Source organism: Muntiacus reevesi, chromosome 2 (assembly GCF_963930625.1).
Source record: "Muntiacus reevesi chromosome 2, mMunRee1.1, whole genome shotgun sequence".
In the NCBI taxonomy this organism is placed as follows: Eukaryota; Metazoa; Chordata; class Mammalia; order Artiodactyla; family Cervidae; genus Muntiacus; species Muntiacus reevesi.
The window spans coordinates 56,137,491-56,208,790 of NC_089250.1; the positions used below are offsets into that span (position 1 = coordinate 56,137,491).

Below are 71,300 nucleotides of genomic sequence, written 5' to 3' on the forward strand. Positions count from 1 at the left end.
GGATTCATTTTAGGCAGATTATGGAGCTGAGATAGGGACCTGTGTGTGCAGTTATCCTTAACATTCAGGACAGGCCAGAAAGCTCATTTGGACAACTGGATAAACAATTATTTTCTTTTGCCTCAATTGACCAGATAATTGTTCACAAGTCCTTGCCATCTGATGCTGTGGGATGTCCCTTTGTGCTGGAAGAAGATGGGTAGACTGCCGACAGTGGCATGGAAGCGGGGAGGGGTCTGCACACAGCTGATGCCCACTGTCCAACTCCAGGTCCTCAGGTGGAGGCACTTTCAGACGTTATCTTCTTTGGAAATGATCTATCATTCCCCATCATTCCACTTAGCCAAACTCTACGGTTTCAAGGGACCCAAAAGATCTAGAGAAACTGCTTTTAAGTGACATACCCTAAAATGTCACCTTTCTTAAAGAGTTCCCCCACCTAGAGCTCTCTAAACCTCTTGTTCCCAACCAGGAGGATGAGAGGACCTGTGAAAACTTCCCGAGACTTGAGAGGAAGTCAGCCATGAATCTGGCCACTGAGATCACGTCCGTGAACTTATAGGATTGGGGTGGGGGTGGGGGTGCTCAGTGTAGGACTCAGGAAAGTTTGACATCGACACGTGGAGGTTCCACATGCCCACTCAGCACCCTCATTACTTTCATTACCCATCACTTTGAAAGGGGGGTGTTTCCCCTCAATTTGAAAACAAAATAAACAAAAACATCAGGCAGCAAGGTGAGAGGTGGCGTTTGGGTGCTCAAGGGAATTTGGAGAGAGGAAATTAGGTATTTTAGGCTTACACACAGAGGAATCTACAACTTGGGCCCACATGTCCACAGGGCTGAGTTTCAAAGTGTGACTGACATTAAACATACCAAGTCCTCTAAGTCTGAGAAGAGGACACTTAGTTAATGGATCAGAGTACCAAAGGGCTGTCCCATCCTCCCTACACCCAACCAATGAATGTTTCCTCTGTGGAGACAGGGAGCCGGTTTCTCGAGATGGTGCCCACATTTTGACTAGAATAGGGGATCCTGGTGATCAAAATTAAGCAGGTAGAGTAACATGCTGATAAAATGAGAAACAAATGATGCCAGCCCAGGTGAGTCATTCTGTTGGTGCTACACGACTCAGACAGACAAACCAAGAGGAGTTCTAGGCTCCAACTCTGGGTTAGGTTCGGAGTCCTGAAAGGATGTTCAGGACATCAACAGGGTCAACTACACGCGGCCTGTCCTACCACCAATGTGGGTCCTCGGGAGGAACCACCCACCAGCTCGTCATGCCTGAGGGCCAGCACCCAGGGAGCTCGCTGCCCACAGGCAACGTTTCCAATCACCGTATCTGCAGATGCCTGGAGGTTCACCTCAAGAGAAAGCCACACAAACCTCAGTGGGAACACGACCCATAAGGTCATCTCTTCAGAACATGAGCCCAGCGGGGCACACATGTGCGGCTCCTTCTCCCGCAGCCCATCAGGATGGAGGGTTTCTTTAATGTCTCGTGTTCGTTGCTCAGACGTGTCCGACTCTTTTCAACCCCATGGACTGTAGCCCGCCAGACTCCACTGTCCACGGGATTTTCCGGGCAAGAATACTGGAGTGGGTTGTTATTCCCTTCTCCAGGGGATCTTCCTGACCCACAGATTGAACCCGGGTCTCCTGCGTTGCAGGCAGATTCTTTATGGTTTGAGCCACCAGGGAAGCCCTTGGAGAGTAGAACTGACAGTGGACAGAGCCAACGGCTGACAAGCAAGCTGGGGGCTGGAGTTCTAGTCCAGAAACAGGGTGAGCGCACAGGAAGAGGTGGTTGTTTCTTTCACATCGTTCAATGGGCTCTGAAGATACAGCACTGCTCTGAGCAGGGGGCAACCTCCAAGGCCTGAAAGCCTAGTTGGCCCAGGGGACCCAGCTGCAATCAGCTCACACGTTTGTGTGGACAGACCCTGGAATGTACCCAAAGACAGATGCCTGGTGCACCCCATCCCCCCAGGGGCACCTCCCATCAGGCACACATGGGAGAGAGTTAGCACTGAGTTAACACAGAACCATCCTGGCCTTTGAGAAGAAATACAGTCCTGGCTTTGAGTACTACTGGCAAACACTATCCCTGAAATTTTCAGATTAGCAGGGCAGGAGAATGTCAAAGAAGTTCAAGTCTCTGGGAGCCCGTGTGTAAGAATTACTTCTCAACAAGGCACACGTAACTACAGTTTTCCTTAAAGACCTCCAGTGCTTCCTGGTGTGTGCCTAAAGCGTACATTTTCTAAGAAATGTAATTATCTGCCATTTTTGTATGAAAGTCAAAGTGTTAGTCACTCAATCATGTCTGACGCTTTGTGACCCCATGGACTGCAGTCCACCAGGCTCCTCTGTCCATGGGACAATGGGGAGCATATTGATGGATCCCATTGAAAGCATTCATCAGACAGACAGACTCCCCAACACTGAGGCAAAGGCCTCAGCACACAACAGTCATCAGTCCCCAACAGTCACATAGCAGGCCAGGCTCCCCCGAAACACAGACGCACTTGAGGAAAACAGGCAGCCCATCATTAAAATTACTACTAGGATAACAGAGTGTTCTTGAATCTGCATGATTGCTTTATTGTACAAAAAGTTTCCAGTAACAGTAAATTAGTTTTCTAAAAAGGACAAAAAAAAAAGTTGTTTTGGATAGAAGCGCTTCACTAATTGCTTTATTTAAGCGCACACACACACACAAGTCTTATCTGACCAATTAGGTTGGAAGGTTTTTATTACCTTTAAGAAGCCATTAGCTAGGATAAAACACTGAAAGTACTTGTGTCAAAACAAATAAATAATGCTCTCTCAATTAGCAGAGACTGCGGTAAATTCGGTAAATTCGTTAAGAGATGAACACGGCTTCACGCCCAGGGTCGGCAAGTCAGCACCTCCCCCCACCCCAAATTAATAGAACAAGAGACAGCAGTGCTCAGTTCCCATCTCGGGAAAGATCAGGAGCTCCAGGGACCTGACAGGCAACGTCTACGGGTCCCCCCTCCAGCCCCGGTCAACAGAGCCGCGCAGGCCACGTCACTGCGGGCAGGGGTCCAGGCAGAGCCGGGAGGAGCCACCTTTGCCACCAGAGCCATAGGCAAGACGAGGAGAGAGAGGAGGACCCTCAGGTGCCAGGACACTAATCACTAACTTCCCCTTCCAGCCTGCATTGCTGCCGACCTGTCCCCAAGAGGAGGCTCAACAGAACAAGACAGTGTTTGGTGGAGCCTGGCAAGTTGGAGCACGTGCTCCAGCTGCTGCTGGTCTGGGGACACGGTGATGGCAGCAGATGGCTGGGCTTCAGCTGGTGCTGCCGGGGATCCAGTCAGAGGGGGCAGCCGATGGGATCCCACACAGGATCCTTCAAGCCATCCCTAGTCAGATTCATTATTTTACCCAAAGGAATTGAGTAAAAAATTCAACTAATCACCCTGTTCACTAAAAATAAATACAAATAAATAGTGATCCTTTCTTAAAGGATTACGTTCCTTAGAGGGTCAGTGAGCCTGAGCACTGGAAAAGCTCCCACAATAACCCTTAACACCACTCCAGGCTGTCTAGCAGGGGAGCCCCTCATCTGGACAGACCCCATCCTGGGAGCAGCTTGACTCCCTGAGCTCAAACCACTGAGGCTAAAGAGCCTACAGCTGCTCTCAAGGACCAAGGAAGCCCCCATTTCAAGGGCAACTGAGGAGGGGCTGGACCTCATTCCCAGCCTTCCTCCCTAGTAAGTAGCTGTCAGGGAATGCCACGCTACTTCCCGATATGCCAGGGACGCCTTTAGATCACTCCATGCCCACGTCAGTAATAGGGAACCAGGGACTGTCCAGCTTCAAGAACCACTTGGGACAAGAAGGCTGGGCAGTGTCTGGGTTTTAAGCACATGACCTGTTTGGACAACTTGAATCTCAGGGTTTGAGTTTAAATTTCTGGAAATAACTTCAAAGTCAATTCTAGAGAGACAGGTTATGTGACTGGTCCAAATAAAACGTAGCACACTTAATGAGGTCATGCTCTTTTAAAACATTTTACAAGAGGTAAAAACAATGGAAAGTCATCAAAAATGACACAAAGACCATTAAAAAAAACTATACTGGTGTCTCAAGACCCATTAAAACATGAACAACTTCAGGTTTCAAAGTTATCATCACTTTCCACATTACTCCACAGGTCCAGGAATATGTTTGAGCACCATATTGATAATAGGTAAGTGAACAACAAAGTCCTGCTTTGGAGACCAGATTCATGCTCACACAAATGAGGGGTTTTCTGAGCCAAGAGTTTCACAAACGGCAGGAATATGCCTACCTTCTGGGCATGTTCAATGGCAATGGAAGGGCCAATAAATCAAACCACTGGGGGAATATTTTACTTTGAAATGGAGTCATGTTTGGTTAATAATTTGAGACCCACTAATCCTAAATGGGGTGACCCATTTAAAATGGCCTCTGTGTAAATTCACAGTCCATTAAGTGGTGTCTGGCTTGAACAGGTCTTTATGTAGTTATTATATAAGTAATGGATTGAGCAAGGATGGTTGGGGACGGGCATGGGGACACACCGACCAGCTCTGGCGACTTTTCCAACACTGCCGAGTGCCCTTTTAATGTGAGGTTCTTTCAAATCATCAACTTTTGCACTTGGGTGGTTCTGCTTAGTAACCCCTTTCGGTTTATAGGAGAAAATGCAGTGCACAAATCTGAGATGAGAAATACTCCATTTACAATTAATTTAAACTTATGAAGCTGTTTTAACTGGCCCATCTAAATGTGTTAATTAACATCGATGATGGTTTCTTATTTTTCACACTTTGTTACTCTGATCATTAACAGTGATGGAAAAGTTAAATTAAGTTAATGGGGAACGGATTATAAATTCTTAAAGGATTTCTCAGTTTGTTTTCAACTGGAAAATATATAGACAAAGATGAAGAGGCATTTTTGCCTCTACGCATAAATTTCTGGTACCAAATTTCTTAAAAATCAGATGGTTTAAAAAAATTTTTCCAAAAATTCTTTAACATGCTGCTCAAACATGATTGCTTAGAAAAAAAAAAAAGAGCATATACAGGTATGATACATCAAACAGCGTGACGAGGCCTGTAAACATTCAACTGATATTTTCTTTCTTAAAAAAAAAAAAAAAAAAATCACTGAAGTGAGAACTCATCTCTATTCCGCAGCAGTATCCAAGGTCCTTCACGTCTTGACAATGAAGGAGAACAGATGCCCCTTCCCCTCGCGTGAGCACGACCGGGCCGAGGAGTCCATGGGGCCGCCACCGCCTTGGCTAGGCCGGGGCCGTACCTCTGCCAGAGCCCACGGGCGCCGGGCCTCGTACCCGGGGCCGCGCGCCGCACACACCGACCCGACGCTGCTCAGTGAGACTTCACGCCGACGAGGACAACAATGAGGACAATGATGACGACAAGTAATATTAAAATCACAAGCATCTTCCGATTCTTCTTTTGATACTGCTCTGCCTACAGAAAGAGGAGGGAGAAAAGGTCGTCATTCTCTCCAAAATCAAGTCTGGCTTGTTTCTAGTCCTAGCTTCTGGCTGTACCTGCACACCCAACGCCTCTGCCACCAGCTCCACCAGCACAATTGCTGCCATTAACTCCTAGGGTCCAGTCGACTCCCATGGCCCCCGAGTTCCCTACCTACAGGCTTCACGAAGCACCTGCTGGGAATCCGCCATCACCTGAGGGCCGCGGGAGAAGTCCAAGGCTCTGCCTTCAGCTCCACACAGCCCACCTCTCCTCACATCCCCCTCCACCAACCACAAGGACCCAGTCTTTCTATGGAAGCCTCTCGCTTCCAGACACGGTTCTCTGAAGGAACGCACAGCTCCTTCATTGAGAAGTCAAACTTCTGGCTCCAGTGACCCCAGCCAGAAGGGAGAGAATTGAGGGCCCCAGAAAAGCTCTTCTACCTCCTCTGAGTCTGGGAACAAGAAGAAATTCATCCTTGGAAGTATTGAGTTGGACAAAAAAGTTAATTCAGGTTTTTCCGTAAGATGCCATAGGAAAACCCAGACCGACTTTTTGACTAACCCAACAGAAACGGGAAAGTTGCCCCAGGGGGGCAGGTGCAGAAAGAAACCACCTGAGTTGAGTCATCCTGTGTGTCTAGTGACACCGCCTATCACGCCGGAACGTGACCCAGAGAAAGGAGAGGGGAGGAGACAGTAGCGAAGGTATCCCTGAGCACATGGGGAGAGCACATCCCCCACACTCCTGTAGGCGGCACCTCCTCACGGCAAAGGTGAGGGCAAAGATGAAAGTGAAAGCAAGGAGGAGACAGCTTGAGGGCAGCGCGTGCTAGGAAGGCCCAGCCTCCCGTGCCCACTTCCCCATCCCCACCAACCTTCTGACCAGCAGTTCTATGTCCTAAGTGAGCCCGTCCGCCCTCTAGGAGCCACTCATGCACAGGAGGAAACCCCAGGACATGTTCACCTGTCTGGAGAGCCTGGCCCAGGAGAAGTGACTCCAAGGCCCCCACCAGCCTCAGATGAGCGGACCGCCAAGGCAACAGACAGCCAAGCCCGAGAGAGGTCAGTACATGCTCACTCTTGTAGTCAGTAACCACCACTGAAGCCGACACCAGGTGATATACTTTAAAACCTCTCAAAATGATTTATAAAGTCGAACCTTAAACAAATTTTTTAGTTCCCACTAGATATGTACACCCCCGCAGAGAAAGCTTTTCCCCTTTATCTCTGTTGTATTACAAAACATGTTTTGCTAGTTTTTATTTAAGAAACTTCAAAAGTGATGCATAATTCAACAGCATATGAAGGCCCAGATATTACCGAGAAACTAAAGTTAGCTTTCACATTTTTAACACATAAAATGCAGCAACCAAATGAACCGAATGCTTAAATAATTAAAAAGCCCCCTGTGTCCACAAGGCAGACCTCCTCTTCCTCAGTGTCTGCTGGCGTCCCACCCACTCCCACCCTGCACATGGTAACGAGCATACAGAAGACGAAGGTGAGGGTTTCTGGTCAGACCTGTGGGAGGCCTCACCTTCCGTAAACCTGACACCATGGTCAGGTGCGGTCACGTCTACCACAGGAAATGACTGGTCTCAGAGAGATGACAGAGAAGTACATCAGTGAATCGAGAAAATGACCATTACACATGGCTAAGAGTACCGCTGTCCATGAGGGGATGGACAGAATTTACTTCATCTGTGAAGTACTGCATTCCTTCTAAAGAAAACATGCACCCAATTATATATAAGAGTCACTCAGCAGTGTACATATGTGTTTCTCATGGTTGATTACAAGATTTTTAAAGATGTTTTCCATTTATTTTTAACAAACATCATGAAAAACATTCCGGAGACAGCCATCAGATTATTAGCAAAGAATGAGAAAGCTAATACTCTCACTTCAACAGACTACTCTCTCCTCAAGGTGGTACACAGATATACTGTGGTAATTAAAAGAGAAAATTAGATTTTTATCTTCTCCAGAATGAATCCCCACCAGCAATTCATCAGAAAAGTATCACAACAAGGGAGGTCTGAGTCAGCAGCAACCAGCAGACAGAATGCGCAACACGGATTTTAACAAATACCCACTCGATCGATTCCCTAAAACAAGAGGGCCTAGCCAAGGAATAAAATATTTTCTAAAAGGAAGAAAACCCTGACTCTTTCAGAGTTTGCTGTCACAGAAGGGGGTTCTCAGCAACTTCAACTCTGCATGTGGGGTGCACCGGGATTCACTAACTTCAGGCAAATGGCCACAGCCCACATGGTGGGCTCTGAATAACACGGCAGGCTGCATTTTCACAGCCCCATCTAGAGCTGATGACAGAGGAAAGTGCCGGGGACAGTTAAGACAAAAGACAAGCCTCATATGAATTCTTGATTTGGGAAAACAATTCTTCAAATTCTCAGCCACTGAAAAATATGCCATTACCTTGTGGAGCTGTTTCAAGCCGTCTTCAGTTTTGATACAGGACTGCTCAACATTATAGTCGATTCTATCAAGGACGGTACCCTGGGTGATAAATGACAGTCACAGACAATCAACAAGCGCAACTGGGAAGATGGAGCTTCAGAAATGAGAGATGCAGATTGCAGGCATCGTCATCCACAGGATTATCTGTTCTACTTGACTGTGGGGAAAGGGACACCCTGTCAGCTCTGGAGTCCATCACCAAGCAGAGTGAGGTGCTCGGTGGCAGAGTGCTGCCATCAGCTGCAGGAAAGCCCAGCTCTTAAGAAGAAAATACTGACAAACTGAGGTTTCTTTCTTGGATTTAGCCACTACAGGATACTCCATATTCAGGCTTACTGGGGCTTTAAGAAATATATGGTTCAGTGGAAACAGGATCTGAGTGGTGAAGGGCTTGCTTCTGTGCCCATCTGTGGCTTAAACTCGCAGGTTCAAGGAAGCAGAGAAGGCCAGTTAAGTCAGGCCTGATTAGAACGAGGTCTGGAAACTGACTATCATGTCTGAACATCTCCATGTGCCTCCATGGGTCAGAGCAAACACAATTAGCTCCAACACACCATGTAAAATCACACGTTTGCCTCCAGGAGTTTTGCTTGTAATTTTTTAATTGCTGAGTTCAAACAGGAAGAAGGGAACACCAGGCTCCATGGAAGGAGGGGGCTCTGAACAGAAGTGTGCTGCGTCGGGAGGGACAACAGCACGAGCAGTTCCGTGAGAGCCCCGGGAGTAATTAACCTAACTAGATCTTCCACAGCCTCGTCCGCTCCAGTCTGCAGCTGGTTTCGGGGGATCAGGACCCAAATCCCCACTGGCAAGATAATAAAACACCCTAATCAGATTGTAACAGTGAACAAACAATCTAATTCTACTTGAGGGCTAGTGGTTCCAGTTGCTGTTACACAATAACCTGCCAAAATTAGATGGGAAAACTTATCCATCGTCAGAATCACTGCTGAGCGTGGACAGAGCCAGCCAGGCCCCCGGCATCAGGTGCTCCTGGGAGCAGCCCTGGATGGAGGCAGAGAACGTGAGCACTGTCACGGACACCTGTTTCTCATCTAAGAAATAGTTTATTAGTGTTTTTATGGGGCATGACAGCAGTCTGTATATAATTTGTACACATATATACATACACACACACATAGTGAGTTGGGAAAGTTCCCTGGAGTAGGAAACGGCAACCCACTCCAGTATTTTTGCCTGGGAGAATCCCATGGACAGAGGAGCCTGGCGGGCTACAGTCCATGGGGTCACCAAGAGTCGGACATGATTTAGCACACACACTGTATACACATAGAAGGAATGGGTTCCAACTGCTTTCCTGACAAAAGTGCAGAATCGAAAAGCCTGGGGAAGAATGGGCAGTGGGCAGGAGAGCCCACTGACAAGGCGGGTAGACACACACACCTGTTCTACGATCATGGCTCCCAGGTCCCTGAATATCTCATTCAGGTCGGAGATGGACTGCACGATCTGGCGGATCTCCCGCTCCCGCTCCTCCACCAGCAGCGTGTTCTGCTCCACCAGCACTAGCTGCTCGTCTGTGAAACCCTAGCCAGACAAAGAGGACGAAATGTGCACATTAGAATTCTTCCCAAGAAAGTGATGGTGTATCATTTTAGATATAACTTAAAGAAAATAAAATCTGAAACTATTTCTATAGAGCATATAAGACACAAGCACTTATTTTTTCCTAACAAGAAAGATCTGATCTCCCTGAATCAGTGGGCTCTAAAGCATCACCAGCCAAAGCGGGGGACAAAGAGAACCTCTTGTCTGCAGCTGCCCCAGGGCCAAGTGGCAAGAGCACCAGGGAGAAGCCCGCATGTCTCAGGGTTCTTTCCGGGAGTGGGGTGTGCAGACTGCTTTCCAAAAGGTTCTGGAAGGCAGCTGACAGGGTCTCCCTGCAGTCTTTGGAAAGGAAGAAACAGTATGGCCCCCATGACTGTTCTCCCACCAGCTGCAAAGCACTTGATGGATGTGCGCACCACGCAGTACCAATCCATCTGCATCTCAGGGTAGTTAAAAGTCGGCTAAGAGAAGGGAACAGAGCAGAGCGCACATGCGCAGCGGGCGGGTCTGCGGCCCTGACACATACCCGGTCATACAGAGTATTATCCTCGCCATCGTCCATCAGCGGTACTGATGTAGCAAAAAAATGCTGGGATCTTTCCTCTCGATTCTTCATGCCTATCGTGGACAGGAATTCACTTTACTTGAATACGTCAACCATCCTGGTTACTGTTCCACCATTAAAAGGGGGCATCTAGAGTAAAACTCAACAGTCAAAATGGAGACATTCTTAGCCACTTTAGAAGCAGCCCTGCTCACCTCCAGCAGAGGTGGGGGACAGTAAAGGACCACAACCATGCAATAGCAGGCAAGCATTCGGGGTTACTTAGGACAGAAATCACACTGCAAATGTGAACAATTCACTGGATGCCAGGTAAATGACAATGCAACATAATCATCTGAGACTCTCTAAGTGAAGCAGAAACATTTAACTGCTGTTAAAAAGCATTTAAAAAATTAAGTATTTCTCTCTAAAAGTATCTCTGGTAAGAATTCCAAGTGGCCCTAATCAAATTTTAGAAGTAGTAAACTGAAAGCACAAATACAAATATGCCAGTTGTCAGGACGGAGAACTAGCTTTTGGGGGAGCCTATGGGGATATCACTGATTACAATGGCAATACAGAAAAAGCCAGTTTATGGGTGCTCTGAATGAGGATGTAGCTGAAACCTGACTTCTCACTATTTGGGACGGAAGGGAGGCTGGGAGAGAATGTGTCTGCTTTAACTATTCCCAGGTAAGGTGTTCAGACAGATAGGCAAATATGAAGCTTCAACGTGATTCCAACTATTTTTACCCATTTATCAGCAGCTCCCACTAGCCTAACACCTAGAAAACGATAAGCTTTTAAAATATGCTAGATTGATTTTCGACTACTTTAAACTTGACAAAAGGGTAAGTTTCTCTTTTGTTTTTTAATAGGAGGACTGTCAATGCCCCATGGGGTGGCCTCAATCTGGATGTGGCTCCCACCGGGAGCAGGAGCTACTTTCTCCCCCGTGCGGTTAGGAGGATATGCCAAGGCAAAGGACAAAACAGAGAACTAGCAGAAGAGGAGGACAGAGACACAGAGCTGCCCCGTGACCCGAGCGCTGGGACGCTCATCACTCAAGAGCCTGGTGCGGGTGGACACTCACGTCGGAGGTAGCCGGACTGTGCGTGCCGGAAGCTGGTGGACAGCTCCTGCAGGGCCTGGGCCAGCGAGGCCACCACGTTTCGGAGGAGCCGCTCCTCCTGCTCTGAGCAGGCCCGGCGGGCCCGGCTGGGCAGCGCCTGCACCGCACGCTGACACCTATGGAAGAGCTGGGAGGACAGGGGGCGCTCACAGTGGGCCAGGGGCCCCAAGATGCCTGCATGCCTGAGTGAGACACACAGCGGCTCTGGTCGCACAGGCTGGCGCTGAGGATGGCCAGGAAATTGGAGCTGAGCCAGACCCGAACAGATGCTGTGTGGGCACATGCCGTGTGCATTGCTCCTCACAGCCTTCTCATTTAATCCCGACAGCCACCCTAACTAGGTATCTTTACAGATAAGAACACCGGGGTCTGAGGAGTTAAATGAGAATCATACTACTGTTAATTGCTAAAAGCCAGGACCCAAATGCTCTTAACACCCCAGGGCTTCCCCACCCACCATGCCCCATCTCTGTGCAGCAGCAACCCAGGAGATGTAAACAAATGAAAAATGTAACTGCTTGTTTACACACTAGTCACACTGCTTTTTAAGATTTTTAAAGTATCTTTTAAAAAAATCTTTATTGAATTTGTTACAATACTGTTCCTGCTTTATGTTTTGTGTTTTTTTTGGCAAGGGGGCATGTGGGATCTTAGCTCCCCCAAACAGGGATGGAACCCATGTCCCCTGCGTTGCAAGGCGGATTTTTAACCACTGAACCATCAGGGAAGTCCCGAGTCTCATTATTTTAAAATTACTCAAGTTTAACATTTTACAAGAGACACTTCCAGGAGGCTGAGTTTCTCTGGGATATTAAGAGATTCAGTCTGGGCAATGGCTTCTCATCTGTTCAATTACAACTACCCTTTTTTAAAAAAAAAAAAAAAACAAGAAAAAAATTTGCACACTAGTATACAATAGAAGTTACACATCTTAAAATCAAATGATTGAACTCAATAATGCTCTGAATTTAATTTTCAGATCAATCCACAGTAGTACTTATGAAAAATCAAAAAACAGTCCCCACTCCCGCAGGAAAAGGAGTGCAGATGCTGAAACCTGGAGGAGCTCAGGGCCTCCTGGATCCCTCTGTGAACTTCAACCTGGGAAGCGAAACTCTAGGAGTCATTTAGCACTGTACCGTGGCCCGGCTTTTGAGAGGGTGAGGAGGGCGGGAGACCAAGTTCCCACCTGAGGACCCCTTCCCCCCTCACCTGCGTGATCTCCTGTGTGGTTATCTCGATGGCATGCTCCTGCTCACTGCTGTCATCCAGGGTAGGTCGATTTAAGTGCTGGTCATGAAGGCTGGCTAACTCCTTCATCTTCTGTTTAATCCGCCCAACATCATACTGTATCTAAACAAATGAAATCCCAGAGCTCCACTCTCCCTCCAGGTGTCTGTCTGCCTCTGAGACAACCAGCTACACTCAAGAGTACGGAGCTCAGTCTTCAGCCAACTCATCGTTGACTGAGCAACCTTTAATTCAAACCACCAGACATTCAAATACCACTCTTCCTGGTTACACAGTTCTTCAGTTTCTTTCTGTAATTCAGCTGTTGTTTAGTCACTAAGACATGTCCAACTCTCATGCGACCTCATGGAATGTAGCATGTCAGGCTCCACTGTCCATGGGATTTCCCAGGAAAGAACACTGGAGTGGGTATCCATTTCCTCCTCCAGGGTATCTTCCCGACCCAGGGACCAAACCCAAGTCTCCTGCATTGGCAGATAGATTCTATACCACTGAGCCACCAGTTACTACTAAAACCAAAATCACAAGCATCCCACAGACACACACACCTTTCTTGTGGTGTGTGACCTGAATAATTCTAAAGCTAACACACTTAAAAGGACATGCATTCAAGCGTAGCCAAATCAATCTTTATGGCAGGTATCTTAAAACATGTTAATGTTATTATTACCTCAATAAATAAGAGGGTGAAACAAATATTCCACTTACTTCATCCACTCCATCCACCCATTTAGGAGGGGACCGCTTTGTCACACCAATTGCGGCTTCTGGGTCCAAGCTAATGCCTGACACCAGAGCCATGCGATCATCAGCGAGCTACAAAGAAATAAAGGGACATGAAAAAATTATTCAAATTCAGTCCAGACAAGCACACTGTTACTCCATTTTAAACGTTGCTCACTAAGACACAGAAATACAGGAGCAAATGCACTTGCCTGGATTACAAACTTGCTTTTGATACTGCTAGGATATGGAACTGTTTTCCTATCTTTCCACGTACCACGTCTTAACTTCCTTGGACATACTTGTGAATATGAATTTGACTTGATTTGGCTTTGGAAATGTAATGAAAAAGTCAACAAGAGACCCTTAAAAGAAAAACCTTAGTACTGTACTATGATGGGATGGCATGAAACTCAGCAATTCACTTGATCAGACGCGTTAAAAAAGAAAACACTCTAGACTGTAAATGGAACGAACAGAAACATTTCAAGGTTTACTTACAGACACTTAGCTTATTTCATAAATAGGGCTGATCCAGGTATCTTAGTCACAAGATCATTAACCAGATGTTAAAATGTGTAAAAGAACTGCCTAAAACAGCCAGCAAGTTATCTACCATTTGGCAAAAGCAATCCTTAACATCTCAAGGCAATCTTACACTCATTCCCTTTCTTTGGTTAAATATCCACAGGCAGCATTTTCCCTTATTTTCAAATGATCTCCATAGTACTTGTTTATTTTACCTATGTAATACACTGCCTTAGAAAGCTTTTAAGAATGGGAGGGAAATCACAGGTTTGGTGTGGTTAAACTGTTCTATTGCCTAGAGGCAGAGAACAGCTGAAAGGATATTGAGGTACCCCTCCAGAGTTCAGAATTTATAAATGCCAGTTTCAAAAGATGCAAATGATGATCAGAAAATAAGGGAAAACAGCATATAAAAGTCTGCTACAGGTAGGCTTTGTACATTTTCTAAATCGCACTGCAGAACTGGGTAAAGAATGTATATTGCTTTTCTTCACCCCTCCCTGCATTTATCTAAATTTATTTTTTCACTCATTCAGCAAATACTGTTTTTTTTTTTCCTAACAATAAAGGAACAAGGCAAAATTTTTAACATCCTCGGATGAAGGGGGTAAAAAAAAAAATCACATAAAGAAAAGCCTAAATCAAAAGAATTCTTCAAGCAACAAGCCCCAAACCCGGAAGGGGAGATTACAGCAAAATTCCTAAAAGCACATTGGAGTCTTGCGTCCGGCTCTGTCACAGCGGGGGAGGCACTGCCCCCGCTGGCTCAGGGGGCGCGTCTGACGCAATGCCCACGCTGAAGGGACCAGCCGCCCCAGCAGTGCTCCCCCGGCATCTGAATCGTGATCAGGCCCAGCGCCTTCCGCAGCGGCGTGGACCCTGCGGGGCCAGTGTCCTTTCAGGTCCCGAACAAACGGTGCGTCACCCCACCTGCGCTATCGGGGCTCTGCGTCTGTGCTGTGTAATTCTCAACCACAGCCACCTTGTTTGTTTTTAAGAGTTCACTAATAGGAATTTTACCTTCCTTTTATTATTTTAACCCTCACATAAGCTAGGTGAGCTAGGGGCTATTATTCCAATCTATAAATGAGGAAATTGAAACCCAGAAAAGTTAACTAGTTTGCCCAAGGTCACAAAGCTATTATGTGACAGATTAAAACCTGGGTTGGCTGACTCCAGAAGCCCCAATCACCCCCACCAGCTGCCAATCACTTTGGCAGGCCCATGAAATACAACTGCAATTTGCTAAGAAAATGTTATCAGGATAACAAGCCCTCACCTTCAAACAACAACAACACAAGACACAGTCTTCGGATCCATTTCCCACCAGCGATAACAGGGACCACAGGATAGGCTCGGCTGAGCACAGAGGCATGGACAAACTGGCCTCTCTCAAGTTCTGCAGATCCTGCCCCTCACCCCACGCACAGCTGTGTATTCCTCAAAACTCGCCCTAAAGCCACCGAGAGCCGTGCAACCCTGTAGTGGGCACAATGACCAAACCAAAAGTGACCAGTCACAGACCACCACCCAGCATCTGCTGGCTGGACGGCAGGCACGGGACACAGAGCTGCTGCCTAACTGGAGCAGAACCTAGACCTCCAGCTGTTCACACAAAGTGACACCTGTGGGTCACAGGATTTCCACTGTGCCACTTTATCATCTAACACACTGCATGTTACTATTACACCAAATCTCAGTAAAATAATAGTAGTAACTTGTTTTATTAAGAGATTCTAAACTCACAATTTTGTACTGTTGTGACTGTTAACCAAAATACACTAAACCAGAAAAGATACAGAGGCAGTGTTTACCTAAGTTTATCTGCAAGGTAGTATCAATTTCTCTGAAACAAGTGAGAAATTTTTATAATTCACATATGAAGTCAGTTGAAGTGGATTCAACTCTTTCTTAAGCAGTACTTCGTTTTACATAATAGACGTGTGTCTCCCAAAAATGCACATAAGAGTGTGCACACATATACCCTCTTCGGGTGTCCCAAGGAAGCTTGCTGGGGACCAAGGGGAGAGAGAACTCCCCAGCTAGCCAACCCCAGCTTTCCCACAGGTTGTATCAGGATTGTGCCAATGAGACAGAACAGCTGATTCTCTGAGACTAAAAACTTTAAACAGGGAATAATTTGTCCCCTTTATGATATCGTCTATAGCAAGAGTTTATCATGATAAAGAAAGGCAACCTTAAAAGAAAAGTGTCGTTTATGTGATCAGAATTGGCTTGTAATATGTATCACAGTATGTACCATTTTTTTAATAAAGACTGTTTTAGGAAGGGAAAATCTAATGGAAGGTAGCTATCAATTAAAACTGGGACTATGAACATTAAAAAAATACATTTTAAATGCAAAACAATCACCCTTTCAACTTCAGAAACCTCACTTTCCATTTCAATGTTTTCTCATTTTTAAGATCCAAAATATGTCCGTTTCCAAGCTGCTATCCAAGTCAACTCAGGCCTTAAAAAGCTATCATGTTGTCACTCACTTTACTTGCTGCTGCTCCATTCCATGTACCCCCAGTGAAGAGACGATGATGATCACTAAAGCTTTTCTTAACAAACTTATGCTTCTGAAGCTAAAAAAAAAAAAATCTTTCCATGTTTTTTAAATAAGAAAAAATATATAAATAAAATTGTACTCATGAGAATTAAGAATCCTTATCTTTGTGATTTGTAACTCATGTCCTCTAAGAACTATAGGGCGTGTGACCCCACTCCAGAGCTACCCAGCTCTACTGCATCCGTACAGGAAAATTTCAACGGTTGCTCACAATGGCACGCCGGCAGGCTGCTTGTTCAGTTCATCAGTTATCGGTGCCCTTGGTCCACTTTAGACGTTGACAACTGTCCCTTTAAAGAACACCTGCCAGCATGGACAAGTGCTTGATCTATGGATAGAAAACACACATACACGCACACACACACACGAACACAGTCTTATAAATCTTGCTGTTCCAACTATACAGCCTTCCTCCTCTTATAAAACCCGATCTTTATGAGAAGGCTGATTTAGTGTTCCATAAGATTAAGGATATGCAAAGCCTCTGGAGAGATTAGAAAAGTCAAATATATCCACACACACACGCACACTCATCTAAAAAAAAAATAATAAACTAAGTTCAGTCATAATGCACTGGTAATAAGAACCAATACTGACAATTCTGGATCGTTTGCGGCAACACATATTTAGAAAGTCCAGAAGGGACGTTGACCAACACGGCCTGGTGGCTCTGGTTTCCACCTGAGACAAGGTGGGCGTGTACGTGGTGCAGTCAACTCACTGTGCTGGGATGGCTACCAGACATTTAAGGCTGAAGAAACCTCCTTCCTTTGAGGGAGTGAAGAAGCACGTTGTATAAAAGAGTTGGGGGCTATCAGCACCATAGTTTTTTCCTTCTAATCTGTGATCGTTTTAAAATAGTGTTTACCTTTTCTGATTATGAAAGAATAAATGTTCAAGACAGCCATTATTTTACGTGTGCAAAAAATACAGAATTAAAAATTCTGACAACCACACCACCCAGATAAAATGTTGCTAGGTTCACTAACCTTCCTTTTCCCCCCTCAACTTTCATATACAAACTTAAAAAAAAAAAGTAGGAAACAACTTGTCTGAACCCCGACTTTCAGCCCAATGACAGACCTGCAGAGAAGACGGCTCCCTGTTCCTCAGACACGGATACCAAGGGGCTGAGACTCCCCTTCTCAATGCTGCCCCCAGCAGGGGGACCAGGGAGCCCGCCCGTGCTGGCTGGCCAGCGCTCTGGCCACTTCACCCTGCCCTTCCCAGGCTATGTGGCTTGGGAACCTGATGCTTACATCTTGTAATTTTAAAAATCATTCCTCCTACAAATTAAAAAAGCCAACATTTTGGGAGACCACTCTGTCTAGGTGGGGAGTAGATGAGAGCAAGGCCAGACACTGGGCAGGGGAGTGACGGGGGTGGGGTTCTCCTGGAGCACCCCTTACTTGTTTCTGGAGAAGAGCAGAGCCTGGCATCCCCAGGGTGCAGCAGGCCACCCATGTGGCCACCATGACAGTCAGGACAGTGTGCTTGGGCCTCACCGATACAGGGACGGCCTCCACTGGACCCACGTCGGGGGCAGCTGGAAGCCTGACTGCGCCCTGGCAAAGCGCCCTGGCAAAGTTGGGACTCTGGACGCTGTTCCCAACACACGGCCCCGCTTCTTGCTCGGCACCGGGCACGCAGTTGTAATAAACACACACTCATAATTAGGGTGTGAGTCAACAATAAATGCAATGAATGAATGAAACAAACATAAGACATGTCATGTACAATTCACTCCATAACTGACATGCTGATTCTGGACAAAGGACAAGAAGGGGAAGTGAGCGGGTGGCGGGCTGAGGGGCCACGCGGCCCCAGAATGGACAGGCTGGGCCTCCGGGCATGTGGCCGGAAAGGTGGCTCTCCACTCTGGGTCTCCGCTTCAGAATGTGGCAAAGAGAACTTGGGGTGGGGCGGGGGGAACCAGTGTCTGGAACTTGCTGCCTGAAGAGGAAGTAGGAGAGCCTGGAAATAGGTTCAGACGGCAGAGCCCTAAGGAAAGATGACCCTGAAGAGCCGAGTGGGAGAAGTGTTCAAACTTGGGCCACTGTGGCTGTTTCCCCAGCACTGCCCACCGCCCCCCCCCCCCCCGCAACCAGGGCACACTTCTTTTTGGGGGCCACAGGTCCCACGTTTCCAAACCATTCAGCACCCATTCCTAGATGGATGGGTTTGGTTTTCAATACTAATTGGTTCTTAATGACTCAAGCAATAGACACGCATGGTTTAAAACTATTTGCCCGACCTAAGAAAACGGTCGGCAGTTTCCCTTCCACCCCAGGCTTCCTGGAAATTACCCATTGTCAACAGCTTCTTGTGTCTCTTTTCAAAAATCTCTTAAAAGTGCTCACAAGCCTGAATGTGAGTTATTTTTCTTAAAACATAAATAATTTTTTTTAAAAGAGTGGGAACTGCAGTATCCATCATCATACATCAGGCTTCTTCCCACGTGGCCCTGCATCTGGGAGCTCATTGCCCTGCAGGCCTGAGACAGGCTAGACCCTTTAACAGGCACAGCAGTGGGAGCAAGCGAGGCTATACACTTCATGTAACCAGCTCCCTGAAAAGGATCTTCAGGCTGTTTCCCATCTGCAGTTATTATCAACAAGTAAGGGACCCCACTGGTTTCGAAGACAGTGGGCCTAACCCCACTTCACAGTTCATACTTCCAAATTAAAACAAAAACCAGGGACACCCTCCCACCCTCAATTTTAAAAGGGCCCTTTTAAAAACATATATCCTGAGGAAGAGTATTTCCAACCCCCTCCTGGCTGAAACAGATAATAGAAAACACAAAACCAACCATCACAGTTCAATCTCTTTTTCCCCCCACGCTTTATTAGCACGACTGGAATAAAGTGCTGTGAACACGTACCCTCTCCATCTTCCGGGAGAATTGCTAATAAGTAATGAAAAGGCCAAAATCGTGCTGCTAGGAAGGGGGCCACGTAACCATTAGTCAGTCAGCACGACCCGAGGGTCACTTGCTCCGTACCGGTGACACCTCAGCAGACAGCTCAACAGGTCTGGTGGCTCTGGGGCCGGCTTCCTGAGGGCTTCTGCCAGACATCACGTCCTCCTGCACCACCACCACCCCGCCCCCACGACCCCCCTGCACAGCCTGGGGAGTCAAGGGAGCTTCGTGCATCATCTGAAAACTATCTGGCTGATTTTAAGTGGGAGAAAGCGTTCAACCTTTACTGCCTCCAGAGTTGAGACACTTTCCCAAGAGTAGCAGATACTGTTACCAAGCCCTTCTCTAAATCGTCAATTCACCTGGTGTGAAAACACAGTAAATGAATCCTAAGGATTAAATTGCAAAACATGACAAGGAGAAGTAATCATGACAAATGCTAAAATATGTGTAAACTCTGTTAGCATTTTACATGTGACCAAAGATTTCAGAGAAACAGGCATTAATTGTATACACTGACATTCAAAAATATTGAAAACACAATACCTCATCCAGCTCCTGAAGAGATATGTTGTTGCCATCAGCCCATCCAGTTAGGGACAGCAGTGGGAAAAAAACCAAACAAAGGATGGGGACAGACAGACAGACAGATAAGGGATGGTCAGTTGAGAAAACACTGAGATTTCAAGCAACTCTAAAGTTGACTAAAAATACAGATCTACTAATCAAAGATTTTTAAAAAATCTCCCCCTTTTAATTCTTCTTTTAAAAAAAACTATATCAATATTTAATTTACTGTGTTTTTTACTTTTATTTACTGTGCTTGTTTTGGCAAAAGAGGTAGGAATCAAACAATAAACAGTTGTAAAAATTAAAATACAATAGAAATAAAACATACTTGTTTTAAATGCAATAAAATATAATGGTATTTCTATTTCACAAATGTCAAATAGCATATACAATATTCTAAATTTCCCTTAGGAAGACAAGAGAGCAAAGCTAAAACATAATTTCATTGTGTCAAATAAGAGTAAATTTTAGTGTGTAAATCAGTGCTGCAAATGCAGCAAAATCAGAACGTGAACAGCCCACAAGAATTGTCTATGGCCGTATTCAGATGATATTTGAGTGACCACATATGTAAGGGCTCTGCAAATTAAATCCCGCAGACACGGCTTCCTCCGTGGCAATAAGGAAGCCGAGAAACCACTTGTCCCCGGAGAGAGACACAGGTGGTACAAGAAAAGGAAAACTCTCCCCATTTGCTTGGCATGTATTATTATAAGTCTAGGAGGCACACTGTTACTATAAGGCTATTATTAAAAAAAGTAAAACAAAACCAAAAGGAGAGGTTTGTTTTTTTTTTTTTAAGAGGAGCAGGAAGGAAGAAGCATCGGCAGGCAGAAGATTAAGTTTCAATTTAAAAGGAAAGGATCTTTTTACGATCAACATGGAACTCTATTTTCTGAACAGATCTTTACTAATGATAGATAATCTGAACAAATAGGTCCTTTTTTTCTTTAACAGTATTGATCACTGAAATACTTAGTGGTGAATTTCAATAATCAACTGTGTTGTTTTTTTTTATCTTGAGCAGTAAATTTAGAAATTAAAAAAAACATAACTTCCTTATTTAAAAATTAATAGTGCAAATGAAACTGGTCTATCAGGGCCAAAATACTATTAAACAGTGACAGTAATAACAGTGTAACCACACAACATTCCTCCGTGTAAAAATTCAATTAGCTGACATTATAGAAAGCTGAAAGGCCCCTTCATTCCTTCTACAATTTGCCGTGAGAGCAAGAGAACTGTATTTCTGTGTATACCCTGCCATGACAGCAGTACTGCAAGATGCTAATAGAGGAGACAGTGTCAAATGGAAATCTGATTTAATTACCTTTTACTTTAATAAAAGAAAAACCTTAAAAAAAAAAGCTAACATTTTCAGCACGAAAGCACTGAGGTGTTTTTATTAATAATACAAGACACAGGCAAAACCCCTAATTCGTTATCTCAACCTGCACATCTACCCATTTTGCAGGGGTTCCTTCTAATCTTCGGAAAAGTATTACTGCAAACCCTGGTTAAGATCTCTGCTGCACAGGAGCCTGGCCTCTTGGATTATTAATGAAGCTCACAGCCTGATCTCTCAGTCTCTGCAATTATTAGTTAACAAGAGGTGAAATCAGAATCTTGGGTATATTTTTCTTTTTTTTACAAATAAGAAAATCAAGTTTTAGAATATATAAATTCATTTCCCCAAAGTCACAGGGCTGAGATTCAGACAGACCCAGGTGTTCAGGCCTCTTTCTACCCCACCTTCCAGTCTCTCTACTTTTACCAGCACTTCAGGGGGTTACTAGTGATAGGCAGCTACTACCACATCACGAACTAGATTCAGGAGATTATCTTTTTGAAGCACATCAATCCCTCCGACTTTGCTACTTAAAATTAGCAGGTTTCAAAACTCCCCCTGCCACCAATTCACCAGGAAACTTTGTCAAGACCTGAATTAAAACATTTAGAATTACCATCAGGAAAAACCAAAACAGAGCCAAAGAAAAACACGATACTACACATCATCACCTTCTAAATCTTTATAATGTCTAAATCTAGGCTTCTGACCTGCCAATGGCGTGCAATCAAGCAAATACTGAAAACTCCAAGCAGCATGTGGAATTTATAGTCTAAAGAACTTTCTACATAAAACTGAAAAATAAGTGGAAACCCATCTGTGTTTACTCAGGAAGTCTGGAAAAGTTGAGCAAAATGAGTTGGAAATACAGGTCTATGCTATAGTGATATTTACTTTATTTCCATTACTGCCAAAATAAAAGTTTGCTTCACTTTCATCCAACAAAGTACCCTTATTCTCAAGTAAGCCTCTCTGCTCAAATGGAATCTTTAGAAACAGAAAAGCAAATAGATCTAAAGAGAAATATACAATGATTTCATACTTGGATTCTAAAGACAGGGGACTAATTTTCCAACTGACTCGGCATGGACTAAAACTTAGAATCTTCAATGTGCAAGTTAAAATGGACTGGCGTGATTGTAAAGTGAGATAAAGAAAGATGTTATAGTAAAATATATATATATATGTATATGTATACATGTGTGTATATATATTCTTTTAAATGGGCTCCTCCTTTCTCCGGGCCCCACAGCACATGTCCGGGAAAAGCTGCCAGCACTCCTGTGGCCCATTGGGCAGCAAAGGCTCGGGGCCAGGCCTGCCTGTGTTCCTACCCCAGCTCCCTGGCTCGCCCTGTAGGCACCACTGAGCAAGTTTCCTAACTCCTTGAAACCTGTTTCCGGATCTGTATCAAGAGGAAAAAACAGCAGCACCTGCATGATAGAGCTCTGTGAGGACCAAGTGAGGCTACACGTGCAGGACAAGCCCCAAGCCAGGCACATAGTCAGCGCTCAATAAATCTTGGGCTTGTATCACTGTCAAGACTGAAGAAGGACTTCAGCTTTCTTATAACCATATTTAACCTTCAGTCTTCACCCCCCCCCCCCCGCAAAACACACTTATGTGTTTTATTAAAAATAATGTGCTACTTTCAAACTAACCTAAGACCAATTAACTTCAGCTTCCATCTATAGATTGTGTATTATTTTAAAGCAGAGAATAGACTGGGCAGTAAACACTGACAAAGTAACTCAAGTCCCCTCATCGGATCTTTTTCAGGAGATGAAAGGCAATCACACAGGTCACACAACACCTCATCAGATCGGAACAGCAACCCAGCATCTATCTGTCATTCGTTTAAGACTTTACATAGTTTTTTTTTTTTTTTTTTTGAGTGATTATTTAATACTATAAATTCTTAGCTTCCTAAAGCTAAGCTGCCTGTAACTTTTTGAATGAGGTGTTGCCTTAAAACCTGCACTTGGCAGATGGAATGTCAAAGCTACTTCTCCACAGTACTAGAGCCACTTTTGAGGATTTTTGCGGTAACATCTGGCTGGTGGACAGGGCAATGCTGTTGACTGTGATTTCCTCCTTTTCAAATTAAAGCTACGACTGCACGGCTTGGTTAGGAGAAACAATGCATTAAAAGAGAATCTGAGAAAGCACTGCCGAATCCACAGGACTTACTAGAAACCTCCCCTAACTCAAACCCTCAATTTACAAATCAGGCAAAAGATGTCAGAAGAGATTAAAAGCTTGCCCAGAGACCTACATTCCGAGTCAGCCAGAGTGTGACTTGGCCCTAAGTTCCCAGGTTTGGAGTCCAGTGCGCTTCCCTGTATTTCATGCTGCCCTGAGGCACAACCGTGATGGGCATCTGAAACTGAGGCCAAAGCAGAATGAATGGGAAATGGCCAACAGCTGCACTTTGCTGGGAGTCTAAAAAAAAAAAAAAATAAATCAAACCCCTGGCCTTTCACAATTAGTTTTACTAATATCAACACAATGGGGAACACAGTTAAGTAGAATTTTGTTCAGTTCTGGGCGCTGAACTTTAAAATGCCCACGGGGAAAAAAACAAAACAAAACAGAAAACTAGACTTCTTGCATAGGCAAGAAACTTAACCTCCCTGCCTGAGCCAGGACTGCTGAGTTAGAGAAACGTCTGGGGCCCAAGCAAGCTGCATGGTTATCTGTCCTGCAGGAGAAGGAAGGGGCTTCCTGTGTCAGAGGCCCTAGGGGCCAGGCCCATGGCTGGGATCACAGGATGCAGGACGCTGACAGATGGGGTTCACGGAGGCAAGGGCTCTTTGGTAGTAAGAGGGGGGGGGTGATGCCTGCCGGAATTTCCTATCCCCATCGCAGAAGGCAGTCAAGGCAAGCAGGCAGAGGGGTTACCACAGAGGGGAAGTTGGGTCAAATGACCTTTAGGTCCCCCCCCACCCCGGGCCCTTTGGACTTTATTTTGTCACTGCATATCCTCCTTCAATTCCTGCTTAGCTGTGACATATTTGCCTGAAGGATGCAAAAACCTGTTTTAGTGTGCATTTATAGGTGCACATGATGAACCGCACCACACTCAGCCACCAACTTCCAGTTTTTCCTCCAAGGATGTAAAAAAAAAAAAAAGCCTGTTTAAATTTTCTAAAGAATATACGGTTTTATGTGAGCTTTGTTTTGAGGTGTGTCATACGCACATTCATGCACAAACACCACTTTACAATCAATTTCCACAGCTTTCACCCAAAATGAAGTGAAAATTCAGGCTTAAAACTAAAAAAAAAAAAAAAAAAAATTAGATGCAATTTATTTCTAATTGTGAGATAATCTGCCCACCCCAAAATCAACTTCTACAGCCTTTTCTTCTAACTAGAAAGTAGAAATCTCAGTTTATGATTTTTTTAATTAAGTTACACACTAGAGCTTTGTTGCTTCTTTTTTAATTACATGAGTTTTAGTAAATATATACAAATTGTTATTTTGTCTTACTTGCGTTTTCAACATGACAGGTATTTATTTTTTAAGTTTTTATTTATGCTTTTTCAAACACCCAGAAAAGTATGTAAAATGGCACAGCCTCCCCTGAAATACTCAACAGGAGACTTGACAATTAGTAAGTAACACTCTGCCTTATTTGTTTCCTTTATTGTGTGTGTGGGGGGGTGGTGATTAACTATATAAGGTAAGTGATATTTGGACATTTCAATAGTAAACATTTCAGTAGATCTCACTAATAAGTCTAACACATTTATTAATTTAAATTAATTTCTTAATATCACCTAAAACCAGTCAAATTTGACAGCATTCATTTTCTTTGATTTGCTACAAGATTTTGAAATTTACAACTCAGAAGCAAGGTTTTTAAAATTTGTATGAGCTAGATATGCAGTGAAAAATATTAGTTATTTAATAAAGTTTTTAAAAATTGTGTTAGACATGGCTTTTCCCCAAAAATGTTTACATTTTTTCAACTTGCAGAAAAGCTAAAAATATTGTACCCTCTATGCAGTCATGCTGTCTTGCCATATTTGTTTCTGTGTGTAAATGTAGAAATGGTTTCTGTAGAATCAACTGCAAGCAAGCTGAAAATATAATAATTTACCCCTAAACACTTCAGAAATCTATGACATGCCATGTGTTTTTTAATGCACACAAAAATATATATAAACATGTGACTTATTTAATTCTAAGCTAGGCAAACCATGTTTGTTTAATTGCAAAATCTATTTTTAGATAATCTGAATTGACTACAAGGATTTTTTTTTTAAGGACATTTTAAAAGATCTTATTCTTATAAGGATCTGAGAAAGATTTTAAATAGTCAAACCAATATACATAACATTTTCAATGGTACATTATGTAGAAAATATTTTTTAGTGTTCTGAATTAGGCATGTATTTTCAGTTTGACTTAGAAATCTATTTTCAAGAAAATGTCTGAGTTAGCTAAATATACGTGTACATTTTCTGACATATCTATTTTTCCAACTTGTACACACGAGCTATATATTTTAATTATATGGTTTAGTTATATATATATATATTTAAAATTGCCTAAGAAATCTATTTAAAAAATAGGTTTTACTTAGAGATGCACCTTTAAAAAGCTGCCGGCTCAGACATCAGGTTTTTAAACTGTCTGACCAAATGGTTAACAACAACAAAAAAGCCTCACGTTATCCTATTGTTTAGTGTATTCTGAACCTTATATGATTAAAAATTTTAAAGCAAACATGTTTTAAAATCAGTTAAAAACTAATATTTTAGAAATATTAACATGAGTTTTAGTTCTGTTTTTTTTTTTTTTTTTACTTTCTACAAGGTAGCATAAAATCAAGCCATTTGAGGAACATGCAATTTTTACATCTTAGCAAAACTAAGGGTCATTGAGGATTTTTTTTCCCCACTGAATTTCTACTCTCTATTTCTTAGTTTATTTCAGGACATTCTTTTCAAAATTAGTGCTGGAATTAGCCTGTTTTCAATTTTGCACTTACTTCAGTATAATACCATTTTTTTTTTCTTCAGTTTACAAATGTAAAAAATCTTCAAATTCTCAAGTAACTGAAAACCTACACACACTCGGTCGGTCCCTGTTTTCTATGCTTTTTGATTTAAGTTTACCATGATTTTATTCCTAAAGCTGCTCACACAGTTTACAATAGCTTTTCTACATAAGCAAGATGGACAAATACATTTTCCTTTTGTGATTAACAAAAAGGAAAAACTGTCTTTGTAGGTGCTCTGTCAATAATCAAGACAGATGGCCAATTTTTTTGTGAAGCATTTAGATCAAGTCATAAAAAATTTAAAAGGAATATAGTCTGTAACAGGTGAAGTAAGTGTCAGAGCCCCAAAACTGCTTATGTCAAGCATAATCCCCAAGAATCCAGTCTTGGGGTGATTTTACTCTCCCCCCAATGCTGCTTCTATTCAAACCCAACCTGTCTACAGCCAGGAGCCCCCCTTACAAATTAGTTTCCTATCTTTTCAATTTAGGCTACCCAGGGCTCATCATCACCCTCTTGTTTAGACCATCTGCACCCACTTCCCTGTTCAACAGAGCAGGAGACTAAGGTTTGGACTGGGAAAGTAGCCCTTTATCATAAATAAACAGGAAAACAACAGTCCTCCTTCCAGGTCCTCCCTCTAAGAGATTCTACAGCTGGGCTAAAGAAAGGTTCAGGTTAATTAAATTAAAACGGTGGGCTATTTGGGGGGTTAATTTTCACATAAACACCACGTTCGTTTTAAAAAGTTCCTATGGAAGAAAAAGCTTCATTTCCTGTCTGGGAAATAGAAAACGAAGAAGCAAGCACCTTACAGCCTCACAAACAAGAACCCCCATGAAAAACAGCAAAGCAATTATTCACAGGGAACACGGGCACATAGAGGGCTGCAAGACCATTAAAAAAAAACAACAACGAAACCCCCCCCCCAAAAAAAAAAAACAAAAAAAACCTCAACTCCCTCTCTAGGGAGGAGGGCATCGTTCATTTTCAAGGATTTGGATCTGCCAGCCTGCAAACCGACCATCAGAACCAAAGTGAGGCTGTCTGCGGGGGCAGACGGGGGAAGGAGGGGGCGCTTAAAACAAAACGGAACAAAAAGGCTTCAGGAAAAAAAGCCTCCAAATCTCAGTGCTAAAACATATGTAAATTGGAGGCGCCGGTCGCGCGGGGACAGCCAGGGGGGGTGGAAGGGGGAGGACGGAGAGGGATGCGGAAGTGAGGAGAGCGTGCAAGGCAGAGGTGGAGCAGGATCTAGATGCTTCTTCCCCAGCCAGGGTTATCGAAGCTCGCGGACCCCAGCCAACAGACCCCGCATTTCCATGCTAGTCTTATCTTCTTTTTTAAACAGAGAGACAGACACAGACAGACAGACAGGCAGAGCCGCAGTGCACACAGGGCGTGTGTCGGAGAGGCCGCCTGGAGACTCACCGCAGCAATGCTACGTGAATGCAGAGGGCTGGAGGTGGTGTGACTACTCACTTGCTCGGCTAACAGCTGCCGGTTTTGGATGGAATTATTCCGCAACAACAAGAAAGCGTCGGTTAAACGCCTCGTAGCCATGTCTCACCCTTTGTGACCCCCAGCTCGGGGGCCCCCTGCCCACTTAAGAGTCCAGGTTTATTCCCTTTCTTTCTCTTGGCCTGGCCTGGTCCCCTTCGCAGGCCTGCAGCCAAGCAGGTGCTGCTCTGTGCTTCCTCTGAGCGCAAAGACCCCTCCCCAGATAACACCTCGGCTTTCCAATTGTCTGACTCCCCCTACCCAGGGCCTGCCTTCGATCTCTAAGCACTTAAATCCCCCCAATCCTTGCGTTGCTAGCCAACTTCCCAGAGACCCCTCCCCAATCCAACCTTGGATCTACAAGCGTCTAACTGGCCAATCCGGCTTTGGACTGGGAGACTCGGAAGCCCCCTACCACATCAGTCTCTCACACCCCCTAGGGCCCGAACCTCCTATGTCTAACTTGGCTCACACGCGTCTGGGCCGTGCTTTCAGGCCTGCCTCTGGCTCAGTTTGCCCTCCAGAGGCCTGAGAGGCCTGCTTGAGGGCCCCCTTTGGACAACCGAGCCAGGCCTGGGCCCTGAAGGCCTGCTGCTTCCTGCTGGGGCCTGGTCTGAGCCCTCTAAGGCGGGGGCCCCGACCTCCTGACCCCTTCCCTTTATGGGTGGCCTGGTCCTCCACTGCCACAGCAGGCTGCCGGCCTCCAGGAGGGCAGCAGAGCCTGCCTCCACGGCCTCCTCACTCCTCTTCTCCGGCTCCCTCCATCCCCGGATCAGACTGCTGCTCAGCCCCGGGGCCGTTTCCGTGCTGTGGGTCCTGGGTTCTGGCGTTCCCCCCTGGCCCTCTTCCTGTCCGTCTCTCGAGAGTGCCCCCCTGCGACGTTCACAAGGCTTGCTCGCAACGTTCCGGGCGCGGGAGATCCCTACCCCCCTGCCCCGGGGCACAGGAGCGCTCCGCCCTCTCCCGGGGTGCAGCCGGGACGCTGGGTTCCCCCTTGTCAACTGGGCCCAGGCGCTGAGAGCGGGCCTTCGGGCAGGCCTGAGCCTCGAGAACGTGGGCCCCACGTTGCAAACAACTGCCAGGGGCCTTGGCGCGCTTGTCAGAGTGGAGTCGAGCGGCAGGCAGATTTGGGCTCCAGCAGAGCCGAAGTTTGAGGCGCGCGGAGTTGGGGCGGGAGAGGAAAAGTTGGAGACGACTGCCTCTTGGAGGCCGAGCACGCTCCACTGCAGGCGGCGGCTCGCGCTCGCTTTGTTTTTTTTTTTCCAATTCTGAAAAAAAAAAAAAAAGAAAAGTATCAGGAAAACAAGAGTGGGGGGGTGGGTGCGGGGGAAGCAAAAGCTTCAGCTAGAGCTGCAAGCCGCCTGGGCCGTGCCGCCACCCGCAGTTGGGGGGTCGTGGGGACCTGCCCGGCTGCCGCGTTCTGTAGGGGGCACTGCAGGGTTGTACAATCTCAAGTGGAAAAGTTCCCCGAAACTTTGACAGCCCCCCGCCCCCATCCACTTCTCCCCGCCTAGTGGGCCGGCGAGCCCGTGTGCCAAGCCGGGCCCCGCGCCCCCCGCACCCGCAGCCCGCTTTCCCGCCCTGGAATTGGGTCGGGGAGCCCCCCCGCCACCCCAGCACTTGGTTGCGGACTCGGGTTGGCGGGATTTGGGCAGAGCTGCGCTGGGGCGCGTTGGAATCGAGTCGCCCGAGCCCGAGCGCGGCAAGCAGGGGCCAGGTGATCGCCCCTCGAGCGAGGCCCGAGTCCTGCGGGGTGTCCTGCCCGGGGCCACACCACGGGCGGTAGGAGGCCTCCCTACTGGCCGCACGAGGTCACCCCCGCAGCGCCCAGAGGCCGAAGCCCTAGCCAGAGACAGCCTGGGCCGGGCGCGCGGGCCCGAATGGGTCGGGGTCGTGGAGCTGGGCAACCGCGCCTCCCCAGGGACTCGGAGCTGGGGCTGCACCGGGTTCCCCTTCCCGGGGCGAGCCGGGACCACCGTGGGGCCGCCGGGCCGCACTCGAGAGTGTAGTCTTAACAAAGGAAAATCGCCCCGGCACCCGGGAACGGCCCCGATCCCCGCAATTGTTTCCGCATGAAACAAACTTTACACACACACGTGCATTTTCCGAGCGTCTTCCCCGTGCTAAGCGCGGAGTTTGCAAAGGAAAGATAGCAAACAAGGGAAACACAAAGCCGGTATCGGCACTCACAAAGGGCGGCAGCCGGGCCGGCGCGGAGACCAGCGCGCGGCTGTCAGCGGCACCCGCGGGGCGCAGGGCGAGGGTCCCGCCGGGTTTCGCCGCGTCGCTGGAGGCACCCTATACATACATATATACACACATGCATACATATAATTTTGTTTTCTAAAGGAGAACGTTTCTGTGCATCTGTTGTGTAACTAAAAATTACTGTGAAACCTATCTTCGGGAGGGAAATGTCCAAATGCATAAAAAGAACCCGGAGAGCCAGAGAACAGGGCTGGCGCGTTGTTTTGGAGGAAGGGGCTGTGGTTTCCGGAGCCGGGCTGTGGGCGAGGGGGATGCGCGGTGAAGGGGCGCTCGTTCGCGGGCATTCGCGGACGTTGGACGATGCCCCGGCGAGACAAAACCTCGCCGCCCCGTGTCACCGCGGACAGCGAGCTGCGTGCCTCTCCGAGCCGGCGGCTGCGGCGGGAGAAAGCCGCTGCTCCAGAGACATGGACCCCGGTTATCTCGGGGAGGGAAATCAGGGAGCCTGTGTGCGGACCCCCGGCAAACTCGGCACCCCGGGACATATGTGCCTGTTTACCAAAAGAGGGACAGTCCTGTCCCCACCCACAACGCGTGCGATCCCCGCAGTGAGACCTGACCCAAGGCGCACGGCTAAGCCCCCTACTCCTGCTTCGGAGAACAGACAATGTAAATAACAACCGAGCCGGTGTTAGGCAGGACATCAGATAGAAACATGGTCGGCCTCGTGTTCCTTTCGCTGGAGCCCTCATCACCTTGCAAAACAGGGACATGTTTACTTGTGGCTTTCTCCCCCAGGCTATAACGTGATCTTCTTGCCTGGCGCCGTGTTTTAGTGTTTTATTCATCTTTGTACCCTCGGCCATTGCATTTACTTGGTACTAGGCTCTGGATAAATGTTTTTTAAATATGTGCATGAGTGAATTGGAGACCTGAGATATCCTCCACAAACTCTCTGACCGCCCTGGAGTGACTTTAAACCTTTAGAGCCATGAACGGTTAGGAAGGGGGAAAATGTGGGATTTTAATAATCCATGTAATGTGCTCCCTGTCTTCCTCCCCGGGGCTATTGTGAAGATCCAATGAGCTAAGTGAAAACCTCTGTCAACTATCAGCTGCTGAGCAAATATTGTATAGGATAGCTGTTCATTCATTCCCTTTGCTGGGAAAGCTTTACAGACTCCTGGGCTTGTGCTTCAGTAGATGGTGGTCGCCCTTCCTGGTCAGTCTTAAATGTTTTTTGCAGGACAATCTTGTTCTTACATTTAGGAAATCAATCAAGCTTCCATTTCTTTGTGAGAAATGAACAGGCACTTGCTCACATAAATAATGGAAGAAAAATCCTCGTATTCCCAGAACAGCCACCTCAAGCAACCCAAGAGCCCAAGAGCACGGAAACCATGAAGCATCCATGAGATTGGCATAGCAACCGGAAGGCAGCACCGTGCAGTGAGAATCCGGCTGCATCCAGGCATGGGATCGTGTGTGCGAAACAGTGTTAAGTGAAATGGAAGCCCTGGCTGGGACACGCACCCTGGTATAGACCATGTCCAGTCTGTGTACACCCTGACCCATACTGGGAGTGAGGTGGGTTGGTGGGGGGAGGATATAAATCATTATATTTGAATGTTCCTTGGCTGTTTTATTTTCCTGTCAAGTGGCTTAAGCCTGACTTTTTTTTTTTTTTTTTTTTTTCCAAGCATTCCCTCATGGCCAAGTATGTGTTTCCTTGGAATTGAAATCTAGGTTGATGGTTTTATATTTTAAAAGCTTTCTTTGTGACTCATTCTTGGCCTGCTATAGGATTCTGTAATACTCCCCAAGCTCACAGAGCCTGGGTGTCCTGTTTCTTGGGCTTTGTACCCACTTTCTAACATTTTGTCAGTGGATCCAAGAAGTCACTTTGGGAGACAAGTGTTTCATTGTCTTCTTGTCATCGTCATCAGTGCGGAAGGGAACCATAAACATGGACTTTCCCAGCTGAAGACAGACAATGGCAGGGGCAGGAGGAGGTCTTCAAGTGCTGACAGGTTAGTGGTTAGACAAAATGGGTCAGCAGGGCGAGATCCACACCCTTCAGGGAAGACGTTTAGATGAGATAGGGCTCACGGAGCCCTCACTCTGGGCCAGCACGTAGTAAGTGCTCCTTATATGGCCATGTGGTTGATTTCAGCAGCACAAAGGTCACACAGGCTACACTCCCCGCTGGAAAGCTTCACAGCAAACTCCAAAGAGTTTGGAGTATGGGGGTGCGTCCTGAATACTTTTTAAGGTTCAAATTCTATGGTTTAGGAATCCAGATGTGTTTAAACAGGTGGAAAAAAGGTTGAAACAGTCTCAAACGGACACCTCTTAACTTGGGCCTTCCTAGCTCCTCTTGGAAGACAGATGGTCATTTTTTTCCCCCCTAAATCAGGATGAGCAACAGAAGCCCCCGAGTCTAATGAATGTCTCATTTGCACAGATCTGACATAACAGGCAGATTCTGGAAACAGGAGCTTTGTGTCCTGTCACCCCAAATAGCTCCTCAAAACCCTGAGCATTTCCAACCACTGGAAACTCCCTAGCTCTGCCTCTAGCCACGACACCTCTCATGAGCAGAGAGATACCGCAGAGAGGTAAGTTTTGTTTTGTCCAGACTCCATTAGGTTTTTATAGCAGACAATTCAATTCAGGAAGCATTTCTAAAAAATCTTCCAGTGGCTCTGCCTAGCTCTTGCCAGGCACTGCGAAAAGGGCTGAAACAGAGCAAAACTCTTGCCTTCAAGGAATGTAGCCTCCATTAATTCTGCCCAAATGCTGGTTCTCATCGTGTGTGTTTCTCCAGCAGCCTAACACATGCTCTGTCTTCCCCTCCATCCATCCTCTACCCTGCAGCCATGGTGACCTTTCCAAAGCACAAATCTCATCATGTCACCGCCTGATTGAGGCTCTGAAACAGCTCCCTCTGGCCCATATCAGTGACGTTCAGCAGAAAACAGGTGTTGTCCAAGCCAGGCCATCGCTAATAGTAACTAATGATGGTCTTTGCTTGGTTGGCAGAAAAAAAATTAAGCTAATTGATGGAATAGTCTTCCACGTTAAGTGTTTCTCCCCCTCAATTTTTCTTAAGCTTTTGGTCCCTGCTACCCCTTGGCTGTTTAGAGTATAGTATAAGACTATGTCTGATTTATTCCAGAATCATAAACTTTACTGAAACTGTCTTTTCACATCTCAGTATTTCCTGGGAACTTCCCTGGTGGTACAATGGATAAGGAACCGGGTCTGGGAAGATTCCACATGCCTTGGAGCAACTAAACCCATGTGCCGCAACTACTGAGCCCTCGCTCTAGGACCTGTGCTCCACAACAAGAGAAACCACCACAATGAGAAGACTGTGCATTGAAATGAAGAGTAGCCCTGGCTTACCAAAACTGGAGAAAGCCCTTGCAAAGCACCAAAGACCTAGCACACCCAAAAATAAATAAATAAAAATTTTTAAAAAAGTGTCCTGTTGTTCTGCATGTATGTGTTCTAATGGTGGGGGGTGCCCTGGGAGGGAGGCCAGGCATTCAAGACCCTTCCCAACAGCCCCTAACCCTCAAACAGTGTGCTTGTCCCTCTCCAGGCCTTGGCTCATGTGGTTTTCTCTGCCTAGATCGTGGGTCTTTCCCCTTTTGCTTTGTGAACATTTCCTTCATGTCTTAGCATCATCCATTGTCTAAATGTCACAAATGTTTATGGAATAGATGAGTGGATGGATTGACAGATGGAAAGATGAGAGGAAATATACTCGGGACCAGCATATACCAGAAGGTCAAGTCGCCCGCCTCTGTCCCCACCCCTCACTCACCTTACTCCAGCCACCTTAGCCTTCCTCCTGGTTCTCAAACCACCTTAGAAGTTGCTGTTCCTGCCTACTTAGTCAGGTCTCAGACCACCTCATATAAAGTGATCCCCCAACCTTGTCGGTGCAGTCAGAAAAGGAATGTCCTCTCCCAGGGCCCTGGGCCATCATGTCATGGGACTGTGCTGGATCAACTTCAAGACGCAAAGAACATCTAACCTCATGGCTTTTGGTCTTGGAGGTCCACAAAGAAACCTCTTAGGTAACAGCTCACACCAGCAAAGCATACCTTTGGTTTTCTTCTGTAGGATGATGTTGACACGTGTATCCTCAAATAAATCAGCCTTCCCGTCTTCACCATCTTCCTTGGCAAGAACAATTAGTTGAAGTGCCAAGCTGGGGCTGACCAGGATGACTCAACCCTTGAAAAATATAAAGGAAATCATTGTATTTTCTCAGTAACAGGTACTGAGACTCAGCCAGCTCCTCCATTTCTAGTTTGTTCTCACCCCCACCCCCATGGCAGCAACCACTGGCCTGACATGGTATTCTGAGTGATGTCAAGTACAGAGCTGGACCCAGTCTTCTCCAGATGCCACTCTAGTAACCAGCAGCCTCTCATTAACCATGTGGCTTTGTAAAAGTCAAAACTCCTTGGGCTGCAAGGGACAGACCCAGAGCAAATTGGTTTAAGCTTAAAAGCAAATGTATTGGCCCAAATAACAAAAGAAAGAAAGGAAAGGAAAAAGAAAAAAGAAAAGAAATATCTAGGCATAGCTGGATCCAGAGGGTAAATGGTATCCATAAGAGTCTATTTCTCAGCTCTTCCTTGCTCTGCAGGGCTTTCATGTTCAGGCTAGTTCTCCCCAGGAGGTGGTAAATTGACGTCTGGAAGCCCAGCTCTGGTGTCTCACACCATAGCAACCCCAGTAGAAAGTACACTTCTCTTTCTTAATAATTTCAACAAAAGTCTAGAATTGATTCTCATTGGCCTGTCTTGAGTCCCATCCTCATCCCTGGACCCTAAAATGCCAAGCTAATGGCCAGAAAGTAGTGATCATCTGATTATTTGGGCTTGGGTCATGTGACCACTTCTGGACTCAGGAAGGTGAGGGTGGCCAGGTCTGAGTCACTCAAACAAGATGCACTGTGAGCTTCCCTTTTTTGAAGTCACTGTGTTGAGGTTCCCAGGGCTTCCAAGGTGCCACAGTGGTAAAGAATCTGCCTTCCTATACAAGAGATGCAAGAGAAAATGGTTCAGTCCTTGGGTTAGGAAGATCTCCTGGAGAAGAGAATGGCAACCCACTCCAGTATTCTTGCCTGGAGGATTCCATGGACAGAGGAGCCTGGTGGGTTACAGTCCATGGGGTCACAAAAAGTCAGATATGACTGAGCACACACACATACAACAATAACACAACATGTGTTGGGCCCAAGAAAAAGAATGCTGGGTACTATATGCAGCAGATTTCTGCCTCAGGCCAGTTTTCAATCCTTACTCTGTGCCCTTCACACATGGCCATCTGCCTCTCCCTAAAACTCACTCCCTCGTTTTCAGTCTGTCTGTAGGCTGGTCCCCAGATGTTCTGTTCTTGCTGTTGTGTCTTAGTCTTTACCTGCCTGTGGTTTCAGATACCAGACTCCATCGTGTCCACCCGCACAGAGCCTCCTGGATGTCCTGCCCACCCTTCAGTGAACTGCTGGCTTTCTGCCTAGGTATGCTCCCCCTCCTCCTGGATCCCTTATCTATAGCACCAAGAGTCAGTCTTCCCCTGAAACAGAGCCTTTGGCCTCATCTGCCATTCTGGCTCCTCTTTACCTGAGTAAACATACCATCCATGATCAGAGTGCAGAAGATTCTGCCTCAAACCTACCGATGGTCCTTCCTCCCCTCCCTGCCCACAGCCGCTCCACTGGTCATTCTCTCTCTTGCCTCGAAAATCAAAACAGAAGCCTCTCTGCCTTGTCTCCATGCCTCTGATGATGATCCCTGATGCAGGATGTTCTCTAAACCATCACCTTTCCAAAAAGATTAATCTGGTCGTGCTCCTCTCCTGATTAGACGCCTGCTCTGTCATCTCACTGCCTACGGGGGGAGAATGGACTCCTTAACTGTGCTTCTAAACACCTGCAGTGCCCATGCCTCTCAAGCCAGACCTTCCGGGAATCCTTCGCCTTGTGGAACGTTCTCGGCACCTTCCGTGGTTACCATTTCTGTGCCTTTTGACATTTGATAGCTTCTGCTTTGAATTCTTTCCTCCACTCTCACCCCCTCCTCCTGGAAAACTCATTCACCTTCGAAGATGAAGTTCTCTGTCGCCAGTGAGCCCTTCCCCAACCCCGCAGGCAACATCAGTCACTTTCATTTCTTGGAGCACAAAGCTCCATGTTCATTCATGACGTGGAGGACGTGCCACCCTGTCTTGCGTTGATCTGTTTCCACATCTGTCTCCTCCACTCAGCGGGGACCGTGGGGAGGGCAGGCACTGCCAGAGCACTTGCTCATGGAGTGTGACCAGATGAGTGACATTTGGGCATTGCTGTTGGGGGATGGGGAGGGAAGTCGGCTACAGAATATCACAGTGTGAAGATGGATTGTTGTTTAACCACCAAATCCCAGGGTTTGGGATGTGAGGTTTGTGAACCAGGCTGGGCAAAGAAAATCCCGCTAGATGTCTTGAGGGCCAGCTCTTTCTGATCAGGCGTCATCCATAAGCTCAAATGGCTTGAGGTATTTTGGCTAATGAGAAGGTAGTGTAAAGTGAGGATGGGGTTGGGGGTGGAGATGGAGAAAGACCCAGCTGAATTTTGCATCTCCAGTTGGCAGATCTCCTATCTACCAAAGGCCAGCTTGTCCTTAGCCTCAGTCCCAATCAATTTGAGCCTCAACGTTGGATTGTCGGTGGTAAACACATGACTCTGTTACCCTCTTTCCCTTTTGTTGCTTCCAAAGTCCAGTTGCAAACCTGGTTAAATGTTTCCTTTGTCTCTATGAGATGTAGCTGCACTCTTCTCCCCTGGTGGGATGGATGGTGTGCTTCATGTTTCTTTGATGGAAATGGAGGCTGAGCCAGTTGGACTGGAGTCAAATTACCTCTGGAAATATGACTGGACATGGGTCTGGGTGAAATTCATTTGATTCTCTCTGGGTGCTCTATGTCTCCTGTGGCTCCTGGGAAGCAGGTCATGTGCTATGTGCAACATGCAATGGACAGATATGTTCAGGCCCACGGGGACTGCCGAGTGACAGGACTCCCCGGAAGCCCAGCCTGAGCAGGCTAGGGAAGAGCCAAGCTCCCGCAGGCTGTTCTACGTGGGTCACATCTCCCACTTCAAAAGTTACCAGGATGGAGATGTTTAGCGCCTCCTGGGTGCCCCAAGAACCTTTTCCAGCCCTTGGTATTTAGATCTGACTCAATCGATGGAGGTCCCTATTGCTTTATCAATACAGAAGTATTGAACAGCTACCATGGCATGGCATTGTAGAGCTGCTGGAGTTTCGAAAGATGCTCTGCTCTCAAAGAACTCACAGTCTAGCTGGGGACACAAAACCAACAGACGGGAAACAATTAGTGAGCACTGGAGCTTGAAAAAATATGCTGAAGTGACTATGAAGGCAGCCGCAGTTCAGAAAAGGGAGAGATTGATATTTCAGCGAAAGCTCCCTTCATGAAGGAGGCAGGGGAGGACCCGTTCCTTGAAGGAGGGGCTAGGGCTTCAGAAAGGGGAAGGCACCCCAGAGAGGGGGAAACAGCACATGGGAAGCTGGAGAAGCAGGAGAAGAGGAAGAAGGTGGGTGAGGGACCAGAAGGCTCCCCAGAACCCAGTGCACACTGGGGAGGTGACGATGCAAAAATTAGTCAGGGTGGAGTCAGACTTGGAGTTCTCTGGATGTCAGGGCTTTAAAGGTGACATTCAGGGACTTCTCTACTGGTCCAGTGGCTAAGGCTTGGTGGTCCCAATGCAAGGATCCTGGGTTCAATCCTTTATCAGGGAACTAGATCCCACGTGGCACAGTCAAATCAAATAAAATTTTTTCATATTTTAAAAATATCATAAAACAAATGTGACATTCATGCAATTTATAAGCACTTATCTCGTGTGTAACAGGCACTATGAATCATGCTGGAGGCTCAGAAATTAAGAAGATACAAGGAAAGTCAGACACTTTAATAAATATCCTTCAGTAAGTGTTACAGGGGAGGTACCCCCAGGAGCTGGGAAGCCAGAGATGGGCAGCCAGCCTCACTTAGCAAAGATTAACATGGGCTTCATGGAGGGAAACTTGGAGGGCATTAGAAATCATCCAGGTGTGGAAGAGGCAGAAGCATGACCTGGCCATGTACAAAGATGTTCAGAGCAATGAGAGGGTGGACCATCTGAATTCTCAACAAAAAGCCACTGATGAAATAGATGATGGTACATCCATATGGTATCCCTGTAGAACAGTAAAAAGGATAAAGCTGTTCAGTATATACTGATTTGGAAAGATCTCTAAGATGTAGTATTAAGAGAAGGGAAAAAAAAAGCAAGATCCAGAACAAAATATATTGTATGCTCTCTTGCTCTCTTTCATGTGGGGAAAAATGATGTATGTGTTTTGCTGGTAAATGACTAGACATCTCTGGAAAGAGATGCAAGAAACACGGACTGATGGTGGTTTCCAGGGAGAGGAGCCAGCCGGGGAGCCCAAAGGAGGACTGTGACTCAGCCTTGGTGTGAAATGACTCCAAAGGGAGACATCGCTTGAAGTTTAAAACGTGCTGAAGAGCAGCCAGTGGATGGGTGAGGAGCTGTGTTCTGGTTGAGGGGACGCCCAAAGGAGCCTACGGTGTTCCAAGGCCCTTAAAGATGCTTGGGAGGAAGACACGCAGGCAGAAGATGCACTTTAATGAGAATGATGTTCCAGGCTAAGGCGTTCACACCTTAGCCTGGACACACTCACTCACTCCATCAGTCGATACTGACGCGGACCGAGCAGGATGGCTTTCGAGTGTGCTGACTTGGTGTCTCGGTTGCAGGGTTAAATCCAACAGGCTGCTGAAACGAAATGTCGCAGACTGGTTGTTGTTCAGTTGCTCGGTCATGTCTGACTCTTCGCAGCCCCATGGACTGCAGAACACCAGGCTTCCCTGTCCTTCATTATTTCCTGGAGCTTGCTCAAATTCATGTCTGTTGAGTTAGTGATGCCATCTCATCCTCTGTTGCCCCTTTCTCCTCCTGCCCTCAATCTTTCCCAGTATCAGGGTCTCCTCCAATGAGTCGACCCTTCACATCAGGTGGCCAAAGTATTGGAGCTTCAGCTTCAGCATCAGTCTTTCCAATGAATATTCAGGGTTGATTTCCTTTAGGATTGATTGGTTTGATCTCCTTGCAGTCCAAGGAACTCTCAAGAATCTTCTCTAGCATCATAGTTCAAAAGCTCCAGTTCTTTTTCATCCAACCTTCTTTATGGTCTGAGTCTCACGTTTTACATGACTACTGGAAAAACCATAGCTTTGACTACATGGACCTTTGTCGGCAAAGTGATGTCTCTGCTTATAAACATTAGAAATTTACTTCTCACAGTTCTGGAGGTTAGCAAGTGCAAGATCAAGGTGTCAGCAGTGTTGACCATTGGTGAGGGCCCTCTACCTGGTTAATTTCTCAGGCGGGGGTGGGGAGCTTGGGGGGTCTCCCTTTGTAAGGAGACCCCATTCATGAGGCTTCCACCCTCAGGACCTCATTACCTCCCAAAACTCCACCTCCTGATGCCATCACCTTGGGGGTTGGGATTTCAACATGGAAATTCCAGGGAGTTGGGGGTGGGCACACAGAAATTCAGATCATAGCACTTGGCCAGGATGAACTACATTTCCTGGAACCCCTTCTTTGTCTGTAGTCAGGATGGGCCACAAGGAGATCCTTGCAAGTTTCTGGAGGCCCCGTTCCCAACTAGGGATCCAGGCTGGGCAAACCAGCGTGCTGCCTGCCCTCCTACAGTTCTCTTTCGAGAAGGAAGAATCAGAAAGTAAACAACAAATAAGGGGCCTTCCCTGGTGGTCCAGTGGTTAAGACTCTGCACTCCCAGTGAAGGGGGCCTGGGTTCGATCCCTGGTCAGAGAACTAGATCCCACATGCTGCAACTAACAGTTCACGTGCCCCAACGAAAGAGTCTGAGTGCCTCAACTAAGACCTGGAGCAGCCAAATAAAAAAATTTTTAAGTTTATATAAAAAGAAAACAGCAAAAATAAATAATGAGATCTCAGAAAGTAAGGTCATGACAGCAGAAAGCTAAAACTGAGTAGCCTGCTTTAGGCCAAGAATGTTTCAGGGAGGTAGGTCTCTCAGAACAAGTGACCTTGACCTGAAGGGCAGCGGGGACGGCCCATCAGCCAGCTGTAGGGACTCAGACTGTGGGTCAAGGGCTCCGAGGTAAGTCGTGCTGGAGTCTTTGAGGAACAGGAAGGAGCCGGACAGGCTGGTGGATTGTGAAGGATCGGAGAGCGTGAGGGGTGGGGTTGGAGCTGAGGGGCTCAATGGCCTTGCAAGCCAGCGTCTGGATTTTATTCTAGAAGCGTCCTGAAATCAAGGCATCTTTCAGAGTTGGCCATGAGAGAGCCCACACAGAGCTCTTCCTTTGAAAAGTGGGGATAAACCATGGTCTTGCTCTGTGTGTGTGTGTGTGTGTGTGTGTGTGTGTGTGAGGGACGGAGAGAAATTTCCTGTCTTGGTCTTTGCCTCGGACTGACTTGCAGATCCTTCCACCCTGTGTCCTGGCTCCCTGCCGGTCTCACCAGAATCCCATCTTTCCAAGAAAATCAGACTTCCTTCTACTAAGAAGATCTTTCCAGGCCCTGGATAAAAGAATCACGCAAAGCTGAATAACTCACGCGGTTTTACGTTTCATTTCCCTGGGATGCCATTAGCAACCCTGAGCCCTTTTTGCCTGTATTCAACAGAATTTCTTACCCTGCTCTGCCTGGAACAGAAGGGAAATGAAAGGGGAGGAAGGGTCTCGGGGAGCCAGGCTGGAGAAGGGGGTGGTGCAGCGCCCACCTTTCAGCATAGGGAGGACCCCTCGAACATGACAGACGTTAGTCACCTTCCCCAGGGTTCATAGGTCAGGTCCATGGACCCTTACTCCTGCTCCAGACCTCCTGGCTGTTTAGAAATAATGGATTTATTGGATAGATGCTTACAGACCATGGAGGCCAGGGAAGGGAAGCCATTTGGCCAAGGTCGCACGCTGCCCATGGGCAGGATTTGGCCATAAACCCAACTTGACTCCCAGAGTGGCCCTCCGGTGCACAGTAGAGTCCCTCTGAGAAGAACTGGTCCTTCCCCAGAGTCCCTGGCAAAGGACGGCACATCCTCCGTGTGGTTTTCACAGAGTGTTGGTCCTGTTTCTCACTAAATCACTTAGATCGTGACCTGTTCATGAGCAGGAAGTGGGTCAGAAAGAAGAAAAGCAGAGGACCACTTACAAATAGGGGATGGACTCGGACCCTTCAGCCAAGCCACACACGGGCTTAAAACACAGCTTCTCTGGGAGCTGCCTGGTACTTTGTATGTCTTCAACCAATTTGGGGTGGATGGGTCAAAAAGTGGCTGATCACTGTCAGCTCACCTCTCCCTTCACTTAAGACCCAAAGTGGTGCCTCCAAGAAGCTTCCTGGATGGATGGAAGATTAAGGGATTCTTTGGCCTCGACCAGCATTTCTGGACTCATGGGTCATTCCAGTTAAATTTCCAGAATTGAGTCTCATTGGCCATTAGGTCACCTGCCTCCTCATCTGGAAACCCATCCGTCATTCCTACTGGAGGTGGTGGTGGTGGTGGCGGTGTGTGTGTGTCTGTCTGTCTGTCCTGGCCTGGTTCATCTACCAGGGCTGAGGCAGGCTGGGGGGAGACCTTCACGAGGAACATCAGGGCTTTGTCTCCAGAATGAGAGGAAGTGGAGGCTGGGCTGGCAAAAGGACCAGCAAGCCCCAAAGACTGAAACACAAATTTCCTCACCTCCTTTCAGATCTGCAGAGAGCTGTAGGACCACGTGTTCATCTCTATAATATGCTCAGGCAGGGCAGGGGCTTTGTCAACATTTGTGGAGTGAATGAAAGAATAAATGAATTGTTCAGTGAATTGTGGACCTCCTGGAAGTGAGAGGCAGTCCCCACGGTGGGAATAGAGCAGGGACTCTGACAGTTGTAGGGGACGGCCCTGGACCCCGCGTCTGGCTCACGGAGAGCACACAGGGCCCCAGCAGGCTGACCACCCTCTGCCAAGGGCACTTGAGCTTGACACTAAGCCGGAGGCCATGTGAGCTGGCACGCTGGCGGCAGGACCATGGGCTCAGGGTGCAGCTCCCTGTGAAATGAGGGCTGTTCTTCCCCCGTGTCAGCCTTGGCCCGTGGCCCTGGGCCTGGAGAAATTTTCATGGCAACAGATGGATCCAGAGTGATAGGAGGGGGCCCTGGGAAATGATGGCTTCCTTGCTGGTGGGAAGCCGAGCCATCACCACTCCAGAATGGAGAAATGTAGGTAGGCTTATCTCCTGAGTTGAGGGGATACGGGTTTCCAGGGGCTTGAACGACATCCAGGAGAGATGTCAGAGATCCCTTCCTTGCGGATTGGCCTGGCCGGAGTGGGGCTCCCTGGGCCCTGGGGAACAATGCCGGGCATAAGTAACAGTGACTGAACAAACAGCTCTGTTTTTTCCAGTGTGGGAAGCTCCGATGGGCTGTCTTTAACATCTGGAAAGGGAGGTGGGAAGGGGCCAGGCATGTCTGAACGCTAAACAAGGCTGCTTTGGGATGCTTTTCATGCAAATCCCATGATTGAGTTTCCCATGTGTGGGAGCGGTTTTTTCACAGCTCCTTGGTCTTTTAAAATGAGAGGCGAATGAAGGCTGGAATGATTTGGTAGCCCCCAAAGGACCTGCTGGGGAAAAAAAAATCCCCAGGCTCTTCACTCACAAAGAAAAAGCACCCCATTTTTCAACAAACTCTGCCTAACCATGCTTCCCTTGCGGGGAGGGGTGTGGAGGCTCAACTGCTCCTGATAGCAGTCATCTCAAATAACCCTCCTGATAGTTGTAGGGGCCAGTGTTTCTGAAGTCATGGAGAGGCAGAGCCAAGATGGAACTCAGGTCCGGCTGGCTCCAGGGCACATGCCCAGCTCCTCAATCATGTTGTGGATTTTGAAGGAATCTACTACTGCCACCCACGATGATCTTGGTTAAGCCCACTCAGCCAAGAGCACCTTGTAAGCAAGTCCTCCAAAGACAAATGTGTCAGAAGGTGATGTTGGAGCAGAGAATGGCTGGGAAAGAGTGTCTCGGGGCAAGGGAATGGTGGCATCTGTGATGTTGCCAGAAGGACTTGGGGTTTGGCTGAACCGAATCAGGTTCCCTCTCCAGTTGTGAAACCTTCACTCCCCTAAGGGCTGCGGTCTGAGATCAGCAATTCCCCCCAATCTGGAAGCATCCATCCAGTCCCTCCAAGCTATAGCCACAGAGGAGGATCTGAGTCGGCCTTTCCTTTCAACATTGGGTCTGGCGGGCTCCCACTGGCTGGGTGGTCTCATTCCCTATCCCTGTGGCTGCCTGCCCTTGACATCACCTGGAATGGAAGGATTCCGAGGCCCTTCTCCAGAAACTTCTATGGAACATCTCCGTGTGACACGAGGGCTGGCCAGCACTTTCCACTCTCCTCCAGGGAGCTTCACTGTGAAGAACATTTTCTTTCTGATTTGTTTTCGTCTCTCAACAACCACGGGTCTCCAGCTGGCTTCACATTCTTTCCTCTGGTGGAAAAGGTTTGTAGGACTGTTTCTGGCACTCTCTCTCTCTCTCTCTTTCATTTGATTTTAAAGGTGCAACAGGCCAACATCGAAGAACAGAGTAGGAGAGCGAGAAGAAGGAAGGAACGGGGGTGGGGGTGGGAACAGCCATCCGGGGACTGTCCCTGACCTTTGAGGAGGTCACTTCCCCATTGGATTCCTCAGTTTGTCCACTCCTCAAATGGGCATCCCACGGGAGAGTCTTGAGAGACAGAAGCTGGGGTGTTGTCCATGTGGCTGCAAGGGCTAGAAAGAAGGGAAGCAGGAGAGGAATCTCTCTAGTTCCCCAACGTGGGGGCTGGATGCTTCTGAGGGGAAGCTGGGCTGTGCATTGTGGGGTATTTATCAGCATCTCTGGTCTGCACCCAGGAGATGCCAGTGGAAAACCTGAATTGTAACAACCAGTAATGTCTCCAGACGCTGCCAGACATCCCATGTTGAGATCCACTGCTCAGCACGTCCCAAGGCCCCGGATGATGTCCCCTCATAACTGTCTGGACTTGGCACCCTTCAAGGTCTCCTGGTGACTCAAGTGGTAGGGAATACTGATGCCATGGGAAATGGGAGAGACTTAGGTCCCAAGCTGGTACGAGGCAGCCCTTCACCTCACCTGGACACCTCCTTGCCCAGGAGGTCCCCCTCTTGGGAGGCGGTGCTGCCTCCTCTGAAGGCTCAGTAAAGCCCCCAGGACACACAGCATCCCCCCAAAGCCCCAGAGGTCCTGCCGCTCTGTGACCAGCAGGAGCAACAGCCCCTACGGTGCGTGCTGTCCCCCCAGGCGCTCGATGCAGGGGGGACGGGTCTTTGGATCTCCAGCACACCCGTCTCGGCAGGGCATGAGGCCCCAAGGAAGACGAGGGGGCCTGAAGGCTCTCTGAGACCACCCCCCACATACATGGCCCCCAAACTGGGGTCCCTGTGGTCTGAGCTCTACTTTTCTTACACTTTCATTTTTCTTTTTCTTTTTTTCCTGGTTCTTGGCTCTGGAAAAAGTGGAAAAACACATACACTGACCATACTGTTGATGTCTTGTTCAGAGAGAAGGAAAGATTTCACAGTTACTCAGAGAAAACACTGGTTGACGTGTGGTTAATAAATCACGCCCACATTTATGCATTTGCGGGTGTGGGTCTCGATGGCATTTTTCCTTTCTCGAGAAGAAAATTTAAGCTCCAGACTCTGACAAGACCCCATTAAATAGGGCCTTTCTCTCCTGCTGAGGACTGCTTTCACATGAGTGTTTGTCAGACAGCCCAGATCCCCTCTACCCCTCCAGAGGCAGCACAGAGACCCTCGCACCAGAGCTGGCATCTCCACCCCAAAGACCCGGGCTTAAGGGAAGCAAGAGGGTTTCCTCTTGCTTGCATCAAATTCATGAAACTAGATTCAGGAAGGTGCCTTCCCGATCAGGGACCACAGGGCCTCCAGCGTTCAGGACCCATATCATCAGTACTTAGTAGGCAGGGACAGATGACTTCTGTACCCAGATGGGCAAGGTCTTTGTCTCTAGCACATTGCCCCGTCTCATCTCTGGCAGACAGATCCTCCTGCCCACCTGACCACCCCCCATGCTCTTCTCCCCCTCGCTTCATCTAGCCTGTAGTCACCGGGCTAGAAAATGACTGTTGAATAAACTATCGATCAAATAACAAATATTTTTAGCATCTATCATGTATATGCCACTGGGTTAAGACCTGGAAAATGTATGGGGCTTTGGGGAAGCGGGGGGAATGAGGCTCTCAGGGATGAAGAATGGCAAATAAATGGTACGCCTGCCCCTGCTCTTCCCGCCTGTGCTCCTAGCAGACATTGCTAATCAATCACTGGACATGGAGCTCAAGAATTCGGTTTGATGTACAGTTCCAGGCTGCTCCTCCTTGGAAAGGTCTTTCAGTATGTAACTCTGAGAGAGAAGGGGTCACCCACGTCACCAGCCAAATGTGTCTTATCTGTCCTGGTGATCAGTAAAGCAACAGATATCTTGTCGCCCTGAATAGTCTGGGAATCTTGGCAAGATGAGACATGCACTCCTCATAAAACAAAGGCCCTAGAGCATCAGAGCCATGAATGTTGATCGTCAGATGAGGCCATGGCAGGAGGTCTATACTTTCTGAGGGGCTGCTGCCTGCCTCCACCATGGCCAGCCTGAAAGACTTCTTGGGGGAGGTGGCTTGCCAATGTGTTGGCTGTCTCACTAGTGCATTGGCCTTTGATCACATGGCAATCTTGCATCCCTGCCCTTCAGGGAGACCCACTGCTATCCAGCCATGGGAAACTTGCATACATTCCTGGAACTGGCCAAACATTCCCCTCCCCAGGGGCTTTGCTCTGCTGTTCCCTCTGCCTCAGATGCTTTTGTCCTAGCTCCTACCATGGCTGGCTCCTTCTGAGCCTCCAAGTCCCAGCTCCAAGTCCCCTCCTCAGAGAAGTGCCCTGGCTGCACCCTGCTGCCAGGTCTTCCCATAAATCTGTATGTGGGGTCCTTGTGTTGTCTTCTAGATGTGATCTGGCCTGCAAGATATGGAAGCCACCTGGGTGTCCGTCAGTAGATGAATGAAGATGTGGTGTGTGTGTGTGTGTGTGTGTGTGTGTGTGTGCGCTCTTTACAATCCTATGGACTGTAGCCCACCAGCCTCCTCTGTCCTTGGGAAACTTAGTATGCTACAGTCCATAGGGTCTCAAAGAGTTGGACACGACTTAGCAACTGAACAGCAACAATATAATTGTACATCAACTACACTTCAATAAAAAAGGAATATGAATGACTACATTTAATGTATATACGAGTGAAATTTTAAAACGTTTCAATGGTAAAAAATAAATAAAAAATAAACACTATGAAAATGGGGGAAAAAAAAGAAAGGCGGGGGGGTAAGAGTCAGCCTGGCCTGCTCATGACTCTGGCCCTGACACCAATGGTCAGGTATACTGTAGGTGCTCAATAAATATTTGCCCAAGGAAGAAAGAAGGAACAAAGTTCTAATGGCTGCATGGGAGGCGACAAGGAAAACTTTGCAAAGCCTGTCCAGAAAACAGCTACACAGTCCAGTGCGCCCTCTTTTGTGCATCTTTCCATTCAGGCATCTTCTATTTCTACAGCTGTCTCCCCACCCGGGATCCAGGTCAGTCTCCTGTGGATCACATCATTTGCCCGGGGCTACTGCAATAAAGGACCACAAATTAGGGGGCTTAAAAAATAGGACTCTAATTTCTCCCAGTTCAGGAGGCGAGGTGTCTGAAGTTCAGGTGTGGGCAGGGCCAACCTCCTTCCGCAGGTTCTAGGGGAAGGTCCTTCCTCGGCCTCTTCCAACTTCTGCTGGTCCAGGGTGTCCTTGAATTGCAGCCATATCCCTCCAACCTCTGCCCCCATCTTTGAATTGCCACCTTCTCTCTACCTCTGTCCTCTCCTCTTCTTATAAGGGCACCAGTCATCAAATTTAAGGCCCACTGATAACTTTGATAACTTCATCACAAGATCCTTAACTGGGTGTATCTGCAGAGATCTTTGTTGTTGTTCAGTCACTAAGTTGCATCTGACTCTCTGTGACCCCATGGACTGCAGCAAGCCAGGCCTCCCTGTGCTTCACTATCTCCCAAGGTTTGCTCAAACTCATGTCCATTGAGTCAGTGATGCCATTCAACTATCTCATGCTCTGTTGCCCCCTTCTCTCCTGCCCTCAATCTTTCCTGGCATCAGGATCTTTTCTAATGAGTCTGCTCTTTGCATCAGGCAGTATTGTATTGGAGCTACAGCTTCAGCATCAATCCTTCCAATGAATATTCAGGGTTGATTTCCTTTATGATTGACTGGTTTGATCTCCTTGTTGTCCAAGGGACTCTTAAGAGTCTTCTCCAACTCCAGAGTTTGAAAGCATCAATTCTTCAGCACTCAGCCTTCTTTATGATCCAATTCTCATATCCATACATGGTTACTGGATATATCTGCAAAGATCTTACTTCCAAATAAGCTCACTGAGGTTCCGGGTGATGTGAAATACGGAGAGTGGACATGCTTCGGTTCACTCCAGGGAAGATCAGGACAGAAGTTGCTGGATATCCAGCTGTCCTCAGGTCCAGACTCCCCAGACCTGAAGGTGACATTCACGGAGAGCTCTCAGCTGGCTTGGTACCCACCCCCGATGGGGACCACCCCATCTCTTGCCCCTCCTCAACACTGAGCTCTCTCCCAATAGGGTCTGTGTAGCGCTGCCTTTTGGGAATGACCTGCATTGCCTTCTTTCTTTAGGGGGTAGATGGAGGTCAGGCCACCTTGGATTCCATCACCATCATCATCACTGACTACACTGGTTTTCTGGAGCGTGTGTATGTGTTTAACTTATTCTGCTTCTTTAAAGGCACACCAGAGCGGCAAAAGAGTCTGGAGGTCCTTGTAACATCAGCACAGGATGATGGAGGGCCCACTGTCCCCAGGGCCAGGGGCCCTCTGGGGAGATATAGGTCTCTCTTCTCCTGGGCCCACAGCAGGTATGAGCTGTCCCTGAATCCAGCTTTTGCAGGAGAGCGGGCAGCAGAATGGACCCCAGGAGAGTCATAAACCCCAGGCAGGAATGAAGCATGGCTGAAAATGCTGGGCTTTGAATGGAATAATATATGGCCCAGGAGATAAGCCTCCTCTTATTTCAGGGCTTGAGTTGCTGTAGCAAAGCACCAGATGGATTCCTGGGAAGAGCTGAACTAGGAAAGAGACATAAGGACCAGACTGCCTGCCTTCCTGCCGGCCAGTGCTTAGAGGCAGTCAAGCCAGAGTGTCTGTCCTCAGGGAGCCCCTTACTCATGGGGAAGATGAGCACATAAGCAGGGGCTTGCGGGGAGGAGTGTGGAAGAAGGCAGGGAACCCAGTTGTGGGGGGGGGGGGGTTGGGAAGGTGGGCTTTGGAACACACCCGCTTCTCTCCAGCTGGTCCCCTTGCAGCTTCTCTGGCCCCTGACACCATAACAGCCCCCCCTCGCTGGGCTCCCAAGTTTCCCCCAGCAACCCCAAACACTCTCCACACAGGAACCAGATGGACTTTAGAAATCAGATGAGGGAGCTGGCGTAGGTAGAGCTCTTTAGGATGGTCCAGTGATAACCATTTTATTGAGAATAACAAAGATGTAGTTTCTTACCCTCACACACTTTTTCACCCTGTACCATGGCCAGGAAGGACTGTTGACAGGAACAGGACATGGATGAATATCTCCAGCCACAGTGAGCACTGGCCTCTCTGATCCCCCAAGACCAGCAATGCCCCATATGGAGCACTTCCTCCTTCCAGCTGCTTCCTAACTTTCCTGGGGAAGAAGTAGGTGAGGAACTTTGCCTATAAACCCTCTATTCTTTGAAAAATCAAACACAGCTCTTAGAGACCAAACAACTGACTTCGCCCAGACTTGAAGGGTCCTTGACACAGAGCGAGGGCCTTGGAGGAAAGACAAGTTCTCACCCAGGAGATAAAGGCATCCTCTCAGTAAAGAAGAGCACCTGGAGTTTCCATTTGGATTTTGAAGGCCTTGGGGAGATCCTGGGGACCGTTTCCAGGTGATTTCAGAAGTACCTGGCATATGGTAGGTACTGGATGAATATTTGAGTGAACTGAAGAGCAATGGTATTAATAATTACATTTAAAACTAGAGGCTCTTTATTGGGCACTTATGAGGAACCAGTCTGTGCTGAGTGCTTGACTCTTTAACGGGAGATGCAGCCTGTCCCCTGATGGTGACAAAACTGGGCACATTCTGGCTGCAGGCAAGGGTGGATGCCTGCCGGGCTCTCTGGAAGCCCACGTCTGGTTAGAAGGACAAGATATCGAAAACTTCACCACTGATAAGGGTTAAACAGCCGTTCAATACAACAATAGAAGAGATGTTCAAGGCACTACATGATTAATTGCCCCAGGAGTCATAGGGATGATAAATGTTTTAGGGACTCAGGGGAGGGAGCCATTTGTCCAAGGCTGGCAGAAGAGACAGACATGGGTGGGGGGACGTCAGTGTCCTTTCGAAGAGGGACCATGGAGCTGCTGTGGGATCCACAGCGGTGGGATTTGAGGGGACTGTCTTTTTTTTAAGGAGTAAGTCTGATACTTAGTTATTTACTTGCTCTAGTCTCCCCATGCTAGAGTCCTTAGAAAACCAGCTGGTTCAAGAAAATTGGGAGCCAGTGAAAGCTTGATATTTATTTCCCTTCCAGCTGTTTAAGAAAAGTCTACTGTGGCTCAGATGGTAAAAAATAAATCTGCCTGCAATGCAGGAGAGCCAGGTTCGATCCCTGGATTGAGAAGATTCCCCCGGAGGAGGAAATGGCAACCCACTCCAGTATTCTTGCCTCGAGAATCCCATGGACAGAGGAGCCTTGTGGGCTACAGTCCACAGGTTGCAAAGATTTGGACTCGCCTGAGTGATACCACTTTCACTTTCCAGCTGTTTAAAATTCTCCAGGACAAGCCAGACATCTCAGATCTTTCCTCTAGAAAGTGGGATGGGAATTCGGTGCTTGCCTCCTATGAAATAGGGTGAACATGCTGGCTTTGAACCCCAAAAGTAGTTGGGGCATCTCCTCCTTGGCAAACGGGATCCACAGCATATTAGACAAACACATTTTTGGGGGGCAGTGGTAAGACTGACAAGTGTTTGGATTTTGCCCCAAATTTCAAGAGGTTGAAGCTGAGGGGTTTTTCTGAAGCTATCAGAGGTCTGGATGATGTTCAGTCTGGGAATCTATTAAGAAAACAGTCATTTCATCACAGCTCATACCAGAAATTGGTTCGTGGACGCCCAAGGCTTTATCTCATTAAATTGTGTTGCTATCTATAAATGGCGTTCAGGCTGTTTCTCTGGGAGTGAGGTCATCTGGCTGTTTAGAAAGTCCCACCCGGCTCGGGGAGGTGCTGCTATCTGCAGACTTGGGGGAGACCATGCCTCTCCCTGCATCTCCCAAGACACAAATCATCCAGGGGCTGCATCGGATCAAGGTACAGCTGTCTGTCACCCAACCCAGTGGGCGCCAGTCTGGGCCCCGTCAGTGAGAAAGCAGGAGGCCGACAATGAATCACACGCTGCCATCTGCAGGGGCTGGCTGGCGACGTCACAGCTGGGGAGGGGGGCTTCTGGAGCCAGGAGAGGCCCAGAGGGCTCCGAAGATAGTGACAATGACCGCACCTTTCTCTGTCTCTCTGCTTCTCTCTCCATCCACCTCCACCCCAAGCCTAACTGACAAAAATCCCCCACGAAAAAATGAAGATTTGCAAAAACAAATCTTTGTGACTGATGTTAAGCCATCCAAGGGGCACCTCTCCCAGCTGGGTCTTAAAAGGCGGTCATGATGGAGTCGAGACAGGTGGTGGTCCAAGGAGGAGTCAGGAGGCCCCAGCTTTGGGCTCAGAGTCGGGGTCCAGTCCCCATTCTCTTTTAAGCAGTCCACTTGGCTGTGCTGAGTCTTAGCTTTTTCATCTAAAAAACGGGCTTTCCATGAGGACAGTAGCAAAGAATGCATTTCAGCAGTAAGAAGGTGGCCGGCGTGGCAGCACCAGGACTTTCTGTGGAGGGCCCACCCCTGCAGGTCCAAGTCCCCTTGGATTTTTCATCGGAAATGTCCCAAGGCTCTGTTTTCCTTCTCAGCTACTCTCCCGAGGGTAGGGAGAGGAGATGCCCAGGGAGGAAGAATGTGGTTTGCTCACCCAGAAGTCAGGGGGTGAAGGGGAGGGAGGAAGGGTCAAGGGTGTCTCTGGGGCCTTCCTGAACTAGGGCTCCTCTTCTCCACTCTACCACTGACCTTGCCACCCTCTGCCTCACACTCAGGCCAGCTGGGACCGTGCCTGGCTTCCTCTCAAGAAAGTGAGCCCTTGGCTTGCTGTTAGCATCCAGCTATAGGGGACTTGGGAATCGGATGAGCCTTTTAACCTTCCAGGGCATCACCACACAGTCGTGCATGTATACCCCACAGACTTTTCTCGAAAGGCGACTTCAGCAGATAGAGCTGAAGGAACCCAGTTCTCAGTTTGATGTTGGTCATCAAAGAAAGGGACCCTCACAAACACACTCTCATCCTATCCTTAGAGTTCCTTGGATTCCACAAAGAGAGAAAGGACAAGAGGAACAGGGAAGCTGTAAGAGAGAGGAGAGAGAGAGAAAGAAAGGAAGGAGAAAATGAAAAAGAAGGTGGGAGGGGAGAGATCAAAGGCCTAGACACAGGAAGAGAAAACCAGAGTCAGAAGGAAAAGTTTGAGACACAGACATGGAACCACCTTCACCAGTTTGAGTTCCAGTGTCCTGCTGGTCACCCAAGAAACCCCAAACCCCGCATGTAAGCCATCCCTGAGCTAGGCCCTCAGAAGGCCTTGGACCAGCTGCAGAGGAGAAAACTGCCAAGGAACCCAGTCAAGGGAGACGCTGGGCAAAGGGGAGCATGCATGGCAGGAAGGCCCGAGGCTCTGCCTGCAGCCCCCCAGACTGCACTGTCAGAAGAAAGAGCCCAAACCTAAGCCTTCAAAGTTCCTGCCTCTATAGCCTGATTTCTTTCTCAGGCCTCAGAGGTAAAAACTGACCTCTAAATTGTTTAGAAAGGGCTACACATGACCCTCCAGTTCCCAAAGGCAAGCTCATGGGGGAAAGTCAAGCTGATTGCATTGCTGTCCACAAGTCTGGGTGTTTGGATGTGGTTTGTAGACTGAGCTCACCCTGGCAGCACCCAGAGCTGGGTGGGCACCTCCGGGAGCAGGATGCATGGAGAGCCCTTGGGGGCTGCCTCCTCCCCATCTGGGTAGGCAAAGCTGGTGCAGGCACAGGGTCCAGCCCTGGCTGAGGAGCCTGTGCTCAGGACACAGATAAACACGGACTGCATCTCAGGTGGTCCTAACACCTCTGAAGGAACAGAGAGCAGCCCTCTCGCCTTCTGGTCTGTTCCTTGTTATCAATTTATCTGTCTGTCTGTTTGCATCCATATCCTCCACTGGGCAGGGGCTGCCCTGACCTCGGTGTTGCCCCCCGCCGGCACATGGCGGGCACCCGTGGGGTTGCGGAGTGGGCGGTGTGGACGGCGCATCTGCCTGCCCTCTGCCCTCTGTCTGGCTGGGAAGAGCAACCGTGGTCTCTAGGGCTGTCACCTCCTATCCCGGCTCACGGAGGGGCATTTCAAGACAATGAGGGCCAGAGGCACAGCGTGGGCGGGCGGCGGGGCTCAGGCTGAGAACAGGCGGCCAGCGGGGACTCGGCCCCCACTCCTGCGGCTCCGCTGGGGAGTGACTCACCCGGCGAGCGGCTGGCGTGAGTCAGCTCGGCCGTGATGTGCTCTGCACACTGATGAAGCCAGCATCAAAATGCACATGGTAACGGGCAGCCGCTGAAAGCAGGGGGCTCACCACATGCTTGCAAGCGCGTGCGCACGCACACACACACACACACACACACACACACACACAGCCCCTTCTTTCCCTCCCCACTGCTACCTTCTCTCTTTCCCCCACCTCCCCGCTTCTTTTGTGTTAAGACAAGAGCATTAACTTTGAATCAGAGACCTCCTACCCCGACCCACCACATACCAGTCACACGCAGCCACCAACGGGTTACCTTGCAGCCCTGGCCCCCGGGTTCTCATCTACTAGACGTGGAGACAATGAACTCCACGTTGCAGGAATCCAAGTCCACGGGACGGGCTGAGGATGAGGCCTGGCATGTCACAGGTGCTCTGGGTTCATTCGGGCCCCCGAGGCTGGCGTCGGTCACTGATTTGTGCATCTGACAAGCACCCAGCCAGCAGACCATCCCCGGCTCTGCAGCCGAAGGTCTGGCAGTGAGACGGCAGGCAAACGAGTCAGATGTGCCCTTCTGCATCCTCACAGCCACACACAAAGCAGCAAGTGAGTTACAGAGCTGGGAACCAAGTGGAGTGGGAGGAGGGTGGCAGGCCTGGGTTTTTAGGAAGAAAAGCATAGCAGTAATGAGGAGGGAGGACTGAAATCAGGAAGAGAGCTCCCAGTTCAGGGCAGCTCGTTTTCAGTTACTTCCGCAAACAGTTAGGGGAAAGGGTCAGTGGGGACTTAAGAGCCAGCGAAGTGGCCGCTGGTCAGAGGTACCCGCAGATGATCAGGACTGTGAGAGAAGAAAATGCTCTCTCTGGGCCCCTCATTTTTGTTCATCCCTGGGTGAAGTACAGGATGTTTTCTTGTGTCGGCCATACTCTTCTGGTTGACAAGAGCAGAAACTCAGTTCGGTGTGGCTCAAGGTAAAACATGGGGCTTCATTGTCTCATGCAAGTGCTTCTCTGGAGGGATGGGGTGGACTGCAGACATGGTGAGAGCCAGTGGCATTAAAAGTGCTGTAAGCATCTTGCTCTGAGTTCTGGTTTCCTTCATGTCAGTTTCATTCCTAGGCAGCTTCTCCCCACATGATGGCTCATGGTGGATCCCAGTTTATAACATCTCATATCAGCCATGCCATAGGGAAGCCTTGATTCTCTACAGCCTCCTCCCAAAGCCCCATGATTGCACTGTCTTGACCTACCAGTCATGTGCGCAACTCTAAGTGAGCCATAGTAGACAGAGAGTGGACTGCTCTGATTAACTCACTCTGGGTCATGAGCCCCACAAAGACCTCGTGGGTTGAAAATAGAGAAAGGGTGTGTGCCTGCATGCTAAGTTGCTTCAGTCTTGTCCGACTCTTTGTGACCCCATGGACTGTAGCCCTCCAGGCTCCTCTGTCTTTGGAATTCTCCAGGCAAGAATACTGGTTCAAGATGCCATTCCCTTCTCCAGGGGATCTTCCCGACCCAGGGATCGAACCCAGGTCTCCCACACTGCAGGCAGATTCTTTACTGTCTGAGCCACCAGGGAAGAAGCCCTAGAGGAAGGGTGGCCCTCCAGAAAAGAGAGCCAAAGTTTTCCAACTTCTATGCCGGAAGAAAGAGGAATAGATGTCCAGCCTTCAGAAGAGACTGAATGCATCTTTTCTAGCAGCAGAGCAAGGAGGTCTGCTCTTTAAAGAACCACAGAGGGGTAGAGAGACAGTGTTGGAAGGGCAAGAGGTGGACTGGATTCATGAGTGGGGGGCACTGGGGAGGAAAGGACAGGCCACACCTTCAGCTAGAGACCAGATTTTAAGGTAGAGGAGAGGTTGGGCTCTACGGTGGGTTGATGGAGCTCCTTGGGACGGGTTAACGTACCCAGTAAGAGGGTACATTGGTTTCCTAGGGCTGCCATAAACCACCGCAAGCTTTCAAACAACAGAAATGTTGGCAGGTTTGGAAGGTTTCCAACGACAGAAATGTTCTGGAGACCACAGGTTCAAAGTCAAGGTGTTATTGGCAGCCCGGTTCCCTCTGAAGGTTGTGGAGAAGGATCTCTCCCAGCTGCTGATGGCTTCCGGCAATCCTTGGCTTGTAGGTGTGTCATTCCCATCCCTGCCTCCATCTACACATGGCCTTCTCCTCTATGCCTACGTCTCCTTCTCTTTTGTCTCTTATGAGGACACCTGTCATTAGATTTAGGGTCCTCCCTATTCAGGATGACCTCACCTCCAGATTATACCTCAGTTACACATGCCAAACCCTTATGCCAAATGAAGTCACATTCTGAGGTCCAGGATGAGTTTCTCTTTGGCGGGGTGGGTAGGGGGATGGGGGGACCCAATGCAACCATGTGCAGTGGAAAGAGGGCTTGATTTGGAGGGAGGAAATTTACAGAATTCTGGAGTTCTTTGGTCAAGTCAGAGGAATGCATTTGTTCCTTTGCTGATCTGTCCAGATGTTGTCAGGCACTCACCCAGTGCACCCATGTGCCGATGCTGAGCCAACGCTGATGTGAACTTGACAAGCTCTGCCTCCCAGTGCTGCCCACTGACTAGGGGCTGATGAGGAGACCGCAACAGAGCCAATGTCATGCACTCACACACTTTCCCTGATGAGGCCAGCAAAGTTCCTGGAGGATGTGACAAGTTCAGGTTCAGCTGTGGAGAGAGGGAGATGGGAGTGAGGGCTGGTGTGAGGGTTTTAACTGGGTGACCAGGACGGGGGACGGCGGTTATGCTTTCCCTGAGAACAGGGTTGGGGGGGTGGGCATGAGCAGGTCTGCAGGAGACAGTGATTCCATTCACAGGTAGAAGGGTGTGTGCCAATGGGGACCCCAGACTCAGACACTGATGGGTGGGCTTCTGGAGGAGGGGGAGGGACAGCCAGGGTGGGGAGGCTGGCGTCTGGGAGTGTGATTTCCATTGCAGCCGTAAGCACTGCGCTTAGTTCCAGGCCATGGCAGGAGCCCCCGGAGTTTCAGAAAGTGTTTATCATGGTGCATCTGAGCCAACAGAATGAAATTCTATATGGAGGTCAGACCCTCTGGGGGGGCCCATTCTTCATTTTCTTGGGCTCCAATCTGGTGGGTCTAGTCTCCGTCCAAGACCACCTCGTGAAAGCAGAAGGCGTGACGGAGGCTTCCTGCAGGGTTCTCGGAAGCCCAGGGCCTCTGCCCCAAGCACCACCCATCTGGCTTGCGCAGGGTGAGGGAGGGAGGCGGGAAGGGGACCCCAACCAGGATGAGCAGCCCCCAGCAAGGAGGGCTCAGAGCCCCAGAGCCCCGCCCTCCCCGAGAGACTGTTCCTCAAAGCAGATTCGTGTTGTCGGATTGTTCTCCCATGCGTGAATACTCTGGGGCTTGGAGGGGATGGTCTCCAGACCACCCAGGAGCAGGCCAGGTTTAGATGCTAGATTTATTAAATAGCACAGTTCCTACTCATGGAAGAAAGATAGTAAGTAAGAGAAGAGAGGCAGGGAAGGAGGAAGACAGAAACGGTGGGAAGGAGTGGAGAAGTTGCCAAATCTTCAAGGTCACAAGGAGCCTGCCACGCCTGCCAGCAGAAGCCCCCTGCGTGGGCTTCCTGCTGTTTCCTGGATCCCACTGACCCAGCTCAGTCCTCCCCGCTCTCCCTGACAGGGAGCAGACTGCTTCGAGAGTCCTGGAGCACATGGGTTCATCCACCTCAACAGACAGAGCATCCAGGTGCCCCAGATACACCTCTGTCTCCCCACTCCAGGCTCAAGAGTCCATGGAACACCCTCTGCCTCCCCTAACCCCTCCACAGCAAAACTAAAGGAACAATTCCCCCCAGGGCCCGCCCTGGCCAGGACCAGGGTCCAGGTTGTACCACAGGCCAGGCTCCTCCTCCATGTCCAACAGAGGACATGGAAGTGCCCTCACGTGGGTGGTGCTCAAGAAATAGGATGTGAGTGGATAAACCACCTTAGGTAGATACACAGTCTACCAACAAGGAAATCAAGGTGAGAGCGAGTTACTCTGCAGGGGGCATGCAGATCTGCAGAGCTGGAGTGAAGATACACCCAGTTCCGAAGAACTCCAGAGAGAGTGGCATGAGATTCCTGTTGCTGCTGTGAAAAAAATCTACCACCGACTTGGTCACTTGTTGTGCAGTCACTAAGTCGTGTCTGACTCTTTGTGACCCAAGGACTACAGCATGCCAGGCTCCTCTGTCCTTCACCATCTCCTGGAGTTTGCTCAAATTCATGTCTGTTGAGTTGGTGATTCCACCCAACCATCTCATCCTCTGTTGCCCCCTTCTTTTCCTGCCCTCAATCTTTCCCAGCATCAGGTTCCTTTCCAATGAGTCAGCTCTTAGCATCAGGTGGCCAAAGTATTGGAGCGTCAGCATCAGTCCTTCCAATGAATATTCAGGGTTGACTTCCATTAGGATTGACTGGTTTGATCTTGCTGGCCAAGGGACTCTCAAGAGCCTTCTCCAGTACCACAATTTGAAAGCATCACTTCTTTGGTGCTCAGGACTTGGCCACTGAAACAACAAATCCATAGCCTCACAGTCCTGGAGTCAGAAGTCCAATGCAGGTCTCACGGGGCAAAAGTCAGGGTGCTGGCAGAGCTGGCTCCAGTGGACAATCCATTTCCTGGTCTTTCCGGATTCTAGCCACCTCCTCCTGTTTCACGGCTCCCTTTCCCAGCTTCAAAGCGTCCATGTGCCTCTCTGACCTTGCTTCTGTTGTCACATTGCTGTCTGACTCCAGCCTGGAAAAGTCCCATATTTAAGGCCCCATGTGATTAGATTGGACATAACCTGATCATCCAGGAAACTCTCCCCATCTCGAGGTCCATAACTTAATCACCTCTGCAAAGTCCCTTTCCACAATTTCCAGGAATTAGGACTTGGCTTCTTAGCATCGCCCCAGTACTCAGAGCTGCTCCCCAACCAGCCAGGGCCTCTAGGAAGCTCCTGGCAGAGTCCAGCTCTGTTTGCGGATCCCTTTGCCTAAAGATCCAGGTGGAAGTGACATGAGGGGACCCAAATGTGCCATTAACACCCTCCCAGCAAGGGCCTGGGGGCAGGCAGGCAGGATGCACCAGAATGAAGCTGGAAGGAGGCTTTAAATGTGTTCTGGGTGTGAGTCAGGGGGCATTTGGGGAGCAGAGAGACCAGGGTGGTTGAAGAGTAGGAAGTGGGATTGAGAGGTAAGTGAGGGGGCTCAGTAGAGGCTGGACAAGGAGGAGCCTGCAGAGTTCTCAACAGGAAAAGGCAGTTTCCCAGCTATATTTCAAAAGCCTCCCAAAGCTGAGATGGGAGAGTGCAAGCCTGGGAGCAAGGACTCCTCAGAGTGATGGTGGCCACATGTAGGTGATAACTGTAGAGCTGGAGATGGATGAATGTACTCAAGAGCTACAAGGAGGCAAAATTGACAGCACTTACTGATGAATTGTGTGCAAGGGTGGTCTGGGAGAGAGAGGTCAAGGACTCAGGTGGGGGCTGCCCAAACAAAAATTGATTTGGGGATAGAATGAAAGCCTCTTTCTTTAGTGAGTCAATGAAGTGCAACTCTGCTTGCCTCAGTCCTCTGGACAAGCCAAACCAGCACCTCAGCTTCCAGAATGGGGCCTGGGGAACCAGCTGCTCCTTTGTTGGATCACCCCTTCCTCACTCTCAGGGGAGAAATGTTACAAGCATACACCCTGTAACTATACTCCTAAAAATCCCTTGGATTAGTCCTCTGCTAGGTGAAAACATCCTCTGGTCTTGCCTCAGAATGTTGCTCCATGCCCCAATCATGCCCAAGTGCAAACTGTCATTCCATTCACAGGAAGGAATCAGAGAAGAAAGGGGGAGAAAAAAAATATATTTGCTTCTCAAACTGACCCCTGAACAAACTCACTGTGATCTCAATGCCACTGGAAACCTCACTTTAACTTCAACCACAATATCCAAGCTGCCAACTCAACCTCAGCCTCAAGTCTAACCCCAGCCCTAAACTAAACCCAACCCAAGCCCTAACCCCAGCTCAACCCAACCAACCTAACTCAACCTCAATTCAACTCTTACCCTAAACTAAACCCAACTCAACTCTAACCCTAGCTCAACCCAATTCAGTCTCAACCCCAAATATAACCACAGCCCTAACCTAAAACCAGCTCAACCCAAGTCAATCTCAACCCTGAATCTAACCCCAACCCTAAACTAAACCCAAACCAACACTAACTCCAGCCCAATCCAACCTAACACAATTCAGCTTCACTCCTAACTCTAAAACCAGTCTTGAACCCAACACAAAAAAACTTTAATTCCAACACAGTCCAACTCAACTCTAATCCAAACTCTACTCCTAACCTTAAACCTAATGACACTTCAACCCATGCCAAACTCAACCTAACCTCAACCTGATTCTAACTCTGAGAGGTGACACTTAGAAAGCTCACATAAGCCTGGGAAGCAGACCCCTGCAGGATGATGTAAAGTGGAAAGGCATTGCTGGCCCATTGTCCTGATGGATAAACAAACACCAAGTGGCCATGAGTCCTGGGAGTAAGAGTAGAACCAAGAGTTAAGTTCTGGTCCCTGAGATCAGCCCTGGAGCTTTAGCCAGGCCTCCCTGGGAGGAGCTGGGTTGGGGCAACCAGGGCCTGTGTGTTCGTGGGTGGCCAGTGGACTCGTGTCCACATTTACTGTCTTGCAGAGTCTTCCCTGGCCAGGGCAGCCTAAAGATTGCCTTGCTAGGCTGCCTGGTGGGGAAAGTGGGGTGACCTTGGACCTACCTTTTTGGTTCAGATGAACGTAAAGAAGCTGAAAAGGGTGGTGCAGAGAAGCCCAGAGAAGGAGCTCAGGGAAAGAGGGAGACAGGATGGAGGGGACATGAGATGCCTTCTGAAAGGAAGAAAATTGGTCTGTCACCATGACACCATTACCCTGCCTCCTCCAATCTGCTTAATCCTCTGAGTAGGGAGTCAAGGGAGAGGAACTCATCCAAAAAGCAGACACCCAAACCCAGGGTACTTTCTGTCAAGGGAAGCAGATGGCAGGCTCCAGACAGAGGGTCCCAGTGCCTCCCAGGCCCCCGGGTCTTATCTTATCTCTGCTGCCAAGTGCACACTGGCCCCAGCCTGTCCAGTCACCCCTTCCACAGGTCGCCTCTCAGTTTACCTGCCCAGGAGTGCTGGTGTGGGGCGGCAGGAAGCTGCTAGACCCACTCAGGAGCAGGATTGCTCCCCAGGGTGGGGGCCTGGGCTCTAGGATTTGAGGCATCTGCACTCACTGTGGGCAGCAGCCCTGACGTATTTCATTGTCCCTGACGGCAGGGATGCGTGTACCAAGGCCTCTTGGTTTCTGCTGCCATCCCAGTGGTTTGGGAGCACAGGAGTCCTACAGTGCCCTGAGAATGTCCCAGCTTCAGTATGGAGACTGCTGGCTGCACCAGGGCCTGTGCCACTGGCTGTCCTGGCAGGGGGGAACCCTGCCTCTGCCGTCAAGTCAGGTATACATGGGCCTCACTAGGGACTGGCCCGCAAAGTACTAGCTTCCCCTGTCACTCCCTCCTCCTGGGCAGTAACGTGGGCGTGAACAGGAAAGGAGCCAAGGCTCTTTCAAGGGACTGTAGGCCAGTATCCTCAGGGAAGTGCTGACATCTCTGTGCTTTCATTTCCCAGCTAAAAAGCACCCAGTTGGGGCAAGGCTTCTGCTTGGGAAAAAGATAATCCCACTTCCACTCCCATCCTAGCCATTTGAACCAGCCCTAAAAGTGTTAGTGGCTCAGTCCTATCCATATCTTTGAGACCACCATGGACTGTAGCCCACCAGACTCCTCTGTCTGTGGAATTCTTTGGACAAGAATACTGGAGTGGGTAGCCATTCCCTTCTCCAGGGAATCTTCTGGGACTAGGGATTGAACCCGGGTCTCCTGCATTGCAAGCAGATTCTTTACTGTCTGAGCCAATAGGGAATTCTAGCAGCAAGTCCCTGGGCCTTTTCATGCCTCAATTTGCTTATTTGCAAAATGAAGACAACAAGAGTACTTACTCATACGATTGTTGCCACCATTAAATAAGTCAATATATACAAAGACGCTTATATACAATAGAATGCTTGCCATACCACCTATTAATCACTCAAAAAATTATTGATAATTATTGTTGTTACTCATCCCTTAGAGCTCAGTAAAAATGTGGCGTCTCCCACCACCTTTTCTAAAACATGTAGGCTTTGTTATGATCTCTCATCACGTTCTTTTCTTCTCCTTCATGGCATGTTGCACATTTGTAATTATATGTTTACGTGTATGGTTCTTTTGCTTCCTGTGTTTCTTCCACCAGACTGGGAGCCTCCATGGGGTGGGGTGGGGCTTTCTCCCCACTGCACATTGGGGGGCCAGCACAGCCCGAGCGAGTGGCAGGAGTCAATAAGCATTGATGGAAAATAGTCCCTGAATGATTGAACAGAAGATTCGGTTTAGTAAGTAAGGGGCAGGGTGCCAACAGCTCTGCCTCACTGCACAGGGATGGCCCAGAGCCACCTGCTATGTGTCCGACCCTCAGAGGGAGGCCCAGGCTGGGAGCTGGGAGCCCCTCGGCTGAAGGGTGGTAGGGAGGCTGGAGATCCAGAGGCTGTAGGAAGACCCTTGTCAAGAGGTTGGGAAGACTCGTGGGTGACCATATGTGCTCTGGGTGCTCAGGACAGAGCTGGGCTCTGGGCACCAGGGAGGCTCCTTTGCCTGGTCCTCCCTCCTGTCTGCCCTCCAAGTGGAGATCAGGCAGTGTGAGCTCTTCTGGGAGCTGGGGATGGCAGGTGGGAGCAGGGCTGGTGATTTCCAAAGCCGCTTCTGCCCTGGGCAGGGGGGCTGGCCTCTGGGATGTACCCTAGTCCTTGCCTTGGAATCTTATACCATTTGGGGCATCTCTGTCCAGTTTATTCTGTTTCTGCTTCTCCCGCAGTGATGTCCTAGGAACCTGGGCAGGCAGATGGGCCCTGTGGCTGCTCTGGCCGTGAACTCCAGCCTTGGGAGAAACCTGGACTTAGGGAAGCTTGTCTGAAGTCCAGAGGGGTCTCCGAAATAGGGCTCGTGGAGAAAGAACTGCTCAGTCAGTAGCAGCAGGGGAAACATCCTTCAGCTCGGGGACCCCCAGGCATCATCTCATCTTACATGGCCAGCTTGTCGGGGTTGGGGCAGATTTGAAACATAGTTAGCAAGCCAAGCCTGCACTTTTCACCTCCCGAGGCCTTGGGACCAGTTGCGTGACTGTAGCCCCTGCCCACCAAGAATACTCTTTTTACATTTCCCGGCGGCCAGGGCCCTTTCCCTCGCTGACGTGTTCAACGCACCATTTTCTAATGCACAGACGTTTTACAAGGGAAAAGGGAAAAAAGAAAAGGCTCCTCACATCCCCAACCCAAGGTAAACAAACCCGCTTTTTATTGAAAAGTCCTGACAGAAGCAGAGTGAGCTGAATATCCGGAAAACATATAAATCATGAGGGACGTCCTGAAAGACAGTAAGCAGATGACTGGAGATATTTGTGTAGTTTTTACAGTCAGACTTGACGTGACGCTCGGGCCCTTGGCAGGAAATAAAAGGGTGACCTCAGGTGGGAGCTATGCTTTGTTCGGATCCCTGAGCCCCCCAAGGGTGGGAACCGCACCCCAAAGTCCTACGCCCCAGGCCTAAACCAGAGTGAGTGAGATATTGAACAAAATAATTGCTGTGTCCGAGATGGTTTGTCGTAAGGAATCTGGAAACTCCATCAAATAAAAACCTAAAGCTGGGGCGAGGGGCTTCTGGACAAGGCGCTGTTCTCTCAATGGCTGAGGAGCTTTATATTACCAAGATGGAAAGCGACAAGATCTTAACATACTACAGAGCTTGGTGCCATTTGGGCAGACCTGTCTGGGTCTGAAAGGGGACTTTCCACGTAAGTGCAGGAACGGTTAGAAGTCTGCGCACAGGTCATTGTGTTCAATGGTTACAAAGGTACTGATGGCTGCTTGAGTGTGTCCCATTTGGTCACAGATGTCAGCTGTTCTCATCTCTGTGATTCACATGCAGTCCTTGTAGACACAAGCTGGCCTACAATTTAGGGACAGCTCATATAGTTGGAGGGATCACGGCAAGTTGAAAAATAGGCTTGGCTTCCCCAGGTCCCTTCCTAGGGTGAGGGGCAGAGAGCAGGCATGGTCCCACCTCTGTGCCTTTCACTTCTGTGTACGATGCCCAACACACAGTCGGCAATGAATAAGTAATTACCAAATGATGGAAGGGAAAACTTCTGGATCTCTTATTCCCCACCCCCTTCCAATAAAAGTCTTGTCCTTCAGGGCCCTCCTCAAAGAACCTGACCCCATGGAAGAGTTGTGCCTTCTCCCCGCACACACCCTGGGTCATCATAGAACACAGCACCTGCTCTCGCCTTCAACCCTTGCCACCTGGGGTAGGGTCGGACCCACTTAGTCAAGACGTGTTGACTGACTATTAAAAGGAGAAAGGAGACTCAGTCTGATCTACTTACAGATCCCACTGAAACCTCAGGAGCCCCAGTTAGTAGGAACTCTTGCGAAGCCGATGCAGGGACATGGGACTTGGAGAAGGAGGGAAAGAAAGACCATTTTGTTCCTTCGGTAGAGGAGGGAGCAGTATATTAAAAGTGCTAAATAAATACCGATCTATGAGATACCTCATAAGATACCACATCACATCCTCTAGGATGGCTAGAATAAAAAAACAGACAATTACAAGTGTTGGCAAACCTGTAGATTGGAACCCCCATATGTTGCTGAAAGTGAAAGTGTTAGTCACTCAGTTGTGTCTAACTCTTTGTGATCCCACAGGCTGTAGCCCGCCAGGTTCCTCTGTCCAGGGGATCCTCCAGGCAAGAATACTGGAGTGGGTTGCCATTTCCTTCTCCAAGGGATCTTCCCTACCCAGGGATCAAACCCAGGTCTCCTGCACTGCAGGCAGATTCTTTATCATATGTTGCTAGGGGGGAATGTAAAATGGAGAATCTTCTTTGGGAAACAGTTTGGCAGTGTCTCAGAAAGTTACACATAGAATCACCATGCGATCCTGTGAGTCCACTCATAGGCACAGAGAAACAAAAATGCGTGTCCACACCACACGTACACATGAATGTCCATAGCAGCATTTTTCACAAGAGCCAAAATGTGGAAACAACCCAAACACCCTTCAACTGATGAACTGACAAAGCAAATGTGGTTTATTTCTAATATAGGGGTCAGACATAATGGGCAATGAAGTTTTGGTACATGCTATGTCTTGGGTGAGCCTTGAAAACATGATGCCAAGCGAAAGGACTCATGCACAAAAGCCCACATAGTGTATGATTCCTTGGGCAGAATGGTCAGTGGGTAGAGACAGAAGTTGGTTTGTGTCTGCACTGGGCTGGAGGGGGTTGACTACCAATGGATATGGGCTTCTGGGTGTGATGAAGTGTTCTAAAATTTAGCTTGTGGTGATGGTTCCATAACTCTGTAAACACACCAAAAGCCATGGAATTGTACACTGTACTTGAGTGAACGATGTACAACTATGAATTATATCCCTGTAAAGTTGTTAAAAAAACAATGGATGCGGGTTCCTGTCTTGCCTCGGCCATTTTCTCTCTGAGTCTGGGGTTCATGGCACAACCATGTTGCCTCTTCTCTGGGGCCGCCTGCCTCCCCAGCTTCCTGGTTCTGGAGGTCATGGAGATGATGTCAGTCCAGTTCCCCAGAGACGGCGTCATGGGCCCTGGGGCCCACTTTGCCTTGCTGATCGTTGTCACAGGAAAAACATAAAACAGAGGAAAGGCGTGTGGACAGCCCCTGATTACTGTTTCCTGGACTTCCAGCAAGCACGTCGCTCGAACCCAGCCCAGCCCTGGTGATGTCTGGCCTGTGGGGAATAGGAACTGCCTGCATCCTGCAGACAGGAGGGGAGACGTGTACCACGTCCGCGATTGCCAGGGAGAAACCCGCGCATTGGCATGGGGACGGGGATGGTGGTGGTGGGGGGGGGGGGGCGCTCTGGGAACACCAGCTGGCTGTGAGATGCTGAGTGAGTCCTGGGACCACTGTGAACCTCCGTTTCCTCATCCATGAAATGAGAACGGCTGTTGTGAGTCACAGTGAGAAATGTGCAAGGCAGCTTCACCCAGCTCCCCAAGGACACCCAGGGACAGGTGACACATGGACAAGGTGCACACACGAACCGCCAGGTGGGAGTGGGGTACCTGCGTCTGCCATTTCAGAACAAACATGGGGATACACAGGGGCCCAACCCTGGGCAGCTCGCACAGGCATCAAGGGACAGGGACCCAGGAACAGAGGGGCTGCACAAGGCAGAGGCGGCCATCAGGCCCATGTGACAAATGAGCAGACAGAATTGCAGACTTCAGGAGGTTCGGAGGAGGGTTTCTTCTCCTTTACCAGCCCGAGTAAGTAGAGAGAGGCCCAGAGAGTGTCAACCAAGGATTCCTCCCTGGAGGAGAGACCAACAAGGCCTGGGTGGTTGGAGCCTTGAGCCGCAGGGCTTAACCTCTACTGCTATTGCCTAATAAGCTCAGGGGCCTTGGCATAGCCTCCAGGTAATCATGATGCAGGAGAACCAGGCAGGCCTTGGCGTCCCACCTCACCCGCCTCATCAGGGCATTTGCAGAAGAACAAGTTCCTAGTGTCTCGGGCTGTGGGCTGCTGGCAACCAGGCATCCCCTCCTGCTCAGGGGAGCCTGATGTCAGTTACATGGCCACATAATTGGCATGAGGTGACAGTGGTGGCCCTGGCACCAGGGGACAGGCCCGCCAGGCTCCTACATACCTGGGCCTGATTTAATTTTGTCCCCTTCAATTAAAATCAGCCCTCTCGCCCTTCCGCAGGGCAGACGGCTCAGACATGGAGCAACTTTGTTCCAGAGCTTCTCTTTCCTTCTCTTTCCCAATTGCATTTCAGACTTTCCTCTCTACTCCAGGAAGCTCCCACCTGCCCCTCTCTTCCTTTTTCCTTTTTATTTTACTTTTTTTCTAGGAACAGACCAGTGACTGCATGCTCCTCAAAGGGTAGGAAGGGGGAAGAAGGTCCTGAACATAATTAATACAACTTCATATATTTGGGATTTCCCTGGTGGCTTCTATGGTAAAGAATCTGCCTGCAATAGCAAGAGACCCGGTTTTGATCCTTGGAGCGGGAAGATCCCCTGGAGGAGGGCATGGCAACCCATTCCAGTATTCTTGCCTAGAGAATCCCAAGGACAGAGGAGCCTAACGGGCTATAGTTCATGGGGTCACAGAATCAGATATGACTTAGCAACTACCATTTTCATATATTTAGAGCTTTGGGAAACCAGAGTCATCCAAACAATGCCTTGTGTTAAAGTAATAGCGGAAAAATGAAAATAAACAGAAAACTTTTCCATCTCTGCTTCCCTCCCACTCCTCGTAAAAGAAACAAAGCAAAGGTTTCTGTCCACATAGATTCCCACAGTGATATAAGTTTTTAAAACATCGTAAACATTGATCTTGGCAGATGGCCACATGGAAAGAATGGGCATTACCCACATGATGCAATGGCTTGAAGAAGGCAAGATGCCCTCCCAAGAAGGCCCAGGGCAGGGCGTCTTTGCAAGTCTATTCACAGATGCCAGAGCAAATCGAACCTGGGCCCGTGGGGCTCTTGCTGCTGAGCAGCACCCCAGTCCTCGAGGCGTGTTTCCCTCTGCCCACTGTCGGGGTCACAGGTGGAGGGTTATGTGGGGCAGGGGCACTGGCTCCACTGGGGTCCCCTGCCTCCTTTGAGCTCACAGCCTGCTGGGTGCAGCTGCCACGAAGTGTGAGTTGACTGACTGAGGAGGAAGGAGGGATGAAGGACTCATGGGAGCAGAGGTGGACAGACCACAGGAGTGGGGTGGGACTAGTGAAGACAGGAGGAAAGAGGGACGGAGGGATGGATTGAAGGAGGGCTCTTTTCCAGACACCCAGGTGTTTGAAACCCAGTAGTATGAAGTTCGGGCTTCCCTGGCAGCCCAGATGGTAAAGAATCTGCCTGCAATGCAGGAGATCCAGGTTTGATCCCTGGGTTGGGAAGATCTCCTGGAGAAGGGAATGGCTACCTACCCACTCCAGTATTCTTGCCTGGGAAATCCCATGGACAGAGGAGTCCAAGGTTAAAGAGCAACAATTCTGGGGTCCAATGTGGGTCTGTACCCCTGCTCTGCTGTGACCTTTGGGCACCTCCTAACCTTGCTGGACCTCTGTTTCCATATCTGTGAGTGAGAACAAGGACAGAATCTGGTTTCTGGGGCCCCTGGGAGGCTGAAGGGGTTTTTGGACATGCCTACAGCTCAGTGCCAGGGCCCGGGTCCATGTGGCCACTGTGCTAGCCTGGGAGAAGGAGGTGGAGAGGCCGTGTAGAGCAGTGGGCTATGAGAGGTCAATCAGAGCACTCCCAGGAGGGCAGGGCAGGCAGGTGACTCTAGGTGGGCTCAGAGGGAGGACTCTTAGCCTAGGAATAGCTCAACCTCTGGCTTGCAAACCCCGAGAGAGCACCCACTCTTGGAGTGAGACCAGGATAGGCCAGAGCGTGACTCCTGGGCCCGTGGCCTTCAGAGCAGGGAAACTGAGGCTCAACGAAGTTTAAACTGCCTAACTCATCATCCCCATGTTGGACAGAGACGGGACCAAGAAGCACCAGAGTAGCACCACTTTCCTTCTTTGGCAGCCCCACCAGTGGGCCAACAGGACCCAGGGGTGATCCCACCCCCCCACCCACTGAGAGCTTCCCAGCAGGGCAGGTTGCTGGCTGGTCGCCCTCTTTCCAAGAGTCCTGTTTGTCTGGAGCCAGAAAGAAGGAAGTTTCCATGCAGGTGCTCTGAGTTCACAAAGCCCCAGGCCCTTGCAGGCCCCGTCTGAGCGTCAGCTTTGATTAGCGCCACCTGTCCTCTTTGTCAGAATCTTCTGGCTAATTGAATTCTGGGTTCCTCCACGGCCCTGCTCACACGTCCAAAGGCAACAGGAAAATTTTAGGAAAATGCTCCTCTAAGAGAAATGGAAAAGCTGGGGCCTGAATCCCATGCATGTGGCCTCCAGTGCCTCCCTTCTAGCCCTCTCTCCCTGGGTAAAGTGAAAAGGGAAAGTGTAGTCGTTCAGTCATGTCTGACTCTTTGTGACCCCATGAACTGTAGCCCCCCAGGTTCCTCTGACCATGGAGATTCTCCAGGCAAGAATACTGGAGTGGGTTGCCATTCCCTCCTCCAGGGGATCATTCCAACCCAGGGATCGAACCTGGGTCTCCTGCATTGCAGGCAGATTCTTGTGGTCTGAGCCACCAGGGAATTCCCTGGATGCTGGGCGGGAATTCTGGAAGCTTTTCACACACACACACACACACACAAGGATTACCTATCCTCAGTGTTCACATCCATAAAATGGGGTTACAACTGGAGTTAATGACCATGGCAGTGAGTGACCTAGGTTAGCCTCTTGCCCACACTAAGCAGGTCCTTCTCCTTGCCAGCTCTAGAGCAGGTGCTGGAGGAGATGCTAAAGCCCCTACCCTGTAGAACTTGTCCTCTCACTCAAGAAGAAGAACAAGAAACAGGCACACAAATAAACAGAACGGTTGTTCATGATTAAAGCAATAACAAATGAATTCAAGGAAGACCAGAGGTGGGCAGTGTGGGGAGTCCACTTCAGATTGGGTGGTCTAGGAAGGTTTGTTTCTCTGGAGCTGTGACTCGGATATTGAGAGGGACATGGACATGGGAATAGTCCCAGGCAGTAGGATAGCACATGCAAAGGCCCTGAGGCAGCATGGGCTTGGCCTGTTCATGAGCAGCAGGTGGGGTCCACTCAAGGAGGAGGATGGAGGAAGAGTTGGGAGAGAAAGGCAGGGCTGAACCGAGTAGGGTCTCGTGAGACTTTCCTGGTATCCTAAGTCTTCACCCAGCAGTGGGTGGGCAGTGGCCCAGAGGGCCGCATGTGGCTGCCGCATGTGACGGCTGATTTATGCACCCAGGACCCCTTGCTCCAAGGCAGACACAGCTGTTCCCTGGATACCTGTGGGCACCAGCAATGTGCATTAGGGAGTAAAGAGCTTCACCTTATTGACATCAGAGTGGGCTGCTGGGTTACTGCTCTCTTCCTTCCACTGCCAACCAGCCCTTCCTCAGTGCCAAGCACGAACCCTGGTAATTGAGGCTAGAACCAGGTGCCTAGTAGAAGCAACAAGCTCTTCAGGGGCTAACTGAGAACCTCACCACCTCTTATGGTTCTCCCCATTTAGAACCATTGGTCCCTAAGTCCCATGCTTATAATAATCATATTAATAATTCATGCTTATAATAATCATATCAATAATTTAATAATAAATAATAGCTCACATTTATTTGTCAATTACCATGTACCAGGCTCTGAAGAAGGACTTCCCTGGTGACTCAGATGGTAAAGAATCTGCCTGCAATGCAGGAGACCTGGGTTTGATCCCTGGTTGGGGAAGATCCCCTGGAGAAGGGAATGGCTACCCGCTCAAGTATGCTTGCCTGGAGAATTCCATGGACAGAGGAGTCTGGCAGGCTACAGTCCATGGGGTTGCAAAGAATTGGACTTGACTGAGTGATTAACACTTTACTTCAGGCTCTGAACTACATATATTGCACAACTCAACTCAACCTACACGATAACTACATGAAAGAGGTCTGAAAACTGAGACACAGGGAAGTCAAGCAATTTGTCCAAGGTCACACAGCTGGAAAGTGGCAGAGCTCCCAGTAACTCCTCTCTGACATCTGCTGCCGGTAATAGTCATTGCAAAGCAGCCCCAGTTTGCTGAGCACACACTATGTTCCAGGCACTAACTCCACCCCCTCCCCCCAGACCTCCCCACCCTGCACCCCCATCATTCTCCACGTTGGCACATCACAAGCATTGTTCAGCATTGTCCCCATAGGGAGTCTTTTTAGACCATTTTTCCTAATCACCCCTTCCTGTGAAATTTTCATACCCCAAATAAACTGTGCATCTCTTTATGGATTTGTGCTTTGAACATAAAGTGAGTACCTTTTTGATCCACCTCCCATAAATACGAGGTGAGGAGGGACACCACCCTTGGAGAACGTGAGTGTGGCCTCGAACTCATGGATTCCTCAGGACATCTGTATAGCAGGTGTGACTATTTTGTGAGGAGCCTGAGGTTCTGAGGTTCATGACCCTGTTCCTGGTCACTCAGGGGAGCCAGGGGCAGAGTTGGCCTGTGCCAATGACAATAATGGAGTCATTTACAAGATTGCAAACACACAGCCGAATCTTTTGATCTGACCCCGGGACCTCCTGGAAGTCAAATGCGTGAGTGTTTCCACGTGCCTCTTCCTGGGGGTGGGGGTACGGGGGCCCAACCTCTGCAGTTCCTGACCCCTGACCTGGAGTGCAGGCTTTCAAAGGAGCACTTGACCATGATTTCAGGGGCTGAACATGGGGTGCCAGGAGCCCCACTACCATGGTCTGTCCTGTCCACCTGTAGTTTCTGGATACTCAGGGGTCTGCAGTGGAGAGGGGGCAGTCCCTGGAATTGCAGAGATGCCCCAGAGGTGACAGGCATGTCCAGGAACAGTAGAGGCTGCCAGCGGTGGCCCCTGAGGGCAGGAAGCACCATCCCCCCGAGGCCCTGGCCTGGCCGTCACCCTGCCGCCCACCCTCCTTTCTCCCGGGAGGAAGTCTGGGACATTGTGGGAAACAGGCCCTGGGGACTGATGGACCCCCCAGGCTCAGCCCACTGACCTTCCTCCTGAGAAAACACTTGCAGCAAGCAAATCTAGGCCTTCACCCGGCACCCAAAATAGCTGGCACCTCCGGCCTGGGCCTCCATGTCCTGAGGAAGCTCCTCAGAGCTGCGGAACAATGGGGCATTGTGCACCCGGGGCCTCCCAGACAGGAAGCTGGGCCCGCAGCAGCGACCCCACAGCCTGAGGCTCGCACGTGGGTCCAGAGGCCAGGTGTGGCCTGGCGTCCCTCAGCTGGAGCCAGGGGAGGAGACGAAGGGTAGGAAGCCCCAGATGGCCTGCTCAGCCCTGAGGCGCAAGAGACTTAGGTGGAAGCTTGGAGGGCCACTGAGCAGAAAGAGGAATGAACAGACAGACAGACAGACAGATAGGGGATCGTGCCAAATCCTGCCTGGACCCTGGCTGGGATCCACCCCAGCCGTTGTCAAGGGTGTCCTCCGTGCCAGAGACCGTGCGCCTTGGTGGGCCAGGCCCCACTCCTTGCTCCCGCTGCCCTGGTGCCCCACCATTCCTTGAACACATCCTGCATGCTTGTGTCCCAGGGCCATTGCATGTGAGTCAGGTGAGGTGGGGGACCTTGTCAGCCTACAGAACGAAGATGCAGCCAGAGAGGGCAAGACCACCTGTGACTGTCCAGATACAATATAAATGAGATGACGGTGGCTTGGCCAGGGGAACAGCAGGACCACAGACAGAAATGGACAGGTGGTAACAGCACCCAGCACTACCTGGGACCTGCTTAGAGCCCCCGGGGG

The 71,300-nt window shown here is 48.9% G+C and overlaps 1 protein-coding gene across 4 annotated transcripts; it reads right to left on the minus strand.

Moving 5' to 3' along the window:
• Positions 1 to 2,581: 2,581 nt before the first annotated feature.
• STX16 (syntaxin 16) lies at positions 2,582 to 28,498 on the minus strand. Of its 4 annotated transcripts, XM_065921707.1 has the most exons (9): positions 27,652 to 28,498; positions 23,434 to 23,600; positions 13,200 to 13,307; positions 12,453 to 12,593; positions 11,202 to 11,367; positions 10,091 to 10,182; positions 9,400 to 9,543; positions 7,954 to 8,034; positions 2,582 to 5,503 (listed from the first exon to the last, which is right to left on the minus strand). In XM_065921707.1, the coding sequence occupies exons 3-9, from the start codon at positions 13,290 to 13,292 to the stop codon at positions 5,399 to 5,401; spliced, it is 822 nt and encodes a 273-aa protein (XP_065777779.1). In that variant the 5' UTR covers positions 13,293 to 13,307; positions 23,434 to 23,600; positions 27,652 to 28,498; the 3' UTR covers positions 2,582 to 5,398. The 4 variants fall into 4 exon arrangements, with proteins under 4 accessions (XP_065777779.1, XP_065777777.1, XP_065777776.1 ...); XM_065921705.1 differs by lacking the exon at positions 23,434 to 23,600; XM_065921704.1 differs by lacking the exon at positions 23,434 to 23,600 and having other exon boundaries at positions 27,601 to 28,498.
• Positions 28,499 to 71,300: the final 42,802 nt, after the last annotated feature.

Excerpts from the sequence above, each read along its gene's own strand:
- STX16 (XM_065921704.1), bottom strand. The coding sequence starts at position 27,732 with ATGGCTACGAGGCGTTTAACCGACGCTTTCTTGTTGTTGCGGAATAAT. Across the intron at positions 11,368-12,452 it reads CCACACAGGAGATCACGCAG|CTCTTCCATAGGTGTCAGCG; the intron begins GTGAGGGGGGAA and ends CTGTCCTCCCAG. Across the intron at positions 5,504-7,953 it reads GCTTGAAACAGCTCCACAAG|GCAGAGCAGTATCAAAAGAA; the intron begins GTAATGGCATAT and ends CTCTTTCTGTAG.